Consider the following 72,089-nt stretch of genomic DNA (forward strand, 5'->3'; position numbering starts at 1 on the left):
AATGATGATTTCCAGCTTCATCCATGTCCCTACAAAGGACATGAACTCATCCTTTTTTATGGCTGCATAGTATTCTACAGTGTATATGTGCCACATTTTCTTGATCCAGTCTATCATTGATGGACATTTGGGTTGGTTCCAAGTCTTTGCTATTGTGAATAGTGCTGCAATAAACATACATGTGCATGTGTCTTTATAGCAGCATGATTTATAGTCCTTTGGGTATATACCCAGTAATGGGATGGCTGGGTCAAATGGTATTTCTAGTTCTAGATCCTCGAGGAATGGCCACACTGTCTTCCACAACGGTTGAACTAGTTTACGGTCCCACCAACAGTGTAAAAGTGTTCCTATTTCTCCAGCACCTATTGTTTCCTGACTTTTTAATGATCGCCATTCTAACTGGTGTGAAATGGTATCTCGTTGTGGTTTTGATTTGCATTTCTCTGATGGCCAGTGATGATGGGCATTTTTTCATGTGTCTGTTGGCTGCATAAATGTCTTCTCTTGAGAAGTGTCTGTTCATATACTTTGCCCACTTGTTCAGGGGGTTGTTTGTTTGTTTCTTGTAAATTTGTTTGAGTTCTTTGAAGATTCTGGATATTAGCCCTTTGTCAGATGAGTAGATTGCAAAAAGGTCCCCCCATTCTGTAGGTTGCCTGTTCACTCTTTTGGTAGTTTCTTTTGCTCTGCAGAAGCTCTTTAGTTTAATTAGATCTCATTTGTCAATTTTGGCTTTTGTTGCCATTCCTTTTGGTGTTTTAGACATGAAGTCCTTGCCCATGCCTATGTCCTGAATGGTAATGCCTAGGTTTTCTTCTAGGGTTTTTATGGTTTTAGGTCTAACATTTAAGTCTTTAATCCACCTTGAATTAATTTTTGTATAAGGGGTAAGGAAGGGATCCAGTTTCAGGTTTTTACATATGGCTAGCCAGTTTTCCTAACACCATTTATTAAATAGGGAATCCTTTCCCCATTTCTTGTTTTTGTCAGGTTTGTCAAAGATCAGGTAGTTGTAGATGTGTGGTATTATTTCTGAGGGCTCTGTTCTGTTCCATTGGTCTATATCTCTGTTTCGGTACAAGTACCATGCTGTTTTGGTTACTGTATCCTTGTAGTATAGTTTGAAGTCAGGTAGTGTGATGACTCCAGCTTTGTTCTTTTGGCTTAGGATTGTCTTGGCAATGTGGGCTCTTTTTTGGTTCCATATGAACTTTAAAATAGTTTTTTCCAATTCTGCGAAGAAAGTCATTGGTAGCTTGATGGGGATGGCATTGAATCTATAAATTGCCTTGGGCAGTATGGCCATTTTCACGCTACTGATCCTTCCTATCCATGAGCATGAAATGTTCTTCCATTTGTTTGTGCCCTCATTTATTTCTTTGAGCAGTGGTTTGTAGTTATCCTTGAAGAGGTCCTTCACATCCCTTGTAAGTTGGATTCTTAGGTATGTTATTCTCTTTGATGCAATTGTGAATGGGAGTTCACTCATGATTTGGCCCTCTGTTTGTCTGTTATTGGTGTATAAGAATGCTTGTGATTTTTGCACATAGGTTTTGTATCCTGAGACTTTGCTGAAGTTGGTTATCAGCTTCAGGAGATTTTGGCCTGAGTTGATGGAGTTTTCTAAATATACAATCATGTCATCTGCAAACAGGGACAATTTGACTTCCTCTTTTCCTAATTGAATACCCTTTATTTCTTTCTCCTGCCTGATTGCCCTGGCCAGAACTTCCAACACTATGTTGAATAGGAGTGGTGAGAGAGGGCATCCCTGTCTTGTGACAGTTTTCAAAGGGAATGCTTCCAGTTTTTGCCCATTCAGTATGATATTGGCTGTAGGTTTGTCATAAATAGGCTCTTATTATTTGGAGATATGTCCCATTAATACCTAATTTATTGAGAGTTTTTAGCATGAAGGGCTGTTGAATTTTGTCAAAGGCCTTTTCTTCATCTATTGAGATAATCGTGTGGTTTTTGTCTTTGTTTCTGTTTATATGCTGGATTACGTTTATTGATTTGCGTATGTTGAACCAGCCGTGCATCCCAGGGATGAAGCCCACTTGATCATGGTGGATAAGCTTTTTGATGTGCTGCTGGATTTGGTTTGCCAGTATTTTATTGAGGATGTTTGCATCGATGTTCATCAGGGATATTGGTCTGAAATTCTGTTTTTTCATTGTGTCTCTGCCTGGCTTTGGTATCAGGATGATGCTGGCCTCATAAAATGAGGTAGGGAGGATTCTCTCTTTTTCTATTGATTGGATAATTTAAGAAGGAATGGTACCAGCTCCTCCTTGTACCTCTGGTAGAATTCGGCTGTGAATCCATCTGGTCCTGGACTTTTTTTGTTGGTAGGCTATTAATTATTGCCTCAATTTCAGAGTCTGTTATTCGTCTATTCAGGGATTCAACTTCTTACTGGTTTAGTCTTGGGAGGGTGTATATGTCCAGGAATTTATCCATTTCTTCTAGATTTTCTAGTTTATTTGCATAGAGGTGTGTATAGTATTCTCTGATGGTAGTTTGTATTTCTGTGGGATCGGTGGTGATATCCCCTTTATCATTTTTTGTTGTGTCTATTTGATTCTTCTCTCTTTTCTTCTTTATTAATCTTGCTAGCAGTCTATCAATTTTGCTGATCCTTTCAAAAAACCAGCTCCTGCATTAATTGATTTTTGAAGGGTTTTTTTGTGTCTCTATTTCCTTCAGTTCTGCTCTGATCTTAGTTATTTCTTGCCTTCTGCTAGCTTTTGAATGTGTTTGCTCTTGCTTCTGTAGTTCTTTTAGAATTTAGATCTTTGACCGTTGGCCTCCCATTAAACATGTATGTAAGTGTAGCTGTTTTGACAGCTTACTCTTTCAAAATGATTGGGAAATATGTGTTTATTTTATTAATAACTTATGTGGACATGTTTGCTTCATCATAAAAAGTTGTATTTTTTTTCACTGAAAACTCTGGTATTTCCCATTTATGCATATATTTGTGTTAAGACATTGCCATCAGACAGAGCTAAGCTTGAGTTCCTACTTCAACGTCTACCAATTGAGTGGTCATAATCATGATATTTAATCATCTAAGCTTCAGTTTCCTTATATTTAAAATGGGAATAACATCAACAAGATTTTTGAGTATTAAATAAGATGATATGTGTAGACAATATAGTACAGTGCCTCACATGCAGAAAAAAATAATGTTAGCTATTTTCATTATTTTATATTTTTTTCTTCTTTGACATTCCATGTGTCTTAAAATAATGTCTAGATAAATTAAAAATAATTTACCCAGAAAAATAAAAATGGAAACATCCAAATAATGATTGTTCTATGTACCCTAAAACTTAAAGTAAAATAATAATAAAATAAAATAAAATAAAATAAAATAAAATAAAAAAAGAAAAATCAAATATAAAAATGCCATTACAAAAATTAAAGAATAAAACCCCATAATTTTCAATCCAGCCTTTTCAGACCAAAATAGTTGATGACCATTTTCCTTTATTAATTCATTTAACAAATGGTTGTTAGGAAATGTATCTACTCTGCCCTTAGGGTACAAAGGTGAACGAGGCAATTTTACAAAATTCCTACTTACAAACAGCTTACATTCCTATGGGGAGCTAGGCAATACAGCAAATGAATAGATATGCAGACAAAATAGTGAAAGAGAAATGTTCACATGGTAGCATATAGACTTGCTGAGGGCTGACCTCTTCCAAAATAAAAATATGTGATGGTATATACCCGTGGCAATAGAACTACCATCCGTTTATACCTTGCCTCTCTCTAAAAGCAGGGATGGATGAAATCAGTTTTACAGGCTGTTTTATCCCCATTCTCTGTCACAATGCCTGTTCCTTGGTACATAACCACATTTATTAAGTGTCTGAATAAATGAATACCATTTATTTGTTATTTTGCTATGTTGTATCATTTCTTTTAATTATGTTGTTAATTCACACCCTTTGAAATGCACCCTGAAATTCATGTAATTGTCATGTAGCAAAGAGTTTATGGGAAGTAAGTTACAAAATTAGGGAAGCCCATCAAAATAAAATGAGAACAGAGCAGACCCTTTATAATGCATCTAAATATAAGTAGTGGAACCTCAAATTTACTGTATATGTGAAGATTTATTTTAAAGATATGTGACTAATTTGGAATTCAGCTTCTGACACATAAAGAATGCTGTTGGGAATCCAAGTTCACATACATCCCATTGATTCTTCCTTTCTTTATATTAGTATATCAGAAATAGCTTAGTTGCTATCTAGAAATTCTTATTGTACTCTGCTGCCGTTGTATGTGTGGTTATAGGTTTACCAACATTCTATTTAAATACGGGAATAATTACATGTTTGGAAGTATGCTAATATCTCAGTAATAAAATTTTTTGAATCTTTATTATAGAGCAACAAAATTAAATTTCTCCTTTGCTAATATAAAATTTTGTAAGTTCAATAGTTGTAAATTCGAGTGAATCTGATTCAGTAGGAAGTGTAATGTCAAGATTAACATATGGTGCCTATATTTCAGTAACTTGAAAAATTGTTTAGATGCTTCTTAAGTAATGAAAGCAGAAATATGCTTTTCACAAAGCACTTTTTTATTTTATATACAATATTCTAGCTGTAGCAGATACATTGTTACCACCATCTTCTGCATTATTTTCTAACAGTCTATCTAAATCATCAAAATAGTGTCATTGAAACAACCACGCCATGTCCAGAAAGCCTTATGAAACTTTTTATGTCTCATTTAAGTACTTTTGAACAATAAGAATATGAATAGAAACCACTCGAATTTTTGAGATTTAGTTTGAGTCTCTGAACTCATGAATTTCAAGTGAAATTAAATTGGCCCAGATAAAACCACAGCTAGTTAAAGCAACCCTCATTCACCCTTATAAGCCAAATAATGCTTTTACATGTTTCTAAAGAATCGCTGCGCCATGAAAAAAAAATCTCATTTTTTGTTCACAATAAACAGCCCTGATGGATTTCTGTAGTTGATCCTGAGTACCTATGTGCTTCATTGTCTTTCAATCCTAAGAACAGGCATCTTACAAAGACACAGAGGCAGAGGCCTAAAAAGCAACACCTAGTGCTCCATTAAGGTCTGATAATCAGGGTCATTTCTCACTAATTTGGCAGCCTGTGTGTTGTACAACAGTTTAAAATGATGCACAATATTTATTTCACTGTCACCCTTATTGATCTCTCAATAAAGCCGTCAAATTTAACGTTTTCTGTAATGATAATTAAGTTCATTTAAGAAAGGGGGCACTGACATCTGCCCAACAAACAGTATTGCAGGTAAGTTATAGGATTCTAATCAACACCAAAATCAGTTTATTATAAATCAAATGAAAGTTTTTTAACTCACCGTGTCTCTGCTATTTGACATGTTCATGGTAAATGTTTTTAAGATTAGAGAGTCATACTTTCAGTTTAGAGAAGTATGGGGCAAAAGCAGATATCAGAGAAGGAAATTTCAAAATCAAAAGTGATCTTTGATGCCCTGATTGACTTGATAGATTCATTATTCTGTATATTAATTCACTCTGCTACCTTGTTCCCCTACTTTACAGTCGGCTGAGAGAATCTGTCTACTAGAAAAATCATCATTCCTAGGGAAATTTGCCTATTGAGAATAGAGTAAAAGAGAGAATTGCTAAGTCCTTATGGTGTTTTAGTTTCACAGTGCTATGATTTTGGAGTATAAAATTTTATTTTTAGGATTTTTTTTTCTCGATTTTTCCCCTGAAGCCCACAAGGTGGAAGGGGCTGGTTTAGTACGAGCAAATCAATGAATCTGTGTCTAAGCATGGCATTTGCATGTGGATACAAATAATGAATATTAGATACATTATCTTAAAAATCACAAAGGAAAAATTATTTCCCAGTTTTTCCTCAATGATCTGGAGATTTCGTACATAATAAGACTGAAATAATCTAAGAACTCTCATTAATCCCTTTTGCTATAGCACAAGAAATCTGTCTCTATACAGCACCATGCATAGAGATTAGCTGGGAACCAGCAGCTCAATGAATGGCAAGGATAATCATGATGGCAAGGGTAATGGTTAGGGTTGAAGATGATGACAGAAATAATGCAGTGTTGGCTTATTGAAAATCTAAAAATCTAAATAGGGCTATTTAAGTTAAATTCTCACTGAATGAATTTATAAACACGGACAGTGATTCCTTAAGAAGATAAAAATCTGTCATAAATGTATGTCTTTTTAGCTAGATTCCTAATCAGTAAATACATGCACACTTTGCTACTGTTTGTAATGAGTGAACCACAGCGTGCATCAAAGCCAGAAAAAAGTGAGGACTAAATTGTAGGAACTTTGAAAGTATTTAGTCCAGAAACAATAGTAACTTAACAGTAGAAAATTTGGACTTGTGAGTTTTGTAGTAGAAATGGAGCAAAGCTTGCCAGTTACAGAATATTTCCCAATAGAGTACTGTATGAGAGCTACAGATATAATCACTTAATATCTTAATGATACGTTATAATTGCAAAGCCATTTCAAACACATTATTTCATTGATGACATACAACTGTTAGGTAATTTTGATTTTATTTATTTATTTATTTATTTTTGAGACGGAGTCTCTCTCTTGCCCAGGAGCTCACTGAAACATCTGCCTCCCGGGTTAAAGCAATTCTTGTGCCTCAGCCTCCCGAGTAGCTGAGACTACAGATGTGCACCATTATGCCTGGTTAATTGTTTGCATTTTAATAGAGATGGGGTTTCACCACATTGCCGAGGCTGGTCTTGAACTCCTGAGCTCAGGCAATCTGCCCACTTCGGCCTCCCAAAGTGTAGGATTACAGGCGTAAGCCACCCCACCCGGCTATTATTCCCATTTTACAGATGAGAAGATTGAAGATTTTCTTATGTTTGCCTCTAAATATTACTGGGTAATTTGAAGTTATTTGGTTTATTTCTTTTCTCTCCTATATGTTATCAAATTTAGGTAATTTTTCTACTCTTATGTCTGCAAATGCATTCATGTGCAGAAGCACTGGTAGACTTAAATTCACAAGAATGTATCTACATTAATCTTAACTACTGACTAGCTATTTTCTTTTGGATTCTCTGGACTTCAATCACTTTATAAAAAAATTCAGGAATAAATTGCCTCCATTATAAAGATTTTTAAGTATATTAGGTAACAAAAGATCTGTGAATAACAATTACATATTTTAGAGTGATTTATAATTTTAGAAGATGTTTGTGAAATTTCTGTAAAAAAGGTCGGGTGTGGTAGCTCATGCCTATAATCCCAGCACTTTGGGAGGCCAAGGTGGGCAGATCCCTTGAGGTCAGGAGCTTGAGACCAGCCTGTCTAACATGGTAAAGCCTTGTTACAATTCAAGGTGAGATTTGGGTGGGGACACAAAGCCAAAACATATCAGGACACTTTTCCTTTTGCTTATTAAAAAAAGGTAAACAAAATCACAAATAACATAGACGTATACACCAATGGTGTCGTACTGAAACTGCCACCAGGGGCTCTATCATCTAGTCTACCCTCCCTATAGTCCCATCAGTCCTGCTGATATTCACTGAAGGCTATAATTATTATTTCAGTTTTCTACCCCAGCCTTTCTCTGATCTGCATTCTCAATAAAGTCAGAAACTAATTGATATCCCGCTCTCACAAATTCTTCAATACTTTTTCCTCATCCCTTGTTCTCCAAAACTTCACCAATCTCCAAAATAATACCTTCAAAAAGCTACTAGTCTCCCCCGACTTCTCCCTTCCTTTCAATTCACTGACTGTAATACCCTCTCTGCTACAAATTCCTCCACGTTATGTAGACCAGCAATGAATAAACTTTTTACTTTAAAAGGCTATGTAGAAATGCCTTAGTTATTATAAGCCATTTGATTTCTATCACAATTATGCAACTCTGCCATTGTAGTATGAACGTGAACACATACACGTGTACATATTTGTAATAGGTGTATGTGGTACATATTTGTAATGGGTGAATGCGGCTGTGAGACTTGAAATTCATTTTCATAACATTCAACCTGGCACCCAGTCACCCTTAATGTATGATTTACGTATCTACATATGGTACCCAAATTACAATGATTAGACTTAAAATGTTTTGACTTTATAATGGACTTATCCAGGTGTCAAATGTATTCTGACTTCAATACTTTTGACCAAATGATGGACTTACTGGGGTATGAAATGCATTTTCAACTTACAATAGTTTTGACTTACGATGAATTTATCAGGATGAAATCCCATTGTAAGCCAGGAAGCATCTGTATACATATTTGTGTGTGTGTGTGTGTGTGACTGTGCCACACACATATATACATGCAGATATATGTAAATTACTGTATGCGTTATGTGTACATATACAGACACATATATATGCATATATTTATTCACACTCATGCATAAAAATTGCTATATAAATTTATATATTATAATCCTTATATGCATATGTGTGTGTGTATGTTTCTCCTACAACCTCCCTATGCTCTACATCATTTGGCAGTAGCACTTCTTCAGAGCAACGTCTATATCCACCACTCAATTTCTGCTCTATCTTCTTAACATCTCTTAACACCGATTCAACTGAAACTGCTGTAGATCAGGTCACAAGAATTTTATTCTTCCAAATTCAATGAAAATTTTTTTGACTTCCTGTGGTTCTACCTCTTTGAAGCATTTAGCAATAATGACCATCCTTCTCCCACTGCGATAGCCCCACTCCCAGCTCTTGACACAGTCTTTGCTTTGGTGTCACATGACACCAATTGTCCCTGGGTTTTTGTTAACTTCATTAGCTTCTATTCTTTTGTTACTCATTTATTTTTGTACCCCGCTACTAAATTTGGGGGAGTTTCTGGACTTAATTCTCAGCCCTCTCATCCTTCTTCTCTACACTAATCTAGGTAATCTTACTAATTCTCATGACTCTCCTTACCATGAGACATGTTCCAAAGTGTCTGCAGCCCTGATGCTATATCTGAGATTCACAGTCATTTATTTCAAGCTATTTGACATCTACACTTGTCTGTCTTGTGGATATCTTAAAATTAACACGTCAAAATTGACATTATACACATGCACACACCAAACACTTGAAACAACCATTAAAGTAATTATCTGACCCTCTCAAATTCTCCTATGTCACATTAAATGACATTTACAAGGTTATCAAATACAAAAAAATTAAAGTGAAGTTATGTAAGATGCTGTTTTTTGCAAGCTCTTTTTCTATCTTCTAAATAAATCTCAAATCTCTCCAACTTCATTCATCACTGCAACCACTCTACGATTGCACCACCATAACAAGGCTAGGCTGACCTTCCTATTTTCACTTTTAGTATCTCAAATCGTATTGTTCAAATATATATTTCTGGAGACAGCCAGAACTAATAATAATCTGGCCCCCAGTGTACTTATCTGTTTCCTCCAAAATACATGCTCATGAGACTACAAATTCTGTTTCTGAAAAAAAAAGTTATTGTAACTAACACACTCAGTAGCCATCTAATAAAAAAATTAAATAACAGCATTTACTGTGCATGTGTACACACATAACCTTATTTAATCCAGATAAATAACCTCAATGTGCTACACATTTTAGCTTTCTTTTTTTTATATTGAAAGTAAATGAACAAGCTCAAGTTTGTCAATTACCTGCTTGAGCACACATAAGTTCTGTCTCTTACATACACTATGTACTTATAAAACTCAGAAAGGATTCTAACAAACTGCATGTCATAAGTATAGTAATTGTAGTTGAAATAAAACACACTTATCTAGAAAATGATTGAAGACTGCTTCAGAAATAGTTTTAAAATTCAGACAATAGTGTAAAAACAATTAACACACATCCCCCTACTCAAAACTAAAATATACTCAGGTTGAATCCAAATCATAATTATATAGCCCTTAACTCTCTTTCTTCATCCTCATCATTTTTTGATAAATGCTCATCCCTTGAACACATCTTTACAATGCTTTTTCTCTATTCCCTTTGTGCCTTGAATGTTTCTCCTCCTAAAATCTGTTTATCTCAATCTACCCTAGCCTGAAATCCAGACCACCTACCCCAAAACATATAAAATTGGTGTGCGGGCCCTCAAGTATGTATGTGTGTCTGAATGCATCTGAGTATGTGTGAATTTGTGTTAATTAACTGCAGAGTCAAACAGCTATGTTTTTTTCAGCCAGGCTACCTTCTCAGAGGGATTATTTTTATTATACCAGTTGAAAAATACGTAAATGATAGAAAGGATCTATATATGACGAATAGAAGCTTTTCATTTATAATTATTCTTATGAATAGAGTTTTAAATGAGTTCTATGTAACCTTTCTAAATGTCTAGAATGTTGGTTATGGGGTACAATCATTTCTACCTAGACATAGTCATTGATTTTTCAAGTATTCTGTTATGCTAATGTGGTATGCTCCTTGTTCTCTCAAGTTATTCTAAGAATCACTTGAAACAGTGATGAGCAAAATCAGGCTTCTATCAAGTACTCTGCATAGGAATTTAGAGAAAGACAGAGAAGGTAAAGGGTTCACGATTTTATGATAAAAGAAGCTATAGTCTGCATCAAAATTTGAGAGAAATTTATTCCTGAAAGCAAATGATAATGAGATCTCACGCTGAAAATCTGTAAGTTTAAAAGGCAATTAGCTTGTCTATCTTATTCACCTACGGGGGCAAAAACAATTCAGTTCTCACTGTTAAAATGGATTGCAGTCATATTGGATTTGAAAACCTGACTTTTTAAATATTTATGAATATCCGAACCCTGCATAAGAGTAGAAAAGAGGGCACATATAATTTAGAAAACTTTCATTCAGCTGAATGACTTCATGTAGATTTTTTATTTTATTGAAATGCAGATTGAAATATAAAGTTTACTATCTCTGTTACAAAAAATCAAAATAAAAACATTTAAAATGAAAAAGTTATAGGGTACCTGTTTTTGGAAAATAGACTGTCAGAGTAATTTCTTAAGATTTGTTCTTTTATTAGAACATTCTAAATTAGAAATGCTTTTAGAGAAAAGAGTTTTAGATTATGCGTTCTTACAACCGTCCTGACTGAAACACAGATGAGGGTGTTGATACACAGGTCAAAGATAATGTTTTATTATGGGAGTACAAAGTCAACCACTAGGGAATATAATTTGTTTAATGTTAATGAAAGTATCTGTACTTAGATAAGCAGGTTGGTTGACTATATGCTTGTATACCTTAAAAACAATTTCAGCCTGTGCATACTGGCATAAAACTTGACTATTTATAGGCAAATAATACAAATAAATTATATTTGTCCTACAATGCCCAATCTCACACTTTCAGTACATAAAATAGTTATTATGTTTTGGGAATAATGTTTGGATAGTTTATTGAAAATCATGTTGATAATTTAAGTAGGTTTCTAGACCAGAAGTTGGCAACCTTTTTCAATAAAGGGCCAGACAATAAACACTTTTGGCTTTGAAGGCCATAGAGGCTGTTGCAACTATTCATCTCTGTCACTGTGGTGAAAAACATTGACAATATACAAACAATGAGCACCTGAGTTCTAATAAAACTTTATTTACAAAAACAGGTACAGGTAGTGGGCTAATCCTACTCTAGGCTACCACTAGTTATTTTTAAATGCTTTCAGAATTGCAAGGAAGAAAAGGTCTGTAATTAACATCCTACCTAAACTATCTCTTATTTTTTGGATATGGGAAGAAATGAAAAAACAATAAATGATAAAATACATGTGTTGAAAAGTGTTTAGCAGCCGACTGACTAATTACTACTATCAAGTTTACTTGACTCCAGCCTCCAGGATGATTACATCATTTCAGCTTAAAACCTTGAGTGATGAAGAACTCAGTACCTAAATAGGCCTGTCTCTGTTGTCCTCAATTTTTGGACAGTTCTAATTATTAAATACTTATCACTTATCATTTATGTTGTGTTCAGAAGTAACTTGCAATAGTTGAACAGTGATTCAGTGTGAACTTGCCTAACATATTGCACTTGTTTAGACATGCATAAGCTAATTTTAATTATTTAGCATCCTTAAAATTAATGGCCTGCCTTAATTTTTATCAAATAAATGTTTTTAGGTGTATTTCTGGAATTAGGTTTTGTTTAAGTATAAAATGCTTGCTGAGCTTTTATTGAGTGTCAGATTCTGTTCTGGGCATCAGGAATAAAAATGCAAGTAGGTGGAAAGATGCTCTAGGAACTCACTGTCTAAGCTAAATTTTCCAACCTCCTGCTAAGTCTTCTAATTGCTCATGTTAGCTACATACACGTCACTGTGATCCGCTAGGAAGAACCTTGTCTAGAGATTATTTCACAATGATGGCTTGCTCATTTCTTTATCACCATATTCTCATGTCATAGTCATTGTCACTCAAAATACTCATTTATCTATTATGACTTTTATCTTTTAGAAAAATTGAATTTATTACCTGAGATAAGTTTTTGTTGCCTGGTTCATGCTACTTGTGATTCGTTCTAAGCAAATTTACCAGAATCAAATATGCTGTCAAATCCTCCCCCCTTTATCGGTAAACTCAAACAGAATTTACAAATATGTTTTGCCAGGATTGACAGCATGCAGCGTTGGATATGCATTAAAATTTTATGTTGCCTGGTCCAGATATTTTCATACCTACTTCTTAGGATTTTTATAGATGCTTCTTCAACAGAGCCAACTCTAATATGCCACTCTGATTTTATGGCTTTCACTAATATTATCATTTTTTTTCTGACGTCAAATTTGGAAATGATAATATTTGATGAATTACCTGTGATTTCCAGTTATCAAACTGTGCTAAGTAAGGGACCATAGCTAAAGCATGACTCGAATTACTCAGTTTGGAGTCTGTGAGGTTATGCTTTCTCTACGGTTTCCTAAGTATGAAAAGAAACACACCCAGGCTGTGTTATCTTCTGTTATCAGAAACGAGAAGAAAAATAATGGGGGTGTGTGTGGATGTATTAATATTTGTTAAAGATAAGCTGCTATGTCAGGAATTGCACCTTTTCCTTTTGAAGCCCAGCCAATATTCACTCAATACTGTAAACATACTCACTTTCAGAAATTTAGAAGACGGGACAAAATTTATAAACTTGACTTGACTTTTCACTATCAGAGAAAACAAAAAAAACCATTACTTAATTTGATGTTAACACTAGATGCGTCATGGCTTTCTGTGTTTTCAGAAGTTACTGTAAATGGGATGGGCACACTCATTTCTGAGACAGGATAATGAAGTCCTTAAAAAAAAAAGAAGGCTATATTAATTTCTACATGTATTTATTTGGTTTCTCTAATCTCGTAACTTGTAGTCCCTCATTTTAGGAAAGACTTTTTTTCTATAATCAGTGAAAAGATAACATATGTAAGGAAAAATGATGCCTATTATTTTATTTTTTACATACTGAGAGCTTTCAGGGTTGAAAATTAATACAGGAAAATGAATATATTCTCAAATGAAATTTGTATTTGAAAGGAAAATCTTGTACTTTCTTCTCATTTTTTGTACACTTCTTTATATGTTTGTTACTTGTTTATTTTTTTGACTAAAAAACTGAGTGTGCTGTATGAAGGCAGAAATTCCATTTGTTAGCGATAAAAGTGGAAACTTTCTCTATTCTAGTCTAAAACACCCTCAAAGAGCCATAGCATTCACCATCTATGGCTTTGATGCCTACAAACCAGAAGAAAAACGCTGTGTGTGTGCGCGTTTGTGTGTGTCCCAAATTCAGAGAGAAGATGAGATTTTGCTCAGTATGCACTGCAAGAGCCATTCTTGAGTAGAAGGAACACATTTTCAGCCCATTTCCAACACTTAAGAGACTTCCTTTTCTCCTCTCTGAAAGGAATCTCTAACCGGGCATCATTATAGTGTGCACTGGTAAAGAAAAGAGGAAGTGAGTGAGAGGGAGGGCTGCAGGGAGAAGGAACTATAGAATCAAAAGAAAAGGTACTGCACTGTAAGATGAAAAAAATAATGCCACTTCCACTTTGAGACCAAACCTTTTTAAAGCTTGTAGTAATTTTCAACCTTTATTGCCACTATGCACACCTGCAAGAATATGGCTTTTGTATATAAGAGAAGACCATGTACATCACAATGCACACTCACCCACTTACTATGAGCTTATACATCCAGTCAGCTAACATTTAGATTTATCGGTGTTCACATAGCTCATCTGAAGGATTTGTTTATTTTCAGTCTTTATAGAAGACTTTCCTCATTTCTATAAACCAGTTTGTACTGGTTTGTACTAGAAAACGTAATGTCATAAATGTGTTGACATTTTTGTTCCCAAGGTTATTTTTTGTGTGTTTTATACTTTTCTTTACATGTAGTTAATTAAAATAGCTACTTTTTTTAATACAAAGCTATAATATGATATGGAAAAAAAGTAATATTTTGCTGATTCCCATTGAAAAATTTCAAAGCTAAATGTGTGACTATGAAATAAAAGAAAGTAAGCATCTCCATTTAAATACTTAGAAAATCAGAATTACACAAAATTCACGTTTAAGACAAAATTATAAAATTTATTTTCCTACTTAAATAAATAGAATCAGAATTGTGATCTATACTTTTATTACAGAAGCTGCCTAATTGTTGAGTATATACTATGTAATCCTTAAAGTAACGGTTTAATCAAAATGCCTAAAAATTAAAAAAAGACACATTATTATTGTGTTGTATTTTTTGATGTCACAAATAAACTGATGTTTTGGAATGCTTTGAACTGATGAAGACTAATCTACATTCTGAGATCTGTGTCTGCCAGTAGGATATTGTTTGTTTCCATTTGATGTGACGCATAGACAGCTAAAGTCGGGAGAAATTTCTGAGGACTCGTAACTCAAAATGCCCTTCACTGTATTATGCATGAGGCAGAAGACACTCTATTCCACCTGTTAAATCTGACTAAATGGAATTTAGAAAAAAACCGAATTAAATAAAAATTCCCAGCAATAGAGTGAAGCAGAATTCATGAACTGTGTTAGCTTATTAAAACGAAGGGCATCTAAGCAGAGAATAGTTCTCTTAGAGGCCTAAAATGTGGAACATCCAGACCTCTTGGAGACCATTTAGATGACAGTAGAAAATGATACAGGTAGTAGGCAAGGTTCTTAAAGTTGGACATGGCAGATTTGTTAATACTGTTCCTGACAGCATCATCCTTACTTAAAGAAGGATGAATATTAACAATTATAACTGAGTCCAGAGGCCACTATATTCCCGTGGGCTGTCTCTAGTCTCACTTTGCACCCAACTTGATGCAAAATGAACACGTAGTCATGTATCCCAGAAAAAAAATTTCCCTCTAAAAGCAAGTATTAGTAATATAGATTTTACTGAAAATTTTCTGAAGGGGAGAGGAATAAGATTTACCTTATAGAACAAACAATGCAATTTAATAATTCATTATTATCATCTCTATTTTCCTCTAAATCTGTCTCCAGATATTAAAAGTTTCATCTATTTTTCCCCTTCCCTTATGTGTCTTTTCAAATCCCACCTATTATGTCTCATAAGTTAGCCAGTGCCTTCTGTTTTTAAATACTGTACAGTAATACACTACCCTGGTGATTGGCATTTGACTCCATCCTGTTTTAGAAAGAAACTTGGTTGCCCAAGCTTGCTACTGTGGGTCTAGTTATTTAACACCTCTTATATAGTTTAATGTTTATAATAACAATGCTATAATAGTGACATTTATACATTAATTGAATGTATTTAAATTAAATAAAAAAATAAAACAGGCTGGGCCCGGTGGCTCAAGCCTGTAATCTCAGCGCTTTGGGAGGCTGAGGCGGGCGGATCACCAGGTCAGGAGATAAAGACCTTTACGGGTAACACGGTGAAACCCCGTCTCTAATAAAAATACAAAAAAGTAGCCGGGCATTGTGGTGGTGCCTGTAGTCCCAGCTACTTGGGAGGCTGAGGCAGGAGAATGCCATGAACCCGGGAGGTGGAGCTGGCAGTGAGCCGAGATAGCGCCACTGCACTCCGGCCTGGGCAACAGAGCGAGACTCCATCTCAAAAAAAAAAAAAATTAAAACAAAATGGTAAACTCTTTTAAAAAGTGTTATAAAACCAAACAGTGTAGCTTCCTTTGCTTTGTAGGGACTATTAATAAATAGCCACAGTGATGTAGAAGTTTCGTTGAATGTTAAGATAGTATAGAAAAAAAGTCTAAAATACAACTTACTCATTAGTAATCAAGCTCTAGTGTTTCCTACTAAGGCACAACTGTGATCAAAATGTTCAAAAGTCCAGGCAGATGTTAACAAATGATTGTTGGTTGGAGGATGATTGAATCGTTTACTATTTTCTCAGCCTTTCATTTTGATGTATCGTTGCTCATTCACTTTTGTTCATTTTTCATTTAACAATTAACATGCATCAAGTACCTCATGTTTGCTACAGGTTCTCTGGACACCAAGATGAACACTACATTGCTGTGCTTTGGGGTTTGTAAAGCAAGCTGACAAGAGTTAGCAATACATACCAAGAATTTGCAATGTACGGCGTTTTATGCAGTGTGAAGGAGATGGAATGAGAGAAGAATATGCTTTATTCTGCTTGAAGAAATCAGTTATTAGAGTCAAAATGGCATGTTACCCGAACCTAGTAGGCTGAAATAGCTCTGACAATTGGGCAGGACATGAAGGTAACACTGGAGAAAGAGGATGAAGGGAAAGGTTTGTGAAAGAACATAGTGATTACACGAAAAGCAAATAAATTGGTGTTGCAGAGCAAAAATGTCATAAGCACACACTCAAGAATTAGTCACTTTCAAGCTGCACTTAAGATCTGAATAGCTGAGGACAAGCTACTTAGCATATCTAATTCTCAGCAAACTCATTTCAAAATTGAGTATAATCATAACAACTTTCTCAATATGAAATGGTTTAATTTAAGCATTTGGCACGTTGCTTGTCATGCTAAGTGTTTAACAAATATTAGCACATCTTCTTCCCTTTTTTTGCTTTTTAATTTGTCTTCTCTTTTTTCTCCTGAAAGTGTTACTAGAGTTGAAGCTTGAAATACTGAAAGAGTTGAAGGTGAAGCACAATATTATCTGTGCCAAGGAGATTCACCAAGAGTGTAGGTAATTGTTCTAGAGCTTTAATTCTTTGAACTTTGCACAAAAGTAATTTTTTTTTATGTTGCTAGAAAATTTTAAGGATGGATTTTCTATTTATAAATGGGAAAAAACAACTAGCCAAGGGGAAAGATCAAGCTCACAGTTTTCCTAATATTACTGAAAAATCAAGTCACAGATTAATTGTATAAGAATCAATAATAACACAAAGATCACTTAACATTTCAGATGCTTTTATGTGGGCAAGAGTTATTGAGCAATGTTTTACTTTGAATAATTATTCTAACAGTTAATATCAATTAAACTTAACATGAATATAGAGAAGGAAAGAAATTAAATGCTATAATGATATTTCCAAGTTAATGTATAATTTATTTGTACTGTTACCTTTTATAGACCATATTTTTAATTTTATTTTTTAATTTTTATCTGCCTATTTATTTATTTATTTTTAGACCAGGTCATGAGACTGGCTAATTTTTGTATTTTTGGTAGAGACAGGGTTTTGCCCTGTTGCTCAGGCTGATCTCTAACTCCTGGGCACAAGTGATCTACTGGCCTCAACCTACCAAAGTCCTGGGCTTACAGGCATGAGCCATCATACCCTGCCTATTGGCCATATTTTAACATTAAAACAGAGAGTACTAAAGGATGTGTATTTTCAACATCTTACTCTGAAGTTTTCTTTTTCTTTTCTTTCTTTCTTTTTTCTTTTTTTTTGATGGAACCTTGTTCTGTTGCCCAGGCTAAAGTGCAGTGACACAATCTTGGCTTACTGCAACCTCTGCCTGCTCGGTTCAAGCAATTCTCCTACTTCAGCCTCCTGAGTAGTTGGGATTATAGGCATGTGCCACCACACCTGGCTAATTTTCGTATTTTTTGTAAAGATGAGATTTCACCGTATTGCCTAGGCTGATCTTGAACTCCTGACCTCAAGTGATCTGCCTGCATCAGTGTCCCAAAGTTGAAGTTTTCTTTTAATTGAATAAAGTAAACTAACAAATAAACTTGGCTTGAAAATACTTTTTTTTGAAAGTTCCTATACTTGAGTTTTTTGTTTCTAATTTATCAAGACTGATTGGTTAGTAATATGGTTTGGCTGTGTCCCCACCCAAATCTCATCTTGAATTGTAACTCCTGCAATTCCCACATGTCATAGGAAGAACCCCATGGGAGGTGATTGAATTATGAGGGTGGATCTTTTCTGTGCTGTTCTTATGATAATGAATGAGTCTTACAAGATCTGATGGTTTTAAAAAGAGGAGATCCCCTTTACAAGCTCTCTCTCTTTGCCTGCTGTCATCCAAGTAAGATGTGACTTGCTTCTCCTTGCCTTCTACCATGATTGTGAGGCCCCCCCAGCCATGTGGAACTGTAAGTCCATTAAACCTCTTTCTTTTGTAAATTGCCCAGTCTCAGGCGTGTCTTTATCAGCAGTGTGAAAACAGACTAATACAGTTAGCATTAATGATCTGGTAATAGTTTTCTTAGAATTATAAGAATAATTAACAATTATTATTCCATACGTAATTGATAATATGATTAGAAAGAAAAATAATTGTTCCAGTTTAGTTCCTACTGGGCAGACATTTTTATATAACAACATCTTTTGATTATAGTCAGCTAAAAGGACATTGGGTGCTAGGTTAGTTCCATTCAGGAGTTCAGAGATTGAAGTGAAATAGTCACATTGACTCTTACGCTCTCTGTTTAGTGAATGAAGAGGGTGTCTTTTATGTCTTTACTAGTTTACAACTTTGGGACTCCTCTTAATATATCACATAAAGAAAAACATAAGAAGTAAATTAATGACAACCATTATAGCTTTATGATACATGTGCAATTTCCCCCTTCCCTTTTTTTTGGACTTATGAGAATTATATTCCCATCAATAGATCTTTTGGTTAGTTATATATAGAGTTAGAATACACCGTTAATTCTACCAATTCATTTGGTAGAATAATCTTTCCACATAACTTCTGTGAACTCCGAAAATCAGAGACAGGTCTCAGTTAATTTAGAAAGTTTATTTTGCCAAGGTTGAGGACGTGCACCTGTGACACAACCTCAAGAGGTCCTGACGACATGTGCCCAAGGTGGTCAGAGCACAGTTTGGTTTTACACATTTTAGGGAGATACGAGACATCAATCAACATATGTAAAATGAATGTTGGTTCAGTCCAGAATGGTGGGACAACTCAAGGAGAAGGTGGAACAATTCAAAGTGAGCAGGGGGCTTCCAGGTCATAGGTAGATAAGAGGCAAATGGTTGCATTTTTTCAATTTCTGATTAGCCTCTCCAAATGAGGCAATAAGCTACACATTTATCTCAGTGAGCAGAGGGGTGACTGAATAGAATGGGAGGCAGATTTGCCCTGAGCAGTTCCCAGCTTGACTTTTCCCTTTAGCTTAGTGATTTTGGGGCCCTAAGATTTATTTTCCTTTCACACTTTCTTCATTAATTCTTCTCATAAATCCAATAACCCTTACTCACAAACTTAATTAAAGACTTCAAAGTGTTTATTTTCATTATTCTCAACAGGTTGTTTTTACTGATTCATAAGAAGCAAGCATGAACTACTTCCCTGATATAAACATACACTTATTTAATAGAAATTTTTTTAAATTGTGGAGACAAAACTGATGTCAAGGTGTTACTTAGCAATTTTTCTGCGATGTATGACTGAAAATATTTTACCTAAATATTACCTAGTTTTCTAAATGTCTCCATAATAAATGACCTCATTTTTATATTCTTATTAAAGATTATTAAGAACTTATAACAAAATTACGTGTGATATTTATGCAAATCATCTCAATTTTATGCATATAATCATGTTTTCATATGCATATAATTTTTATCTCAAAGTAGAATAGAGTTTGAAGTAAATATTATGGTTAGATCCATTATATATGAAAGTAGGCCCAACAGTTGGATAAAGGAGTTTCACTTTAAAGTATCTTTCTCTGGTTTTAGTATTTGCAATTTTCTTATAAACCAGAAAAGTGGCAATATTATTTTTCACATTAAGTATACTAACAGAGGCATGAAAAAAATAACTGTTCCTGGTAAGATATAATAATTGGCATAAATGGTAAAATCTGGATGACACAACAAACTACTAAACACAACGTTCTACTTAAGAGTATAAGACCTGAATACCAGATTATGAATGATGATTATGGAGGATAATAGAAAATTGAGATCAGGGCTTACTGATGGATCTAGTAACTGATGTCCCCATTTTCCCTAATAAGGAGTGGAATAGTACAATATGCACTGAGGGCTATCTCTACCCAGATTGCAAAGAAATGTAACATAGCATGTGATATTTTGAGGGAGTTATTTGATAGGAAACTCTGTGAAGGGAGAGATAAGATCAGAAAGTATGTGTGTATGTTCGTGTGTGTGTGTGTGTGAGAGAGAGAGAGAAAGAGAGAGAGAGAGCGCTTATGCAATGGGAGAAGTAGTGGTTGGGAGAGAAGTGCTCCAGATGGTAAGTAAGCAGAGAGTAAATGCAAGAGATTATTCTGAGTTGTGTGATTTAGCATTATCCTATTGTCCTTGAGGCATCTTTAGCTTAAAGCCTTTCACAAACTTTTCAAGTTTTAAGAAGCCAAAATACCAATCCCTAATTCTTGTACTGTTCGCAGACCAAAGGGACTCTTGGATACCAAAGGAAGTGTGGTTGGTAGTCACCAATACATCTGCATAAGAACCAGAGATTATAATTGATACTAGGAGATGGCAAATGCAGTTTAGAAAATTAGAATAAAAGGCACACTTCTTTAGATACCAGCTTTGTTGGAAAATGTCAGTGAAGAAAAAGAATTGGTTGCTCTTGATTTTCCTCCAGGTCTAACATGAAAGGATCAGGCTTCTGGCACTTTGAAAGAATGGAGAACTCATCAAAAATACCATGACACACAGGATGACTAAAATAAAAAGTTAGGTTTTTCAGCAAAACAGAACTAAAGGAATTATCAGGAGCTAGAATAAAAGTGCACCAAGAAACAGTAGGAGGAGAAATTTAATTTAAATTTGCAGAGATGCTCTTCCATTCATTGTAATTCAGAGATGAGATTTTTGCCCTTAGGATCCAAACCAATTAGTAAATTAAGTATTGATAGTAAGAGTGGAGTCTTTGACTCCTTGTGCTTTAGGTACAGGCTGTATTTAATGAATTCCTTCCATAGAGTAGAGTATAGAAAGACAAGAGATACTCTCTTTACAGTAGAGAAATCTGAAAAGTACTACCTCTTCCAGAGGATCAAGGAAAACAAAAAGAGTCATACATCATGTTAATAGCATATACTCTTGCTAGAATGTGACAGAGGGCACACGACCTGTCTTGTCTTCCTCTAAATATCTTATAACCCAGGACTAGAATGAGAAAAAAAATCAAGCCAATTGCAATAGAACAACATCATACAAAGTATCTGACCAATACTCCTTAGAACTTTTAAGGCCATCAAAAACAAGGTAAGCCTACGGAACTTACATAGGATCATAAGAGACACGGCAACTAAATGTAATGTGGCATCCAGAAACAGAAAAATCTATATACTGGGTAAAAGCAAAAAAGTCTGAATGCAAGTATAGACTTTAGTTAATAATAAAGAATCAATCAATATTGGTTGGTTTGATTATAACAAATGTACCATACTAATACAAGATGTGAATAATAGGGGAAACTAAGCTCAGGGATATGGAAATTCTCTTTATTATTTTCAAAACTTTTCTGTATATCTAAAACTGTTTCTAAAGAATAATTTTGTCTGAAAAAGTCAATAGAAAGCCTGAATAACTAAAAAAACATGGCCACAAACAAAGTTACTGATCAGAAATGACACTTAAATTATTGTCACAGGGCATGGTCCAGAATGACAAAGACATGAACATTATTATTTAAAAATAATAGTCAAAGGAGATCCCAGATCTGTTTGTAACAGTGCCTGAAAGAATGTTAGTCAGAATGAACTGTAGAAATGACAAAACAAATGACAGAGATCCATGATACTGAATATAATAATACTCAATACAATAGGGGACTCCAATACAAAATGACCCCTAATTTTACACATATGGGTGAAACTCATAATTTCCAGGAATATACGTATTACTTTATATGCTTACAAACAAACAAGAAAGCAACCTTAAAGAAATTAACCAAGACTGTTTTAATGTTCCCTCAGCTCAAGTAAACTTTAGACAGGTTTATTCCCAAATATAGATCATTGACTTCCCTTTTATTAAAGCATTTTTCTTGGAAAACTTGCAACTGTAAATTCTTTCTCTGCTTATTTGAGATATAAATCTTCTATAACCTATAAATGAATGTCTTTCTAAAAGACCTGGGGGTCATTTATTTAAATTGTAATCATCCAAAAAGACAGTGGCTTTATATTTCAGTCTCTGTGAGAGGGTAGGAGACTAACTTCAATTCCACTCATTTCTTCAGTACTTTTCCACTAGCTCACTCCAGAACTTGAAATTCTTGGGGCTTTTGTTTCTGCAAAGTTCAATCTCAAGTTGATTTTAATCTCAAGTTGAGTTCACTCTCTCTCCCATATTGCAACAGTCTTGAATTAAAGTCTTGCTTTCCTGTTTAAATAGTCTGATACAGTGAGTTCTTTTATAGAACATAAATCAGATTTCAAAAAACTGATCGTTGACAAAATATTGATGGTAAAGGATTCTGACTCTAGATTTAGATTCAGTTATAATGACATATTAAAATATGAGAGTCAAATAAAGACATCTTCAATCATGAAAGAACTTTGAGAAATTTCATATAAGTCACACACTCATAAAATAAATCATAAGGAGATATTCCAGCAAATCAAAAATAGATACAAGAAAAAGAAGACATATAAAGGTAAAAGATAATGGTAATAAAGGAATTAGTAAAAAACAATAGTTAAATCTAAATTATTGATAATATTGGCAAAATATAATCTAAAGGTTAAATAAAATTATAAAACCAGAAGAAACATAATATAGAAGTATTATTAACAATCTGGAAAAATTTCAGATGATTTTCAACTATAGCTAGAAGATAGTATAGTGGGACATATGAAGACTATTTTTTTCTCACTGAGAAATGTGTGTCTGGCTTTATGTAGAGAATATGTAATAAGTATATTAAACTGTTTAAAGTTCCAGTTTAACAGAGGAATGATAAGAGAAGAAAGAAGAATAAATAATCTATAAATAATCAGATGAAAAGCAAAAGAGATCAATGAAAAAATGATAAAGAAAGCAAAAATACACACCCATAAGAAAAATGTTAAACTCAAAAAGCAGATTGACATTGGAAATGAATAGTCAAGCCAGAAGAGTGAATATAAATGTGACTAGATATGCAAAATTTTCTTTATCTTCACTATTAATGAGGCAAATGCAAATTAAAGCAACTTCCACATTTGGCAAGAAATAAAAATAAATAAATAAAAAGGCACTTCTATGAATTTTGATAGGATCATAAATAAGTATAAAGTTTTGCAAAGCAATTTGGCAGGTTCTATCAAAATTTAAAACATGTCTAGTCTTTGTCCCAGCAATTTTCTTTTCAGAAATGTGGTCTACAGAAATAATTATACATGTGCACAAAGAGATGTGTGATATAAAGTTTACTACAGTGACTGTTAACAACAATTGAGAACAACCTAAAGTTTATTAACAGATACATTATTTTATTTTATCTGTTAAATTCACAATAAGGGACATAATATGGCTGCTATAAATAATAAAATGGATCTTTAGATTAATATAAAGCATTATCTATAAGATTATATTTTTAAAAGCAGATATTTAGAACATTTCATATTTGATTCTTATTTTTAAAAATCATATTTGTGTGTATACACACATGCATGCATTAACACACAGAAAAAGTACAATTGTTAAATGTAAATACAAATGATGGATATTGTTTAACAGTGGTGAAATTTGTATATTTGGGGAAGGATTAAAGGGCAAGGGATAAAGGTTAACTATTAGACTACAAGTCTATTTGAATTATTTGAATTGTTTTACAACCCCGGTATTTTTATTACTACAGGATGAAAAAACTGTTTGCACATTAGTATATATAATGTAAACAGACCATTTGTGTATATACACAACGTAAATGCACACATCCTCTCTCAGAATATGAAAGGCATGTTGATGTTAGATTACTTTAAAGTGGTATTATGTGCTAAGTAACTATTTTATTAGCTTAGAAATTAAAATATTATATACAGCATGTTTTTTGAGAAGTTATTTTAAATTACCATACTGAAAAGTTTTTTGAGTATATAACAGTTAACAAATACCTTTATAATTGAAAGTATTCTTTAAAATCATTTCTCTCATTCATATCCATTTGATAATGTTTCAAAAATTTGTTTCTTCTGACTTACTCTTGCTTAATGCTAAACTAGGTATTTTTTTTTCTTAGGGGGATATTGTCATGAATAATTTTGTATTATTTTCTTAGTGTTTTCTTCTACTTTGTAAGAAGAAAACTCACTCTCTGAGCGTTTCTTTCTTTAAACATGTTATTAAATACAAATACTTTCTTATATTGGATAAAGGCATTCTTCAGATTATACCCTTGACCATTACACACACATACACATCACTTTGTTTTAAATTTTATTTCATTCAAACAACAAAATTTGTAATTACTGAAATTTTAAAAACATAAAATAATGTTTATTATCCCCCACCTCTGCATTACTTTGCTGAACACTCATGTCTTTCATGGGATTTGAGGATGTGGCTCAAAATTTAAAACACATTTTCCTGGGCTCTTAACAAAATTCTTACCAGTGATGTCTTTAGCCTTGACAGTGAGAAACAACTTGTTTATATTGTCAGCTTTATTGAGAAAAAAAAATTAGGTTCTTACCTCTAAGAGGAGACATTCTTGATTTATTATTAAGCAAATCTTTATTTCTCTTTATCCAAAAGCTTTAGGGTCTAATATGACCTCTTACCGACAGGACTGTGAGAATACAGTTCTATGCATTCACTCTCCCTGAAATAAGCCATCTGTAAGGTTCTAGGCAGCCAGCAGCTCATCAACTGGAGTCCGAGGAATTCCAAGGCAAAAACCGTGCAGTTAGAAAATTACAGGTGTGTAGTGTAGATAAAATTTTATTTTCATTCCCAGGGGCTTCTCTCTCTACCTCCTGGAGGACCAAGTTGTTTTTCTAATTCCGAATAATTTCTACATCCAGCATAGCTATGATTTCTGCCAAATATTCAAAAAATTGTTAAAATAATGCATTTTGTGAGGAAAGTTTTTCAGATATAAATGTAAAAGTGAAAATGATTTCTTCATCCTTTTCTAGTGGGAATAATTATTGCATTTGACCTGAGGAATCAAAGACTTCTTTTTATTCATAAACAAAAATAGATGAATAGAGATACAGTTACGGATTAACAATTAGTGCTCAGAATGCTGGCACAGCTAAGGCAGGGAGAAAAGATGGAGCCAAAAATGTTGAATTTAGTGAAAATGACCAACCTGAAAGGTGGAAACAGCAGCCCCTGTCTCATTCTGCATTTGGAACAGGCATCCCAGAACAATACAGATTATTTATTTGAGAACCTAAAAATATCCCAGAGAAAAAACCTGTCTATAGATACTACAATTTTGTGTTGCTACCAATGGAATATAATATTCACAGCCAGCATACCACTGAAATATAGGAGACTACTTTGCCTATGTCCACTGAGTTTCCAATCCATTTTTACTAACTCTTTTCTTTTTTCCTTTTCTCTTCTCTTCTCTTCTCTTCCCTCTTCTCTTCTCTTCTTTTCTTTTCTTTTCCCTCTCCTCTCCTCTCCTCTCCTTTTCTCTCCTCTCCTCTTCTCTTTTTTCTTTTCTTTTCTTTTGACATGGTTTTACTCCCATCACCCAGGCAGGACTGCAATGGTGTGATCTCTGCTCACTACAACCTCCACCTCCCGGCTCAAGTGATCCTCCTGTCTCAGCCTCCCAAGTAGGTGGGACTACAGGAGCATGCCACTACTTTTTTCTTTTTTTCTTTTTTATTATACTCTAAGTTTTAGGGTACATGTGCACAATGTGCAGGTTAATTACATATGTATACATGTGCCATGTTGGTGTGCTGCACCCATTAACTCGTCATTTAACATTAGGTATATCTCCTAATGCTATCCCTCCCCCCTCCCCCCAGCCCACAACAGGCCCCAGTGTGTGATGGTCCCCTTCCTGTGTCCATGTGTTCTCATTATTCAATTCCCACCTACGAGTGAGAACATGCAGTGTTTGTAGGGACATGGATGAAGCTGGAAACCGTCATTCTCAGCAAACTATCGCAAGTACTTTTTTCTTAAGTATGAATGAATACTAAATACAGTATCACAACATTTAAAGAAAGCCTTCATGATGAAAAGAAAGATAAAATTAATAGAGAGAGGGAATTTAGAAGAAACAAAACACAGAAAATAATACAAAAATCAAATCAATTGTAATTAATATTTCAAAGACTAGCAAGAATATACTATTTAAAAAAAATTAGAGAATACTATGTAATAAGACCAAAGAAAAAGAATCAGGATGTGAAGTTTGTGTGTGTGTGTGTGTGTGTGTGATAGCAAAAAGAAATAAAAGTTTACTAGAAGTATTAAAAGATAATTTAGAGAATCTCCAGGCAAGCAGAGGAGAGCAACCAAAGGGTAGGAGGAAATAGAAAAGATGAATAAGGAATAATCTAACAGTCCTATTATTCAACTAATACAAACTTTAAAAAAATTCATAAAAAAATGAAGTGAAATAAAAATGTTTTTAATGTAAATACTTCCTAGAAATAAGGGCATGATTTTCTATATTATAAAAACCAACATATGCACACACAGAAACACCCAATATGTAGATCACTGATGAATTTTGGAATAAAAGAAGCTGTGGTCAATTTCTAAAGATGGCCCTCCAATAAACCATACTTCCAAGTTCTTGCTTCCTTGTCTAATCACTATCCCCCCTTTAATTTGGACTAGTCCTATAAGAAATAGAATGTGGCAACAGTGATACAGAGAAATTTGCATGGTTGGGTCATAAGAAGCTGTCTAGTTTCTGCCTTAGGACACTTCTTCTACAATTAGTTTCCATGCAGTGAAATGTCGTGGCACAAGGAAAGGACACAATACATGTAGGCTCTCAGGGACAGCCCTATCTAGTACCTCAACTGATAATAGCCAGGATCAACTGCAACCCATGAGAATGAGCCATCTTGGACATCCCACCCAGTCACACTTTTGGATGACCTATATCCAACCACTGTTTTTTGCATTATCATGAAGGACCACAGGTAAGTTCAGCCAACCCATACGATCATGAAGAATAACAATAAATTGTTTTAAGGCACTGAGTTAAAACAGGTAAACAAGCACAGGACATTTAGAAGGGTGTTGGGATTGGTTAGGACTCAGAATAGCAGCACATTTATTAAAGGCAACTCCAGATCCTAAAAGGCAATGAGGCAATGGCTTCAAAATTTTAAGGCAAAACATTTTTATCCTGGAATTTCATATAACTTAAACTATCAACAAATGTGAGGGTTAAAATAAACTATCAAACAAAAACCTGCTTTAGGCATAAAGGCTTAAAATATTTACTTCGCAAACATGACCGACATTAAAAAAGTATGTATGAGATGCAGGCAAATGGAAACCCAACCAAGATAATACCGAAGGGTAGTCTTAACACCAAAACTCAACATCAGAGAATCATCAATTCAAATTAAACCAGGAAATGGAGGGTTTGAAAAGTAAGATATATAAGAAGAGAAAAGAAAAGAAAGAAAGCTCTAGTAGGTAACCCGAAACATTTGAGGTTTTGGAAAGAGTACTGATGGATTGATGACTGATTTATTAGGATGTTTGAGTATAACTAATGGTAGGTTATAAGAACATAGAAAGCAAGATTTGTATACTATTAGGTTGTGAATAGGGGCTACTGATTCAATAACAAATTGTGATATAAATAATTATGGGAGAGACAATAATTTTTTTTTTTTTTTTTGAGACAGAGTTTCCCTCTTATTTCCCAGGCTGAAGTACAATGGTGCGATCTCGGCTCACTGAAACCTCTGCCTCCTGGGTTCAAGCAATTCTCCTGCCTCAGTCTCCCAAGTATCTGGGATTACAGGGGCCCACCACCATGCCCAGCTAATGTATTTTTAGTAGAGGCAGGGTTTTACCACATGGCCAGGCTGGTCTCGAACTCCTGAACTCAAGTGATGTGCCTGCCTTGGCCTCCTAAAGTGCTGGGATTACAGGCTTGAGCCGTCATGCCCAGCTAGAAGAATTTTAATGCAGATGGAATAAGAAAGCTAATCCCTATATTTTGTCTATTGACAGAAAGACAGTACGTAATATATAAAACTAACAAATCAATATAAAATAATACAATCCTAACAATAGCGATTCAAAGGTAAATAAGAAACATAAACAGAGATAAAAGTGGAAACCTCTGGGAATGCAAGTTGGTGTTGATGATGAGATGAACAAGCTTTACTGTTTTGTTATTAAATTTTAAATATTAATTGACTTTTTAAACAGTATCAAAATACCCAGAGCAAAAACCTTTATAAGCAAACATCTTTACACTGTTTTATGCTATAAATGCAAATAAATATGCAAAGGTACAAACTAATAACCAAACAAAAAAAAAATGTGAGAGATTTCTCCACTTACGAAAGAACAAGAGATAATATCACACTTCTAAATATTTTCTTAACTGATAGACAAAAAATAGCAACAGAATGTTGAATTAATTTATATTTACCTGATTATTACTGAGTCTGGACATCTTTACCCATGTTGATTCGCATGTTTTCTCTAGGAAATTTCTTAAATTCCTCTGTCCATTTTCCGATGAGTCACTTGTCTGTAGGGGAACGCATGTGAATGCTAGTGTGTGTCTTCCAGGCACTCTATGGCTATAGGCTGCAAAGCTCAACAGTTAACTTGGATTCCCTGTGCATTTTTTTCCTCCTCAACAGTCATATAAAAATAATGCTCTCAGCTGAATTCTATATTTTCCTAACTTTTTGACTAAGGTCTGTGTTGTTTTTCATTATTTTTATCTCTTTTCTCCCAGTTACCTGTAAGGCAAATACCTAGTTCAGTTCTCACAGACTGTTTCAAACACAACCATGTGGCACAGTTTCCATAGGAAAAATCACACATAGTAGAAATTCACACATAAGCACTTTCTTTTTTTTTTTTTTAATTTTACTTTAGGTTCTGGGATACATACACAGAACGTGCAGGTTTGTTACACAGGTATACATGTGCCATGGTGGTTCGCTGCACCTATCAACCCATCATCCAGGTTTTAAGCCCCGCATGCATTAGGTATTTGTCATAATGCTCTCCCTCCCATTGCCCCCCCACCCCTGACAGGTCCCAGTGTCCCTGCATGTCCCATTCATGTCCCTGCAAAGGAAATGAACTCATTCTTTTTTATGGCTGCTCTTGTGATGAGTTTGCATGTTGCCCTGCTTCCATTCTCTATTCAATTCTCTTTTTGGCTGCTTGGTAAGCACAGGGTAAGACCAAGAAGCTCACTCTTTTAAAAACATATCCAATTGAGGAATGGACTATTATATTCTCATTCTTTTAGTTAAGGCCTTTTCAGCAAATAATTTTTTTAGCCACACTTGGCTTGGTATACAAGTGCAAACTTCCCCCTCCCCTTCCCTATGTGGAATAAGGGGAAATATCTCTGATCACAGTCTTGTACTCCCCATAGAGCCAAGTATAAGATAATTATTTACTTCTCTTCCCTATGCCGGGGAACTTCTCATATAGACTTAGGTAGGCGTGTATAGGTTGGTGGTGGGAGGTTTGGTATTTGTTGATATTAAGTCATAGGAATAAAAACATGCTCCTGAATGTGGCCAGCTTCCTTTAAATTATGTGTATTAGCTATGCTTGTCACTACCATTGGTTCCTATCTTGAGACAGTAAGGCAGGAACAGTTCCATTTAATATCCCATTAAATAAATATTTTAAGTGTTCAAACTGTAGTTTAGAATATGCTAAAACACTTCATTCAAGGATAACTTCTTGGTCAATATCCTTTCAAAATACTTGGTCAGTATCCTTTATGCCCTAAAACAAGAATTTGGGTGTTGGTAATATATTTGGGAGTTGTTTCAAGAAGCACAAGTTAGGAGCATGATGTATGAATCAGCAAAGCAAAAATATGCTATAAAGTGTTCATGAACGTATGATCTACTGCAGTAGGGCTCAGACTCCCTGGAGACCGCCTGCAGAATTGGAGGCATGCACCTCAGCATTGTCCAACTGAATAACAAGGACAGAAAAGGTGATATATTAACCTTAACACCATTTCCCATTCCTTATTAGATGACAGTTGCTCTGAAACTTAAATCCCAGCTTCCATTGGGCTACCTTTCTCATGTGTTTAGCAAGCTCTTGAGGCACCAGAGTGCTGAGGCAGACACAGAAAGGCACAAGCAGTTACGAATAAGAAGTTCTTGGATATCTACAAACTCCCCACCCCAGATGCAGGTGCGTTTAGAGGAGGGCTGAGTGGAGTCTCAGTCTTAGCACCATTGGTGGTGGTAAAACTTAGGCACACAGCTCCGTTTTCTGATTCCAAGTCAGGTTGTCTGTATGCTTCCAATCATCTACATTTTAACTACAAGACAAAGAAATGTGGTTTCCATAAAAGCCTAAGAAACACGAAAATACTGAAAAATTCCAGTCTTTCTTTGATTTTTGTTCTCTTCTCAAATTTCTTGGTTATGGAAACTTCCTAAGACTGGACTATTGTGACAATCTATAGTATTCTGATCCTTTACAAGCAACCTACAAAATTAATGTAAATCAGATGCATATATTTTCTGTTAATTATAAATTACCCCTGGGTGTTTGAGGTCTTGAGAAACTGTTGGGAATCTACATTTCTTGATGACTTTTAATTTCTAAGGTGTGCCTAATTAGGAGTAGTCACGTCAGACTCCTATTGACTCTAATAGGGATGGCACCGTGTCTGAGAAGCCAAAGAAGAGACTTGGAGACAGCCAACAAGACATATGGTGTTTTGGGAGTACTTACATATAGGGACAGTCCAGTGGCAGCTGGCTGGACAGGAGAACCACTACTGTTTGTGAAAAGCATGCAGTTTATATAGAATTTTCACTTAGCTCCCTCCACCTAGCAACCTCCATCTAACCCAAACAATGAGCCTCTATCTCCTGCATGACCCATGTTTCAAGCGATGGGCCAGAGGTTCAGATGTTCTTCATAGATAAGGAGCGAATCTCTGGGTTGGCCACTGATGGATTCTATAACTTGGGACTTCGAACACACATTCTTCTTAGACCCCAGGGTCTTGCAGAGTAAGCTTAAGTTATTGCTGTCAGGTGCATCTGCCATACAGGAGTAAGTGAGGTGGAAGATACTAATCAACGAATGGGATCCTGGGGATATTTGAAGAATGGGTAAGATATTCTTAACCTTGGAAGTAGAGTGTGTTTATGACCCAAGTTAAAAAAACTGATGAGAAAAACTCAGTTTGAAGTTAGATACGGGAAGACAATCTGACATCTTTATAAAAAAGGAAACCTATAGCTAGATTTTTAAATTGTAACATGGGTGGAAATTATTCTACTCAAACTGTGGATGGCAATAGGTAAAATAGGCAAAAGGAGGCTCCTGACTCATAAAGTGAATGAGAAAAAAAAAAAAAAAACAAGGCTGAATTATTGGCTAAAGCAAGAGACAATATAAAAGAAAAATAGACCTTTTGTGATTGCGGTAAAGGGATAGTAAGATGGATTAAGCAGGAGTATTCCTTAATTTCTTCATTAACTTATTCGTTCAAGACAATAATTGAACAAATGCCATGTGAAGATTCTTTGTCAAACAGATCCCGTAGCTGAGGAATCTCTAAGATATGTTTTAAATGCTGCTTAATTAGATTAAACATTTTTTTATTGCTACAATTTCTCACATACATAATTTATCTCATGATAAATCTTCATGTCCTTAAATAAAATATTTTTGTTCAAGTAGTTCTAATTTTAAAAAATGAATAAGAAGAGAGATAATCTAAACTTGCTGTGCAAAATGATTTTTACATTCATTGATTATTTTTAACAATAGATTCATTCAGTTAAACCAATATCTATTGAATGATCATGATGTTATATACATTGTGCTAAGCTAAATATTATAGATTTTTTTAAAAGAGTAAATTTTGGTGTCTGCCCTTGAAGACCATATAGTGTGAGAGATAGATACAGAGGCAGATTATTTTGATCTACTATAATATGCTAAATATAATGATAGAGATCTGCACAGGATGCAGTGAGATCAAGGCACATGGTGAGATCTGTCAAAACAGTATTATTATCCTGTTTTATAGGTGGTAAAAATGAAGTTCAATATGCAAGTGACTTAGAGTCACACAAATAATAAATGACTACATTGCAAAGATAGTACAGAAGACTCAGCTCTTGAAAAAAAATTAGGTGCTCTTTATTGGAATAGAAACGTGGTCTTTCTTGGAAAGATTGTTAGTGAAATTGACATGGACCAGAGGAAGTAACAGGAAAACAAGGAAGCTCCAGTAGAAATTTTGTTGCCATAGCCCTTCGAGTATAGCTTCTTTCTACTTCCTTAGTATTATTTTTATTTCTGCATACAGAAGCTGTGGTGGAGGAAAAGAAGAGGGCATTCTTAGAATCCGTATTTCTAAAGGCTATCGATACTTTCTCACCTGACTCATTTCTTTACCATGACTTACATTAAACTGGGACATAGAAAACAAATGCAGAGAACATCTTTATTCATGTTTCACTCGTACTTTAAATGGTTCAAAGTCTAGCCCTTAGATCTAATGCATTTGAAATTTATTCATTTTATTCATATATGTCATTTCCTAAAATATCATGTATGTGTGGTAATAAATTAAATATACATTCTATACATGTAATTAGAAATTTAACACGTCAAATATCAGAACGTTGCAGAACATATATTTAGTTGTTTCGTAAGGTATCACAATCTAGATCCTCTTTTATATTTCAGAGATACATAAATATTAATCAGATATAATTCTTTCCAGTAAACATAAGTAAAATTTGAGTTTTAGATATTGTACACTTGTTCTCTCTTTGCAAAATATTACTAATTGTGAGTCCATGCATAATTACTAGTTAGTATTTGTCCTTATATTTGCAAAATGCTTTATGAGAAATTTTCATAACCATACATCTCAAATCTATATTCATATAGCAAATTTACATGGTTACATTTATTAGATTCAATGTTCTCATTTGTACTAGCCTCTAAGGTAAAACAAAGTGACATAATTATCAAAAATAATTAAATTACTAACCTATATAATGTTGAATTCCTCAATATCAAAATGTGACTATTTTATTTCTTAAGAAATATTGGAAAATAATATAAAATAACATGTAAGTCTGAAGTATCTTATTTATTGAAGAAACATTAAGGTAAAATTGGACAGCTTGATGAAAAATTAATGGTCATTAACATAGGGGACAAGCCTGCATCAGGATTCAAAGAGCTCAAAAACAAATTTTAAGAGGAGATTTATAAACTACCTGAACCTTACCTTTTCCACAACCAGTGAAAGGCCAGGCACAATTGACATCCAAATAGCTGATATTGGTAGAAAAATGTGAGGTCCAGAGCTTAATGAGTCTATATAGTTTAACAGAAAAACTAGGAATGCCTGAGATTTGTGACATGTATAATCATTCACGGTAGTGTTGAGACACATTCGAAGCTGTCAATGTGTCTAAGGAAAAAATTCAGAAACAAGAATAAAAGGTCAAAGGATCAAGATTTGATTATTAACTAAGAATCATTATCGGTCTCCCTTTCTAATCGAATTCAACATTTTAGTCCATTAACAAAGCGTGACTTAAAATGACTGTGGAGATCATTTGCAAACTAATATGGATTGTTAAACTATGTAACGAGTTTATTTGTTCAAGACTATTCTAGGAATGACGGATAATCAAAATGAGTGTGTGTTTGTGTGTGGGTAGGACAATGACTCTAAAATGCTGTGAAGAAAGATTTCATGTTTTGAATAATATTCATCTATTAAGATAACCTGCATCTATCATTTAATACATTTTAAAGCTTGATTACATGTTTGTTTTTATACCGAGCAGATATCTTAGCAAAGAATAGGCGTGAAGCAAAGACTGTCATTCTTTCAATAAAGCTTTAGAAAGCACTGAAATTAGCACATGCATACCAAATTGTAATGACAAGAAGTATTGGAGACTTATTGGTACAGTATCTCTGTCCTCAGGGAAATCACAGTCATATAAGGAGATAATATTCATATATTTATAGTGAATAGATAATATGAAATGATATGTTAAGGTGAAAATTGTATAGGCTGTACAATTCAGAGATGACCCATGAATTGGTTCAAGTCATTCAAGGAAGACTTTGTAGAGATAGTGTATGAGCATAGAAGTTTAGTTGATACACAAATTGTCTGGCAGATTACAATGAAACCTAATTCAGAGAATTATTGCGGGTGTGCTTTGGGATAAAATATTCATAGCACCTAGTTTTCAACAATGCACCATTTTTGTTGTCACTTTTTTTTCAAAGGGTAGCTGATGATAGCAAATATATTTAATTATATTCATGGAGATTAACACAAAAAATAATGGTTAAATGTGAGTTTGTTTAGATCAGTTCATTGTATAAATTACACAGGCTAATTAAAAACCATTTAAAACTCATTTTGCTTACGAGAAGGGTGAATAAATACAGGAAGTCTTCAATTAAATCTGAAATTAACAAAGATTTACTGATCGAATGAAACCCTCTTCCCTAGGACTAAGCTGAACAGGAAGAGGACAGAGATATAAGACTAAGTCAAGACGTTTAGTTTAGTGGATGAGATAGTAAAGTAATAAAACAATCAGCTCCTGCTGAAGTTATGGACGGATCCTCTGTGAAGATCTCAGAAGGAATCTAAATTTGACTTAGAGATGAGGAGAACGTGCAAAGCTTCCTTGAGAAGAAGATATGTAAAATACGCTATAAAGCGTAAGTTGCACTTTTAGTTCACTGAAGAATTGTTTAAAAAAAAAAAAAGGAGGGGGGCCGGGCGCGGTGGCTCACACCTGTAATCCCAGCACTTTGGGAGGCCGAGGCTGGCGGATTATGAGGTCAGGAGATCGAGACCATCCTGGCTAACACGGTGAAACCCCGTGTCTACTAAAAATACAAAAAATTAGCCGGGCGTGGTGGCGGGCACCTGTACTCCCAGCTACTCGGGAGGCTGAGGCAGAAGAATGGCGTGAACCCGGGAGGCGGAGCTTGCAGTGAGCCAAGATCCTGCCACTGCACTCCAGCCTGGGCGACAGAGCGAGACTCCGTCTCAAAAAAAAAAGAAATAAAAAAAAAAAAGGGAGAAGAGGAGAGGTATTCCACATAAAGAGGCAAATGTGAAGAAAGACATGCAGAATTGGAAAAGAATACAGTTGTTAAATAGCAAGGATGTGTGTGTGTGTGTGTGTGTGTGTGTGTGTGTTTAAGTGGAACTCAGATTTTAGAGGGGATTATATGGACATTAACAATACTGCTACATCATTAATATTTGTTAAAATCTTTTCAAAATACATTTTAATGGTATTCTTTCAAATGCATTTTAATGGTATTCTTTCGAATGTATGTTTTAGCTACATCCAGAAATCTATTCTAATCCATTTCTTATTTGTATTTGTGTTTGTGTATGTCTATTTGTGTCCTTGACATACATTACAAATGACATACATTTGTGTAAATTTATTGTAGTAAATTTATTGTAAGGCAAAATTAATTATATAAATGAAAACATGAAATACAAACTTAGTAGTCTTTAAAAATGTTTGTTTTGTAACATATTTATCTGACTCAATTTTATGAACATTAAATTTTTCATATTTTTATTTAGATATGTTATTATAATATCTTCATTAATGTCACTGAGCTCTAAATATAGATTATGATGCTTTTACCACTGAAGGAAAATATTTTGAAATAGTTACCATTTACATAAGATCAAAAGTAATATTATTATATCTAATGTAACCTTAAAATTTCTTATATTGTTATTTCACCCATATTTAGTTTTATTTTCCTTGTGTGTTATCTATTCCTCTGTCTGCTGAGGCTCTTTGTTGAAAGACTTCATCAAAGATGTTGTTTACCCTGCTAAATACCAAATGGTGAAAAAGATACTTGGTTTCCCTGGGAATAGCAGTTAGTGCAGTTTCAGTTTGGGATTTATTCATTTTATCATTAAACTAAATTCACTTACCTAACTGGAAAGAAATCCAAAGCAAAGACTCCCTTAATTCTTTCTTCTGAAGCATCTGATAACTCAAAGTACAATATTCTAAAAACGCAGTGATGCCCATTTTCTCTGGGACTTATGTCTGCACTAGCTCTAACTGCCTCAGTTAGAGCTCATTTTGGATACAAGTTCCAAACCTCCATTAATTTCAAAGTAGACTCAGTGGACCATAGAAAATAAAAAGAGAACTATGAAGTATGTAGATAATTCCACGTAGGACAATTTCCAGGGTCTGACACTGGATTTGCGAACACGCAAACATCAAATCCTAAAAAACAGATTTTTGCAACCAACAGCTAGAAAGGTCCAAGTTTCTACTTTGATTTTTTGAAGAAAATCATCTATAATATAAAATATATGCAAGTGAACTATGTCTTCTTGCAAAAAGTGAAACAAATCATTTCAAATAAAATATAAGAAATCTTTGCCTGAAATCTTCTTGAAATGCCTTTTTTTTTCTTTGATAGAATATATTTAGGAGCTTTAGCCAGTATTATGATGGATTAGCTGAATTCTGGCAGGTCTTCTTCCCTCAACAGGCCGCCCTTGAGCAGTTACGTAAACTTATATTAAAATCAATGGAAGGATGATTTGTTTGTACTGGAGATATTTGTTCTTGGAATTGGATACTTATTTGCCTAAGAGATTTCTAACATATCACATCTTATTAAGAGGCAAACATGGTTTATTGTCCTATCAGTAAATGGAAACTTGCATTAAAATACAAGCTTCTTGAGTATGTTTTTTATTGAGTATTTAGGGAATTGTTATTTGGATAGAAACTGGTATTATCATAACTCAGGAGCCTAATAGAACCTCCACAATTACAGATGTCTCTGTTTTACTGGAGAACCGGCAAGCATTTTAAAAACATATCTATTAAGAGCTACTGTGTCAGGTACAATGAAGTCTATAAAGAAGTATAAGCCTGCTCCCTGTCACCAAGACTTTACAAACTCTGAAGAGGTAACAAATAAAATAAACTAACAAATAACAGGAAAATAATAAACACAACATTGTACAGTACAGACTACAAAGGGCAGCAAAACAGAGAAGAAAGAGTTTTTAAAGACTCAGATATGGAGGAAACATCTTAAAACATCAATGGACCCTCAAGAGATAATTTAAATGACAAACAGGATTTGATTGGCACAAAAGAATGTGGAAGCCAGCATTGTTTCATGAGGCTCTAAGAGCAGTGACAAGGAGGTAGGGAGAGCCCGGTACATGAAGGAACAGCTAGTTCATAGGAGTGAACGGTGAACTAGAACAGTAGGCTTCCTATTGTAAATAATGTTGAAAACAACACTAAGCAATCAATCTATAATTCATGGCAGTGAAGAAACTTTTACATTCATGAGCAACAAGGTGGTTTTGAAAACGCATATGTGCAAATATACGTTTATGATGGCAGCAGGGGCCCATCTGGAGTGGCCACTGTGAGGAAGCCGGCTGCACCAGGGTAGGCCTGGCTGAGGCTGTGGGGAGCTACCAGGGGCCAGGAGCAGGCGGGAGCCCAGTCCCCTACCAAGTTGGTGGGTACAGGAGTCCAGTGCTCCTCAGCGCAGCTACTGTCGCCAGTCGGGGCTCTAGACCAGGCATCTTTGCGTTCTCAGGGTCCAGGAAGCCCCACTTCCCCCACAGGCTCAGAAGTGCCGGCTCCCGCTCCCTGGCTTCTCACAGCTCCTGGAACCCCCTCTGATTTCGGAACAAAGTTGAAGCCAAGCCCAGGCGCTGTAGCCCGGACTTTGGCACCTGATACCTGTTTCCTGTGTCACATATTTTAGTAGCTCTGCATATATAGAGATGCATGTTTGAAACATATAATGCAGAAAATTTATTATTCTTTACTTAAACATTTTAGTCCTATTATTTTTGCATTTCTATTTCCTGAGTATTTTGTTCCTTTACTTATATTATAAAGATATTATTTTGTTTTCTTCTAACATTTAAAGATTCACTATGTTCATTTATGTCATTAGCACAGCTAAAATTTATTTTTTTGTCATGTGAGATAATCAGATTTTATTTTTTCCATATAAACATCAATTGCCTCAAAATTATTTATTTAAAAAGTAGATTCTATTATTCTCATTTTTTTCATGATAGCAATTGCTAAGTATCCCAACTCTCTCTAAGCATGGCTCCATTTTTCAATCTTATTCAACTAATATTTGTAAATTTGTCTTTTCTTTTTAAGCAATGTAGATTTCTTAAGTCTGGACATCTGGAAGGAAATGTTTTATCTTTGAAATTTCTTTAATAGTCTTATTTTTCTCCCTTTATCTACTTCTTTATTTTGCCATATACATTTTTAAAAATCAGATTGCCAAAATTTTTAAAACTATAATATTTTCACTACTATTGCATTGCATTTCTCATTTATTTGGATAGGAATAACATACTTTTATGCACAAGAAAAATATTCATTCTGTGCCTTTTATACCTTTCAATACATGTAACAGATACTACAAATTTTTGTTATATTTAATTTTTTCTTATATAAATTATTTGTATTATTCTAATAGGCTATTATTAAATTGTAGGTGTGTTATTGATTGTATTTGTGTTGGAGCGTGGGAAATATGTGCTTGTATCTAAAAGGAGAGATCAGAGAGGGATAGAACTTGTTTTTTCCGTCAACTAAAACCTTTTATTGGCATAACATTTAATCATTGTGTCTCCTTCGTGTGCTCTCCTTCCAGCTTTCTCAGTCTTATCTTATTTTTCATGATTTCAACAGTTTGAAAATTACTGGTCTGGTATTTTGTAGACTATCCCTCACTTTAGGTTTAACAATTCTTTTTCATGATTAAATTGGGGTTAGAGCTTTTGGTAAGACTATCACAGAAAGTAAAGTGCCTTTTCACAGCGTGATATCAGGGTGATATAATATCTACATGACATCATGGTGACACTAACCTTGATCACTTGGGCAATAGGATTTTTGCCAAGCTCCTCTCCAATGTAAAGTTATTATTTTCCTTTGGAAGCAAGTCAGTGTGCCTAGCCCATACTCAAGAAAAGTGGGTGATGTGGTTTGTCCGTGTCCCCACCCAGAGATTTCATCTTGAGTTGTGGCTCCCATGATTCCCACGTGCTGTGGGAGGGAGCTGGTGGGAGGTGGTTGAATCATTGGTGCGGGTGTTTCCTGTGATGTTCTGGTGATAGTGAATAAGTCTCGTGAGATCTGATGGTTTTATAAAGGGGAGGTCTCCTGCACACGCTGTCTTTCCTGTTGCCATGTAAGATGTGCCATTCTCCTCTTTCGACTTCCACCAAGATTGTGAGTCCTCCCCAGCCATGTGGAACTGTGAGTCCATTAAACCTCTTATTCTTTATAAATTACCCAGTCTCAGGTATGTCTTTATTAGCAGCATGAGAACTAAGATAGTGGGATTAAGCTCACCTCTTTGAGGGGAGATTATTTATGTATATTAATTGGAATTCTTTTGTAAGAATGATTTATTTCTTCTCTTCCATTTATTTAATCATTCAATTATATCACTATGGACTCATAGCTGTGTATTTTATCTTAAGATTTTAATTTTTTGTGTGTTATATTTTAAAGAACCTTATTACTATTACCACGAACTCATTAAAATAATTGGAAAACAGTTTTTTCACTGTGTGCTGAAATAGAAAAATAGAATTGAAAATACCCATTATACTCATTCCTGAAGGGTTTGAAAATATTCATCTATGCAGCTATCTGGAGGGATGGGTAGTAGTGCTTTCTCAGTTTGTCGTTTTCACAGATTCTTCTAAAACTTTAATGCATTTGACTTTTCTTGAGTCAAGAAAAATCATATTGCCTTGATACACCCAAGTCATATTGCAAGTCATACTGCCTTGATACACCCAGGTGGGTAAAATTTTCCTTGTATGTCCAAAAATAAGACATTTAAATTTATAATCAAACTTTTGTCTGTTCTCTTAAATGTGTCTTCGTTAATTACCTCCCTTTTATATTCCATTTAGAGTTCTTAAACCATGCATCAAATCATGGGTTTTCTTTCACTAAACACAGAATTTTTCTTTGTGGCATGAGTTATAATTAAATTCCTTCTTTTCAGTACAGTTTCTTAATAAGTACAAATGCAGATTGTACTAACTACAGATACACTAATGTATGCTTGTCCAGAAAGTGTGACCATAACATTCCTATCTATTGATATTAATGGACAGGCAAACTTGCATTCCCAGTGGCACGCAGGTTATCTCTCTCTCAAGAGTTTTGTGACTTACCATATTTGTGTTGACATGCTTTCTCTAAAATGATATTATATCACAGTGTTTTGCTCTCTTTTAGTATTACCTGCCGGGCAAAATTATTCTTCTTGACAGTAAATTGTCTCTTGAAATGTCAGTGTTCCCTGCTTTAAAATTCCTTTCATCTGTCATCATACCCCTATTGTTCCTTTAGATTTTTCTTAAGTTAGAACAATATTTTAGATTATTTCTCATGGAGGCTTACAAATTAGCCCCTCCTTCTTTTTCCATCCCTTCTTATTAGCTTTCTTGAGTTTCTTTATTCATCATTAGTGCAGTATACATGGATCCGTAGAAGGCATGGCCTTCCTCTGGCATCTCTCACTATTATGTGAGGCTTTTTCCCTCTGTAGTCTTCCTTAAAAAATGATCAATATTCAAAAATTTGCATTTATCACCTCAGGAGGAAAAAAAAGTACAAATTGTTTTGAATACTTAACTTGCATCACTCAGGCAAAAAAAAAAAAAAAAAAACACTCAGTGTCAAAAGAAAGAGGCAAAAAATATGTGTCTGCCACAGCTTAGAGACTTTTCCAGGTAAGACATGATAAAATACATCACAAGGACCGATTGCCAAGGACAGATCATTCTTCCTACTCTATTGCACAATTATTTACTAGATAAGAACTATAGGTGATTTTTATTCAGCCATGATTGCTTTGTGCAAATTGAACATGTTGCCAGTTTTTCAACTGGTCTAAGGTATACAGAAAACTTTCCTGTTGGAAGCCTTTCTTGTTCCACCAAAGAGGAGTATAATTATGTAGCTGGAACTAGCTTTAAACATTTTATGCAACATGAAGAAAAGAAACAAGATAGTCACGTGTAATAGGCTTTTACTTAAAGCTCTGGATGATGCTATAACCACCATGAACATTGAAGACAGTGTTAAGGAAAGAAAAACCCGTGAATCCCTCAATCTATATCTTCTTACTGATTTACAGACTGTTTTAAACCTGTCTGTACAATCAGTAAGAGGCAAAAATCACATTTACAAGTGTGAATTGAATAAAAGTCGACTTTATCTTGACTTTATCTTGTAAATGACTTACATGTGCCAAAGAAACCATGCTGAGAGCAACTCTTCTGTTGATTCTGGAGTGATGATGGTAAATTTATAAAAACATCTGAGTTGCACAATGGAAAACATTACAATATGTAAATAGCGTAGATGTGTGATCTTTGACAAATCACTTCTTTTTTTTTTAATTATATATATTTATTTTTCACTTATTTGATTTTGTAAATTAAATTTTACCCTTATTTTTTCAGCCCTTTAAATCAAAGATGACAGTTGTTTGAAAATAAACATTATTATTTAAAATTTACAAAATTAATTCTGTTTATAAAATATATTTTTTAAAAAGTTTGAATTGTAGCATTCACATTTTTTAAGTTACTAAGGTTTAAAGCTTAACTTTTGGCAAACACAAATTTCACTACATAACTGTATAAGAATTATGTAAGCCGGGGTGTGGTGGCGGGCACCTGTAATCCCAACTAGTTGGGAGGCTGAGGCAGGAGAATCACTCAAATCCAGGAGATGGAGGTTGCAGTGAACCGAGATCGTGCCATTGCACTCCAGCCTGGGTGATGAGAGTGAAACTCTGTCTCAAAAAAAAAAAAAAAAATTTTGTAAGCTGAACCATTTGAGATGTCTATGGTGTCACCTATTGTTTCTGTTATTAATCGTCAGTTCTTTTCTTTTTTTTTGATTTCTATAGCTTTTTTTTATTATTATTATTATTATACTTTAGGTTTTATGGTACATGTGCGCAATGTGCAGGTAAGTTACATATGTATACATGTGCCATGCTGGTGCGCTGCACCCACCAACTCGTCATCTAGCATTAGGTATATCTCCCAATGCTATCCCTCCCCCCTCCCCCCACCCCACAACAGTCCCCGAAGTGTGATGTTCCCCTTCCTGTGTCCATGTGTCCTCAGTGTTCAATTCCCACCTATGAGTGAGAATATGCGGTCTTTGGTTTTTTGTCCTTGAGATAGTTTACTGAGAATGATGATTTCCAATTTCATCCGTGTCCCTACAAAGGACATGAACTCATCATTTTTTATGGCTGCATAGTATTCCATGGTGTATATGTGCCACATTTTCTTAATCCAGTCTATCATTGTTGGACATTTGGGTTGGTTCCAAGCCTTTGCTATTGTGAATAATGCCGCAATAAACATACGTGTGCATGTGTCTTTATAGCAGCATGATTTATAGTCCTTTGGGTATATACCCAGTAATGAGATGGCTGGGTCAAATGGAATTTCTAGTTCTAGATCCCTGAGGAATCGCCACACTGACTTCCACAAGGCTTGAACTAGTTTACAGTCCCACCAACAGTGTAAAAGTGTTCCTATTTCTCCACATCCTCTCCAGCACCTGTTGTTTCCTGACTTTTTAATGATTGCCATTCTAACTGGTGTGAGATGGTATCTCATTGTGGTTTTGATTTGCATTTCTCTGATGGCCAGTGATGGTGAGCATTTTTTCATGTCTTTTTTGGCTGCATAAATGTCTTCTTTTGAGAAGTGTCTGTTCATGTCCTTTGCCCACTTTTTGATGGGGTTGTTTGTTTTTTTCTTGTAAATTTGTTGGAGTTCATTGTAGATTCTGGATATTAGCCCTTTGTCAGATGAGTAGGTTGCAAAAATTTTCTCCCATTTTGTAGGTTGCCTGTTCACTCTGATGGTAATTTCTTTTGCTGTGCAGAAGCTCTTTAGTTTAATTAGATCCCATTTGTCAATTTTGGCTTTTGTTGCCATTGCTTTTGGTGTTTTAGACATGAAGTCCTTGCCCATGCCTATGTCCTGAATGGTAATGCCTAGGTTTTCTTCTAGGGTTTTTATGGTTTTAGGTCTAACATTTAAGTCTTTAATCCATCTTGAATTGATTTTTGTAGAAGGTGTAAGGAAGGGATCCAGTTTCAGCTTTCTCCATATGGCTAGCCAGTTTTCCCAGCACCATTTATTAAATAGAGAATCCTTTCCCCATTTCTTGTTTTTCTCAGGTTTGTCAAAGATCAGATAGTTGTAGATATGTGGCATTATTTCTGAGGGCTCTGTTCTGTTCCATTGATCTATATCTCTGTTTTGGTACCAGTACCATGCTGTTTTGGTTACTGTAGCCTTGTAGTATAGTTTGAAGTCAGGTAGTGTGATGCCTCCAGCTTTGTTCTTTTGGCTTAGGATTGACTTGGCGATGCGGGCTCTTTTTTGGTTCCATATGAACTTTAAAGTAGTTTTTTCCAATTCTGTGAAGAAAGTCATTGTTAGCTTGATGCGGATGGCATTGAATCTGTAAATTACCTTGGGAAGTATGACCATTTTCACGATATTGATTCTTCCTACCCATAAGCATGGAATGTTCTTCCATTTGTTTGTATCCTCTTTTATTTCCTTGAGCAGTGGTTTGTAGTTCTCCTTGAAGAGGTCCTTCACATCCCTTGTAAGTTGGATTCCTAGGTATTTTATTCTCTTTGAAGCAATTGTGAATGGGAGTTCACTCATGATTTGGCTCTCTGTTTGTCTGTTATCGGTGTATAAGAATGCTTGTGATTTTTGTACATTGATTTTGTATCCTGAGACTTTGCTGAAGTTGCTTATCAGCTTAAGGAGATTTTGGGCTGAGACGATGGGGTTTTCTAGATATACAATCAAGTCGTCTGCAAACAGGGACAATTTGAGTTCCTCTTTTCCTAATTGAATACCCTTTATTTCCTTCTCTTGCCTAATTGCCCTGGCCAGAACTTCCAATACTATGTTGAATAGAAGTGGTGAGAGAGGGCATCCCTGTCTTGTGCCAGTTTTCAAAGGGAATGCTTCCAGTTTTTGCCCATTCAGTATGATATTGGCTGTGGGTTTGTCATAGAGAGCTCTTATTATTTTGAGATATGTCCCATCACTACCTAATTTATTGAGAGTTTTTAGCATGAAGGGTTGTTGAATTTTGTCAAAGGCCTTTTCTGCATCTATTGAGATAATCGTGGGGTTTTTGTCTTTGGTTCTGTTTATATGCTGGATTACATTTATTGATTTGCATATATTGAACCAGTCTTGCATCCCAGGGATGAAGCCCACTTGATCATGGTGGATAAGCTTTTTGATGTGCTGCTGGATTCGGTTTGCCAGTATTTTATTGAGGATTTTTGCATCAATGTTCATCAAGGATATTGGTCTAAAATTCTCTTTTTTGGTTGTGTCTCTGCCCAGCTTTGGTATCAGGAGGATGCTGGCCTCATAAAATGAGTCAGGGAGGATTCCCTCTTTTTCTATTGATTGGAATAGTTTCAGAAGGAATGGTACCAGTTCCTCCTTGTACCTCTGGTAGAATTTGGCTGTGAACCCATCTGTTCCTGGACTTTTTTTGGTTGGTAATCTATTGATTATTGCCACAATTTCAGCTCCTGTTATTGGTCTATTCAGAGATTCAACTTCTTCCTGGTTTAGTCTTGGGAGGGTGTATGCATCGAGGAATTTATCCATTTCTTCTAGATTTTCTAGTTTATTTGCGTAGAGGTGTTTGTAGTATTCTCTGATGGTAGTTTGTATTTCTGTGGGATCGGTGGTGATATCCCCTTTATCTTTTTTTATTGCATCTATTTGATTCTTCTCTCTTTTTTTCTTTATTAATCTTGCTAGCGGTCTATCAACTTTGTTGATCCTTTCAAAAAACCAGCTCCTGGATTCATTAATTTTTTGAAGGGTTTTTTGTGTCTCTATTTCCTTCAGTTCTGCTCTGATTTTAGTTATTTCTTACCTTCTGCTAGCTTTTGAATGTGTTTGCTCTTGCTTTTCTAGTTCTTTTAATTGTGATGTTAGGGTGTCAATTTTGGATCTTTCCTGCTTTCTCTTATGGGCGTTTAGTGCTATAAATTTCCCTCTACACACTGCTTTGAATGTGTCCCAGAGATTCTGGTATGTTGTGTCTTGGTTCTCGTTGGTTTCAAAGAACATCTTTATTTCTGCCTTCATTTCGTTATGTACCCAGTATTCATTCAGGAGCAGGTTGTTCAGTTTCCATGTAGTTGGGCGGTTTTGAGTGAGATTCTTAATCCTGAGTTGTAGCTTGATTGCACTGTGATCTGAGAGATAGTTTGTTATAATTTCTGTTCTTTTACATTTATTGAGGAGAGCTTTACTTCCACGTATGTGGTCAATTTTGGAATAGGTGTGGTGTGGTGCTGAAAAAAAATGTATATTCTGTTGATTTGGGGTGGAGAGTTCTGTAGATGTCTATTAGGTCCGCTTGGTGCAGAGCTGAGTTCAATTCCTGGGTATCCTTGTTGACTTTCTGTCTCGTTGATCTGTCTAATGTTGACAGTGGGGTGTTAAAGTCTCCCATTATTAATGTGTGGGAGTCTAAGTCTCTTTTTAGGTCACTCAGGACTTGCTTTATGAATCTGGGTGCTCCTGTATTGGGTGCATATATATTTAGGATAGTTAGCTCTTCTTGTTGAATTAATCCCTTTACCATTATGTAATGGCCTTCTTTGTCTCTTTTGATCTTTGTTGGTTTAAAGTTTGTTTTATCAGAGACTAGGATTGCAACCCCTGCCTTTTTTTGTTTTCCATTTGCTTGGTAGATCTTCCTCCATCCTTTTATTTTGAGCCTATTTGTGTCTCTGCACATGAGATGGGTTTCCTGAATACAGCACACTGATGGGTCTTGAGTCTTTATCCAATTTGCCAGTCTGTGTCTTTTAATTGGAGCATTTAGTCCATTTACATTTAAAGTTAATATTGTTATGTGTGAATTTGATCCTGTGATTATGATGTTAGCTGGTTATTTTGCTCGTTAGTTGATGCAGTCTCTTCCTAGTCTCGATGGTCTTTACATTTTGGCATGATTTTGCAGTGGCTGGTATCGGTTGTGCCTTTCCATGTTTAGCGCTTCCTTCAGGAGCTCTTTTAGGGCAGGCCTGGTGGTGACAAAATCTCTCAGCATTTGCTTGTCTATAAAGTATTTTATTTCTCCTTCACTTATGAAGCTTAGTTTGGCTGGATATGAAATTCTGGGTTGAAAATTCTTTTCTTTAAGAATGTTGAATATTGGCCCCCACTCTCTTCTGGCTTGTAGGGTTTCTGCCGAGAGATCCGCTGTTAGTCTGATGGGCTTCCCTTTGAGGGTAACCCGACCTTTCTCTCTGGCTGCCCTTAACATTTTTTCCTTCATTTCAACTTTGGTGAATCTGACAATTATGTGTCTTGGAGTTGCTCTTCTCGAGGAGTATCTTTGTGGCGTTCTCTGTATTTCCTGAATCTGAATGTTGGCCTGCCTTGCTAGATTGGGGAAGTTCTCTTGGATATTATCCTGCAGAGTATTTTCCAACTTGGTTCTATTCTCGTCGTCACTTTCAGGTACACCAATCAGACGTAGATTTGGTCTTTTCACATAGTCCCACATTTCTTGGAGGCTTTGCTCATTTCTTTTTATTCTTTTTTCTCTAAACTTCCCTTCTCGCTTCGTTTCATTCATTTCATCTTCCAGGGCTGATACCCTTTCTTCCATTTGATCGCATCAGCTCCTGAGGCTTCTGCATTCTTCACGTAGTTCTTGAGCCTTGGTTTTCAGCTCCATCAGCTCCTTTAAGCACTTCTCTGTATTGGTTATTCTAGTTATACATTCTTCTAAATTTTTTTCAAAGTTTTCAACTTCTTTGCCTTTGGTTTGAATATCCTCCCATAGCTTGGAGTAATTTGATCGTCTGAAGCCTTCTTCTCTCAGCTCATCAAAGTCATTCTCTGTCCAGCTTTGTTCCATTGCTGGTGAGGAACTGCGTTCCTTTGGAGGAGGAGAGGTAGTCTGCTTTTTAGAGTTTCCAGTTTTTCTGCTCTGTTTTTTCCCCATCTTTGTGGTTTTATCTACTTTTGGTCTTTGATGATGGTGATGTACACATGGGTTTTTGGTGTGGATGTCCTTTCTGTTTGTTTTCCTTCTAACAGACAGGACCTTCAGCTGCAGGTCTGTTGGAGTACCTGGCCGGCCGTGTGAGGTGTCAGTCTGTCCCTGCTGGGGGGTGCCTCCCAGTTAGGCTGCTCGGGGTTCAGGGGTCAGGGACCCACTTGAGGAGGCAGTCTGCCCGTTCTCAGATCTCCAGCTGCGTGCTGGGAGAACCACTGCTCTCCTCAAAGCTGTCATACAGGGACATTTAAGTCTGCAGAGGTTACTGCTGTCTTTTTGTTTGTCTGTGCCCGCCCCCAGAGGTGGAGCCTACAGAGGCAGGCAGGCCTCCTTGAGCTGTGGTGGGTTCCACCCAGTTCAAGCTTCCAGGCTGCTTTGTTTACCTAAGCGAGCCTGGGCAATGGCGGGCGCCCCTCCCCCAGCCTCGCTGCTGACTTGCTGTTTGATCTCAGACTGCTGTGCTAGCAATCAGCGAGACTCCGTGGGCGTAGGACCCTCTGAGCCAGGTGCGGCCTATAATCTCCTGGTGCACCGTTTCCTAAGCCCGTCGGAAAAGCACAGTATTCAGGTGGGAGTGGCCCGATTTTCCAGGTGCCGTCTGTCACCCCTGGAAAGGGAACTCCCTGACCCCTTGCACTTCCCAAGTGAGGCAATGCCTTGCCCCTGCTTTGGCTGGCGCATCGTGCACTCACCCACTGACCTGCGCCCACTATCTGGCACTCCCTAGTGAGATGAACACGGTACCTCAGATGGAAATGCAGAAATCACCCATCTTCTGCGTCGCTCACGCTGGGAGCTGTAGACTGGAGCTCTTCCTATTCGACCATCTTGGCTCCTCCTCCGACAAATCACTTCTTATCTCTGGTCTATGATCTATAGGATTCATTCAATTCTAAATTTTCAGTGACCCCAAGGCAATGCTATTTGATATGTGATTCCCAGACCAGCAGCACCAATATCATCTGGGAGCTGGTAAGAAATGCAATTTTTATTTTATTATTTATTTATTTATTTATTGAGACAGTCTCTCTGTCACCAGGCTGGAGTGCAGTGGTGCAATCTCAGCTCACTGCAACCTCAGCCTCCTGGGTTCAAGCGAGTCTCCTGCCTCAGCCTCCCAAGTAGCTAGGACTAGAGGAGCGCACCACCACACCAAGCTAGTTTTTGTATTTTTAGTAGAAACAGGGTTTCACCATGTTGGCCAGGCTGGCCTCCATCTTCTGATTCTGCCCACCTCGGCCTCCCAAAGTGCTGGGATTCCAGGCGTGAGCCACCGCGCCCAGCCAAAATGCAAATTCTTAGACCTCGCTTCAGACCTATGAAATGAGAATCTCTGTGGGTAGGATCAAGTGATCTGTTTTTACAAGTTCTCCAGGAAATTCTTACAAATATTCAAGTTGAGAAGCACTGCTCTAAGACATTTGTTGTCAGTTGGAAATAAGCAGAAGACACAAATACATAGGCCACAAGGAACAACAAAAGCTATACTGGGGGAGGGGTTTTTCTCTATGTATAGAAGCAAAAGTTAGACAAAGTTTGTAATACATTTCTTGCTGTGGTGCAATACATTTTGAACAAATCTAAACAAAGTAGATCACGGTTGTTGTCCACTTTGCAATACTCTTTTTCTTTCTTTTGTGAAAGCAGTTGTGTTACTACAGTGCCAAGTACATTCTGACTCCAGAAGAACCAGCAAGAGTGGAAAACTGTCCTACAAAAATCTTGTCAAACAATTAGTGCTTACATTCTCACAGTGAACTTACCCTTAAGTGGCACTCTGGAGGCTAGTGCTTCTGCCATGAATCTGACGCAGTTTTCTGATCCCCAAATGCATGAAAGGCCACTTTTCTTCATGACACTTAATATCACACTATGGACTGTATAATGCTGCCAGTTCCCTAGCTCCTACATAGGCCCTTGTGAGGAATAGATCCTACTGTTATAACAATACTCACTCTCCCTTTTTGCACAAGGAAAACTTATGATTCAACAAGAACTTCCTTTGGCACTTATAATATAAACTTTACTACACCTAAGGCAGTATAAAAAAAGCAATAGAGAGGGGAGAGAGTCAACCAGAAAAACAAGCCAGAAGCAAAAGAAAAAAACGATGTCTTCCATAAGGCAAAGGAATTGGACTATTCAGGAAAGAAGGTCTGATGATCAAATACGGTCAGCACACCTGGTACCAAGTGGAAGGCCCACAGTCATGCTTCTGAGCACTTTTTATCAATCCTTCTTATAGAAACTGTTCACTTAATCAGCAGTTGCAGAGTTTCATTTTAGTAAAAAAAGAAATAATAGAATCTGAAATCCTCAACGTGGTGGAAGTAACGAAGCATTATTCTCATAGTAAGCCCAAAATAAGTCTTTACTGAATACACGAATGAATGAATGAGTGGATAACAATATGTACAATTAGGTTTTGTCAAATACAAAAGCAACACAGAGGAATAAGACTTTATCTCAATTTTTCAAGGATAACGGTTTTATTTTCCCAGTGGATTGTTTAAGACAAAGGAGACTTTGAGGAGTAATACAGGTATGAAAACAGTTTCAATATTCTCAATGGGAAGATATCACATTATCACTGTAAAAAACTCAGGCCCTGGTGTCATGCTACTTGTGTTCAAATCTTGACTTTGCTACTTACAAGGTGGATGCTATAACCTCAGTCATATGAAATGGAAACTAAAAAGTAAGAAAGTCTCCATTCCATCAACTTGTTTTGTAGATGAATATGCTAATGAATGTACAGACGTTGATACACTGGATACCAGCTCACTCAATTATAAATCCATTTTTATTTTGTCACTATTTAAGGCTTTATGTTACCATATAACCTTTGAATAATGCATTTTTCTAAGAGAGATGAAAAATGCTACCTGCTTCTCTTTTACCTAGTGTTTCAATTGCTGACCAGAGGTAAGAGGGAAAAAACTTAAGGGAAGGAGACAACAGGCCAGACCTTGTTGCTCACATGTCAGTAAAGACTAAATATTTAAGGAGTTACAACTCTGGCAATGCTAAACCTGTGACTTTAAACAGTCATCAAGTTTTTTTTCCACCAGTAATCAAATTTTCCACATCTACTCAAAAAGAGTAAAAAGGTTATCTTGTTTTTACTAAAAGAAGAAGGAATCAAAACAAAGAAGTAACAATCAGAGCGCATAGAGTGTTCAGAATGAAGAGAAAATGCGTATCACAAAGCCGCAGCTAAGAGGCACCCAGGATCACATGAAAGCTAGAGCTTATGAATTGGGCAATTAGTAAGAAAAAACAAACAAACAAACACACACACAAAAACAAAGGAAAGTAGTGGGGAGGTAGTAAGGGAGAGGGGAAGTATGGCAGGCGGGGAGGTGGGAGGGAGAGGGAGATAAAAATGAAAAAAAAATTCCTTGTCTAAAATTTAAATGGTGTTTTCAAAGTACATAGGAGAAAAGCAAAGCCTTTTTAACAACGTTACTGATAAAAGCTTGTACTTAAAGGAAACTTCTTTTTATTTGAAGACGAAATTTAGCTCTGCCAAATTTTTAATTAAGCAGTTAAACAAATACAAACATTTTTCTGAAGAAAAGTAATCAGGACCCTGATACAGAGAAGTGAAATTGTTTAATAAAAAGGTATGAGACAAAGTGAGGCAAAAACAATATCCAAAATTGAACAGAGGAGAAAAATTGAACTAATACCAGTAGTTTTTAAAAAGTAATAATTTAATAAGAAATAAATTTGTAATTAGTACAGTATGACATGTCTGGATTTAATATAAAATCATGATTATGATAATGTATAAAAATTACATAATAACTCTATGGCAATAATTTCTTCATGTGTATTCAGCTATTCTTTATTAATTTTCAGTTATGTGGGTCATTCTGTATTAAATAAAATTCTAAATAACTTTATATATGTTTACTTTGATCGAGTTAACCTTGTCTGACAATTATAGGAGAGTCCACTGAGAAGATCAGTGGATAGAATCTACTAGAAACAATTTTCAGGTAATACAACCTTACCACACTCATTTTTTACTCTTGTCTGCTACATAGTATGCAACTCCTGGAGGTTTCAACTGTTGACCATAATTAGATTGTTCTTTTCTCTGCAGACCTGCAATATACCCCATATAGAAATAGCCAGAATTTCAAGAATTGGGCTCCATGATGAAGGGAAGTACATTGGAAATACTGTCTCAGAGTATTCTTTGATAATTAATGTTAATAAACGAAACAGCACCTAATATTTTCTGAAGCATACTTTATGCCAAGGCCCTCGCTTCTTATGAATTATTATTATTTAATTCTAGCAAACAGCCTATGATTTAGGTATTGGTAAGATATCTTTATCATTGATGAAGAAATAGAGTCAAGGATTGATTAAATAAATTACCTGAGGTCACAATGCTGCAGAAGGAAAGCCTGGGTCTCAAAAATGCATACTTGTCATATGTTGATATGCTTATGATATCAAATTGAAGTTCAGTGTAAAAGTTGCTTCTTTTAATTATTTCAGTTTTTATTTTACATAGTAGCTTTTATGAAATGGACACTTACTGAGTATTATACAATAATTCTAACGCGTATGTTAGGAATCAATTGCAGATTTTTTTCTTGTATATGTAATTGGATTACTCACAGAAAATTTAAAATTAAAAAAGATTATACTCTGTAAATTAAAACACAAAACAAAACATCAGCAGGTACATTTATCAACTCAGGTAATTCTGGCAAAAAAGTCAAAGAAAATAAAACAATTCAGAATATGTCAATGTAAACTTCTTTTTTCTTGATTCTTCATTAAGAACATGATTTTAGCCAACAGAATGAATCTGATCATCTCAAATGATTGTATTTTATGGTCTCTGAAGAGTTCGCCCTATTTTACTTTTTCAAGTTAAATGAAAAGCAATACCTTTCAACTGATAAAAATCATTACAAAGTTTCTATTAAAAACGCAAAATCTTATGGGTTAAATTCGGATAAAATATTAAAAGAAGCACACAGTCAAATTTAACTTTTAAAAAATGTTTTTTAGTATAAGTTTGTGCCATGCAATATTTGTGGGGGCAGACACAATATTTGTGGGGACAGACTGAAGCATCTTGTATTTTATTTGGCAGCCATAGTATAAGTACCAAAATGAATCAAATAATTCATAAAGTTTTTGAAGATACGTCAAATGTGTATCTTCTCAAGTAATAAAAATGGCATTTGATGAAATTAAAAATCTGAAGGATAGACCTTTTTACTCTAGACTAGACACTTTCATATTCCAGTTTAATTAGCTGCTGAAATGCTTCTTGATGAGCTCCTTTTTAATGTTTCTTTCTTTTTAAAAATCTCTTTGCTCTTTTTTTCCTGGATTATCATATTTAATGTGGTGAAACTGGGACATTTTATTTCGTGTTTAGGAAAGGAAGTAGCCTGATAAATAATTAAATCTAGGATGTGGAATTTTTAGAATTGCCTTAAGATGAGGCACTGTTGTACTATCCTGTCTACTGTTCAAAGGGTGTAGACAGAGACCTCAGCTTTCCTTACTCAAATCCTGTTAAGATAAGATGAACACAAGACAAGTCAAAAGTCTCCATCTTGTACCCCACAGGTTATTCTGTTTAGACAGCCTCAAAACCATTCTTTGTAAGATTATTTTACCCTAAGAGTATGCGGGGAAACATTAACCAAAAAAGACCCTATTGAAAGATTACTATCTGCAAGACAAAGCAAATGACTATGTTTCTTTATACTCCATAAATGAATCATAAAATATCTTAGCTCATTTCTCTGACATGTTAAATTAAGAATAATAGTTACTCAGTGGCTAGAATCAAAATATAAAAACACATTTTATATTTGTCTCCATACCCAAAACACCTGGCTTGGGTTCATGCTGATAATAATAGTTAATGTTTATATGGTTCTTATTTTATGCCAGCTTTTTTCGGTGCTAAATTGTTTAACAAGAGTTATCTTCTTAAATCCACCAACATTATCAAGCAGGTAGTAATATTAGCTCCTTTTAATGATTAGAAGACTTGCCTAAAATCACATAAATAATAAGTGGTGGAACTTTTATAAGATATTTTTCTAAGTGAGAAAAACCCTCTGTAAGGTAGTTAATGGGTAACGTAAATTGTTCCTTAAAACATGGAGAGAGTGGTACATTATACAGAAGCCTTCTGAACTAAGCTGACAAGCTTCTTTCTAGTCTTTTTTTTTTTTTTCTTATTTTTGTTCGACTGGTTCATTTTTTTTTATTATTATTGTACTTTCAGTTTTAGGGTACATGTGCACAATGTGCAGGTTAGTTACATATGTATACATGTGCCATGCTGGTGTGCTGCACCCATTAACTCGCCATTTAGCATTAGGTATATCTCCTAATGCTATCCCTCCCCCCTCCCCCCACCCCACAACAGTCCCCAGAGTGTGATGTTCCCCTTCCTGTGTCCATGTGTTCTCATTGTTCAATTCCCACCTATGAGTGAGAACATGCGGTGTTCTTGCGATAGTTTACTGAGAATGATTATTTCCAATTTTATCCATGTCCTTACAAAGGACATGAACTCATCCTTTTTTATGGCTGCATAGTATTCCATGGTGTATATGTGCCACATTTTCTTAATCCAGTCTATCATTGTTGGACACTTGGGTTGGTTCCAAGTCTTTGCTATTATAAATAGTGCCGCAATAAACATACTTGTGCATGTGTCTTTATAGCAGCATGATTGATAGTCCTTTGGGTATATACCCAGTAATGGGATGGCTGGGTCAAATGGTATTTCTAGTTCTAGATCCCTGAGGAATCGCCACACTGACTTCCACAATGATGAACTGGTTAGTTCTAATCCTGATTATTAATAATTAGTTTTTTAATCACAATCCAATAATTTTTTTGGAAATGAAATAGATTATAGACTCTAACCACATCCAACCTGATATTGTGCTGTTTATTCTTAAGGGATTAACGTGGAATCACTTTCCAGTGCTTTTCAACCTTGGTTGCCTTTAGAAACTTCTGGGAAGCTTTAAAAAATACTGATGCTTGAGTCCTCCACTGGAGTTTATTATTCAATTGATCTAGAATGTGGACCGGGCATCAGGATTTTTAAAGCTTCCTAATTGCTGGGGAAAAAAAAAAACGTTAACACTGTCTCTATATGAAGATAGTTTATTGTGTATACTAAACCAATGATAAGCCTTAATGCAGTTGTTTACAGCAGTCTTTGAAGGTGTCTGAATAACATTCAAATTGACCCAGCAGCTTTTCTAGAGTACATATGAGCTATTCCTAAAAAGGCATTACTTTCAACAGACATATAACTCAGCTTCTCTTTGGAATACAGAACAAGAAGAGCAGGCTTTATCTGTTCTCAGAGGAGGGTCAAAAGAAGAAAGGGAAAAGTTGCAAAATATATGAAGGTATGAATGAAGTTGCTTAAAATCACAGCAATGATAACAGTAAAATTAAAATGAGAAGATATGCTCTCTCCTCAAGAACTAACATTTCAGCAGGCTGCCTGGCTTCTCAATGTCTGGGGGTATTAGTGCAGTAATCCCAGTCCCCATCCCCCAGTTTCTAGCTCTAGCTTCTCATAGCAATTGGCATTCTTATGAGAAAAGCAGATAGGCCCATGCATGAAGCCTTTGGCCCCTTGAGGTTGCCAGAAAGCAAATTAATCCACATGCTAGATTTAAAATATAAAGAGGAAAGCAGGGGGTGGTGACTCTCGGTGGCGGCAGGAATAGACACTTGAAGATTTAAGAATGTGTAAGTGGCTCTTGGCAACAGGGGTTGACCGTGGGCTTTGAGGCCCTCTGGGCTTATTGGCTGTGGGAGTCCTAATTATAAGCATAACAGATAAACTCATCATGACCACAACAAGCTACTTAATCTGGTCCTGCTAATAACAGCCAATTAAATTTGCATTATGAAATGATTTCTAGAATTGAAGGTAGGTGGACTTTTAATTATAGATTGTTTGGAAACATGAAAGATTTTGAATAAAGGGCTTGAAGCAATGTCTTTGGTATGTGGTAATAGTTCTGATCCTTCCAAAATTGTCTCCTGCCCCTATAACAGAAAATCAATGAGAAGTGGAGTCAAATTGCTGAATAATTTGGATATAGGAGATTAAGGCTGTGTGTTTATATTATTCCTTCCGCTAGACATTCTATTATTTCTGGTTAATTTTAATCAAGATGCCAAATGGCCTTTTATCTCTATTTTTTTCAGCACTGATTCTAACTACCTAAGATTTGTTTGAATTTGGATTTTAATAAATGCCTTCTTCTCAACCTCTACAGCTAGCATTTGAACTAGTGGATTAGTAATGAAGATGTATAAAGATAAGGGAAAAGGAACATTAGAATTACCTGTGTTAGGTCTGCAGTGTCTGAAGATGTCTACAGTGCTTTGATTTCACACTAGCTCCCTGTGGAAGTCTAAGATGAATAAGTATTAAACTTATTTCAGATTCTGAGATCACAGGGGAAGGAGCCTCATTTAGCCACATGTCTCTTACTGTAAACACAATTTCCAGTCAATAGAAGTAAAAGAAACATTGCTTCCAAATGCACATTTTGGAATTCCTTCACTGGATTATTTTTGTTTGTTTTATTTGTTTATCTGCTTGTTTGGCTTTTCTCTGTAAGGTTCCATCTTTAGATGCATACAAGAATGGGAAGGTATGTTTCTCTGGAGATGTTAAACAGAAGAATATGCATCGGTAAAGTAGATTTAGGTGTAAATTGGTGTGCTGGTTCTCAAATTTTAGTCAGGATCATCTGCAGGGTTTGTTATAAACACAGATTCCTGGACCTTATCCCCATTTTCTGATTCAGTAGGTCTCAGATGATAAATTGTTGGGACCCAACAATTTATCTTTCTAACAAGTGTCCACGTGATGCCACTGCTGCTGGGCCAGGGATCACACTTTGTACTACAGATCTATTAACACTAATGCAAGAGTGACATTGAGGCATGTAGTCCAGAAATGCATGACCAGAGAATTCAGGACCTGAAGTCTCATTTGATTTACTCTGAGAATGTGATTTCATCAGGGACATCAGATTTTGTAACTTTCCCTTGAACCAATCCAACACATGAGAATGTATTCTGTGATGGTAGTCAATTTCTAACTTCTGTCTAAATGTTATTGGCATTGGTGGTATGAATATATGATATCCTTCCACTTTGTTATTATTATTACCACTACCATTATTATATCTCCATCATTATGTGGTACAACTGAGGTAAAATTAGTGTTACTAGGTTCTAGGCAGGTAAACTCAGTATTATGAATCTTTTTTGCTAAATTTCTAAATCCCAGCATTACTGGGTCATGTTAGAGGCATTCCCTTACCTTGAAGATGATAGAAATAACCTCAGTATCAGGCACAGCAAACTTTTCTAATAGTTCTTAAAACCACATTTCTGGAGAAACCCCAGATTCTTGGCCAAAGCTATTGTGTAACTACACATACAAATGGTCAAAAAGGCCAGGACTTGATATGAATACATAACAAAAACGCAGAGACATAAATCCTTACAACCCAGACAGCAATAGAATCACTGAACAAGCTAAAGCTGACACATCAAACAAGCAAACAAATGAAAAACAACAATGAAAGCCTTCATCTGGGCCAGATGGGTACCAGGGTTTCTATAGTATGTTTCACTTTAATGAACCAATTCAATTTGTTTCAGATACCTATGCATGCCTCATACATAGGAACTTCAAATTCCTTACAAGTTTATTTCTTACCTTATGTTTAGAAAATTTCTCCCCTCAATCATATTCCTACCTATTCCAGCCCTGTGTTACTGGGAATCTTTGCATATTATGGTCATTCTAGAGATGATAATTACCAATGATGGATCATAGATATTATGAAATGTTACAGCAGGAAAAGCCTGTGGAGATCAGCAAATTTAATTTTGTTATTTTACAGCTAAATGTATTTAGGTAGTGGAGGGTGACAGTCACAGAGCTGGTGAGTGATACGGATCATACAGAAGGGCTGAATTGCGATTCCCTGCATGGTGCATTTTCTCTTACTCAATATACTTCTTAAGGACTTCAGTTGTTCTGAAATATGCTTGTCAAGTCTAGCCTTATTTAAAGCTCTAGATATTGAAAAATTGATCTATTTTTTGTGTACATTATAGTGGGTATTAGAGTTCTGATTCTCAAAAAAACAGAACCAACATATATATAGGTATCTGGCTCTACACCCATCCATCCATCCATCCAATCTATCATCTTTCTATATGGAGAGTTTTTTTTTATAGAATTGGTTAATGTGGTTTTGGTAGCTAACAGGATTGAAACCCATAAGGCAGACAAGCAGCCTGGAAATTCATATTGATAAATGGAGGTGAGAATTGATGTTGCAATCTTGAGTCTAAATTCTTCAGCACAAGCTAGCAGCCTGAAAATACTGGCAGTTTCTGTGTTTCAGACTTAAGACAGAATTTCTTCTTCCTCTGGAAACCCTTGTTTTTATCCTCAAGACCTTCAACTGATTGTATGAGGTATACACACATTGTGGAGGGGAATCTGTTTTATTAAAGTTTATTGATTGTCGGCTGAGCACAGTGGCTCACAACTGTAATCTCAGTACTTCGAGAGGCCACGGCACACAGATCACTTGTGGCCACTAGTTTGATACCAGCCTGGCCAACACGGTGAAACCACATCTCTACTAAAAACACAAAAATTAGCCCACCGTGGTGGTGCATGCCTGTAGTACCAGCTACTCAGGTGGCTGGGGCACTAGAATTGCTTAGACTTGAGAGGTGGAGGTTGCAGTGAGCCGAAATAATGCCACTGCACTCCTGCCTGGGTGATACAGGGAGACTGTCTCAAAAACTGCTACTAATAATAATAAATAAAATAATAAAGTCAATTGATTGTAAATGTTAATCACATCCACGAATGGCTTCACAGCAATGTCCAGCTTGATGTTTGACTAAACACAATGCTTCATGCTACTATGCCAACTGTCTTTCCACCCCCTCCACTTCCGGTAGAATTTGCAACCCTAAACTTTGTAGGAATAGCAAATGTGAGGTTAATTTAGAAATTCTGGAGAATTAGTCCCATCTATTCTTTGGGGAGTAAATTTTTGTATATTTTTAACATTTTAAAAAATTTTCTTTAAAAATATGGGTGAATTTTCCACCCATATTTTTCCTGTAAAAGAAAGTAAAAAGTTCTTTTCTAACATTTATAAATCATATAGCTGTTGTTTTAAAGATGTGAGTAGATGTAGCCAAAAAATAATTTAAAAAAAAACGAATATATTTTACCATATTCTTTTCTGGGAAAAATTGTATACTAAGAAATGCAAAGAGATCTGTAAATTATAGTCACAATTTGTTCTAAATCTAATAAATCCAATAGTAGGTTTTAAACTTTCCTGAATCTTAATGTTTTAATTACTCCAAATTGAGAGTTCAGGTTTTTTTTCCTCCATTTTTGTTTTTACAGGAACAGTTAAAATCTCAAACCTGTTTTCACACATGCAATCCTATTACCTGAAAATAGCACCATCTTCTTCTTCTATATGTATATCTCAAAAATTGTGTTTGTTTGACTAAAAAATTCTTCTGTGTATGTGTGAGGTTTACAATATGACGTTCCGGGATATATAGAGGTACTAAAGTGGTTACTATAGTGAAGCAATTAACATATCCATCATCATGCATAGTTACCTTTTGAGTGATAAAAGCAGCTAAAATCTTTTTCTTTAACAAAGATCTTAATACAATATCATTTTATTAAGTACAGTCCTCATCTTGTACATTAGATCTCCAGAATTGTTGATGCTACATATCTGCTTTTTCTATCCTTTTTCCTATATTTACCCATTTCGATACATATCACTCTGTTTCTGGTAACCACTGTTTTATTCTCTAGCTCTGTATATTTGACTTTTTTAAAGATTCTACATATAAGTAAAATTATCTAATAGATTTTTTTCTGTGTCTGGCTTATTTCTGGATCGGGCTTTAAAAACTACATCAAGTGTCATGACCTCAATCTGCGATTCTACCTGCTACTAAATCACTCTGTACTCAGTTTCCCTGACAACATTTTGTTCTTCAAACGGTCTTATCTTATTAGGAATAGCTGCCATATGTTAGGCGCCTACTATGTGTCAGGCACTTGCTTAACGTGGTCACATTTCGTCTTCACAAAAGCCCTAAATAATTGATATAAAGTTCCTTATTTTAGAGATTAAAGGCTGAGTGCTAAATTACTTAAAGGAGCCAAAATCTTACAATTTATAACATGCAAAGGCAGAATTTAAACCCCCTACTAGCTATCTGCATTTCTCCACCCACTTAGAGCTCTGCCAAAATTGGTACTATATTTTATTTATTCGTTTATGCCCTGCTCTAAATGCAGCCCGTGAAACACGGTAATTATTTAATAACTCGAGTGATTGAATGGGTGGTTGAATGATTGAGTAGATAAGTTCCTTTTTTAAAGCCTAAGTCTTTTCACAGCAAATTTGAGGAGAGTCACAAAGTATAAAGACTCAAATTAATATCATTTATTATCCAGTTCTCTTATAGATCTTATAACAAAATTTCTGCCTACAGGTTGGTGGCTTTTTACCTTAGACACTAGGTTAACAGGCAATTACCTCTTTATTGTGAAGAACATGAAGGTTATCATAACAAATGATAGAAAAATTCAACTAAAAGAATACGTCCTGTGAAATACAACAGTCTGAGGGGAGAAGCGATCCAACACTGCGCCTTATTCTTCCGCAAAACATATGAGTAAGATACATCTAATCACATATAATTAACATTTATGAAGCCCATACAAACTTACCCGAAATTTTGCCAGGTAAAAAGTAGGATGAATCAGCTAATATGCATCTTGATCATTTATAATAGAGTGGCACTTTATGTCTGCCTGCTTTGCAACCCTGTACAGACAAATTTCTAGAAGCTTAATGTCATGTCATGTCCAGCTTCTTGAAAAAAGGACTATGATCCTTTCAAAAGGCCTATGATTATGATTCCAATGAATAAATGTTATTTCAAACATACAAAATGTGGGTCATAAAATCTGAAGGCTTACATTCTATTAGTTCATGATGAACATAAAATGATTTAATCCAGGAGCATATATGTTAGTTTATGATACCAAAATTTAAGTAACATGTCCTTCCCTTAACCAGTGTTATTTCTAGGTGGTGGCAACCTGTACAGTGCATTTAAGAAATCTACTACGTTGATATTCTATGGACTATTGAAGGCAGCAAGGGTTTTTCTGAATGTACCTGATAGAAAATGAATTCTTTTAAAATTTCTAAACGTGAATTTGGGCCTTCTCAGATATTTTCCCAAAAGTTAACGACAATCATTGAAGACTCCTTGTAGATGAGTATAAAATATTTTGTAGGAAATTAAGGAATTTATTGGACAGATTTTTAGAAAGCTAATATCATGACTTTGGTAAAAAAATAAAATAAACAAAAGATTTTATTAACGCATTAATTAATGAGAGAAACAGTAAGATGGTACAGCTGTTTTGGAGGGGAATGTAAAGAACACACAAACAGACAATCAGGAATGATGACAATGAATTTATGACTAGATGCGCAATTAGTCAACATCTATAAGGCAATAATCAACTACAATCCATCAGACAGAACTTATTTGCATTTCTATGGACTGGAATTATTTGCATTATTATGAGATCGCTACAACTCAGAGTTATAAATAACCCAAGGACAATGAGAGATGAAGATCTGCCATAAAAGTAAGCTTGACAGAATAGGGCATTCAGCTGGTTTTGTTGCTCATTTTAAAATCTTTTACAACATGGCCTTATACTTGAACAACAGATTTTGGAAAAGTTGAAACTTGATTAGCAGTTTGTTGGTAGTTGAGTCTTTGTGGGATATGGGATGTCAGACTGTGTTAAGGTTCTAGAGAAGGGAGTGAGGCTACTTTGCATGAATCAAAGGTAGGAGTTTTCTATGGTTTCTGAACTAGAGTGCCTGAGGTAGGAAGAAGAGGAACAGGTAAGTGGGGAAGTTTGTCAGGCTCAGTACGAACAGTTCACCAACTCATCTGAAGTCTCAGCTTCAATAAAGCAACTAAAATGGCAAAACCTTGGTGTGATTGAATATGTAGTCAAATCTGATAGAAAGAACAGTTCACTGGTGTGTTGAGTGTTAGTATCGGACAGGGAGAGCATGTGAGAGCTCAGGAATAGAAGAGCAGAGGGACTTAGAGAGTTCTCATGAAGGCTGGGAAGAAGCTCAGTGCTTATTAAGGCCATTGTGGAATCCAAGCAGTGAGGCAATCCTGTTGCTCTCCAAAGGATCAGAGAGGTGTCAGCCCACTTTGGGATTATATATAAGATACTGAAGGCAATATCTATCACAAAAGTTATTTTGAGTAATAAAATATGTATGTCACTTACAGTTTTGAAGATTTTACTTGGAAATTAATTTATGTACCTTATGTAGACAGTTGGTTTCATGCATATCAGGCCCACAATGAATGTTAATATCCTCCCTGACATACCCAACTTCTGTCTTGATTCTATTGCTGTAATTATTTCAGAGACCCTCAAATGCCTTTCTTTCTCCACTTTCCTTATCTAATAAATTTCAACCAAATCCTGCCAGTCCCATGGAGTTTACTCTGAGTATTCTTGTGGACATTAATCTCCTTTCTCTGAAGATTTATAACACTTAGAACCATACCCTGAAATCTCAGTTGTGCTCTTCTCAGTTTGATCATAAGCTCTTAAAAGGCCTAGAACATAATACATATTATATCTGTTTCTTCTTGAGTACAAAAATTCTTCATTTAAGGGGTGTAAGTTCTTATTAATGAATTCTGAAGAAAATGAGAGGTATGCAAAAACAATTAGCAGTGTTCTTTTATGACCTCTAGGAATTTATATTAAGAATGACATAATCAAATCTTCTCCATAAATCCGAGTGAGGATCAGGTTAAATAGCATTCCAAAATCATTTGCTGACAAATGTTGATATACTGGGCATTGCCATATTCACTATCTCACTTAATTCTGTTTATTTTCCTTGAAGTAAAAATTTTAAGAAGTGAAAATGGATGCAGAAGTTAAAATGATCATTAAATGGCTGTTATTGAGTGCCAGTGTAAGAAATTGTATTAATCTGTTCTCATGCTGCTAACAAAGATATACCAAAGACTGGGTAATTCATAAAGAAAAGAGGTTTAATGGATTCATGGCTCCACTTGGCTGGGGGATGCCTTACAATCATGGTGGAAGGAAAAGGAGGAAAAAGGCACATCTTACATGGCAGCAGGCAAGAGAGCTTATGAGGGGAACTCCCATTTATAAAACCATCAGATCTCATGAGACTTATTCACTACCACAAGAACAATGTAAAGGAAACTGCCTCCATAATTCAATTATCTCCACCTTGCCCCATCCTTGACATGTGGGGATTATTACTATTCAAGGTGAGATTTGGGTAGGGACACAGCCAAACCATATTAGAAGTAGTAATCAACACCTCTGATTTCTGATAATAGGTTGCTCGTGTCACAGTTAGCTCCCAGTTATGTTTGGGTTACACTTAAATAATTCAGTGGAGATCTCAGGCCATAGTAGAATGTGTCTAGAATCGGCCCTCCTGGTAAACATCTTTTTTATTTTTCTCTTCTCCTCTCATTTTATTCAATATGCTTCTTTGTTTTTTCCTGTAGCCACAAGGTGATGTAGATGAAAACAAAGGTGGATTCTAATTATAAACTATATATTCAACCATAAACAAATCAATTAACTTATGATACTCCTATCTGAATAGTCTAAGTATCCTTAGTGGGAATATTCCTTTAGTGATAAAACGTTAATCACTGAAGTTGATTAATAATCAATAGATACTATAGAAAGCTAATGTATTATTTTCATTTTCCCAATTTCACTTTTTTTTTCTGCTTCTGTTTATATCTTGGATCTTTCAATGCCACTGAAATGAGCTACTTAACTCTCTGCTGACATTGAGGTCTTAAATAGTTTAGGTGGCAATCTAAATTAGTCTTTGGATTGTCTCAATCCCTAGAAAGTGTGGAATATCTTCTCCAGTTGTTGCCTTTCACAAGATGTATTATTTTAGTTGACTTTTTCCATCAATTCTTATGATAACCTTCTCATTCTTCAAATAAGGAGATAAAAGAACTGTATCAAGCATTCAGAAACAAAGACAAACCCTTATACCTTCTGCATAATGTATTAAAGAGAAATAACTTTGCACAGAGAGCTATAGCCAAGTCCCCTGAAACCAGACAGGCTACCCAAGAATAGCAAAAAGAGCACACTCACCTGTGTGGCAAAATAGTGAGAAGATTCATGAGTAGCAGTGACAAGCCTATCGAGGGCCTGGTGATAGCTGGTTGTCCAAGATGGAATCTTAATTCAACTTTAAACTTACCCACAGAATTGCTAAATCTTCCTGTAAGTTTAACTGTTAGTCTAAAGAGGGACAGCTCTTTAGACCCTAGGAAACAACCTTCCTACGGAGAGTAAAAAATGTTACCACCATAGCTGGCCCCAAAACAGCCACCAATTAAGAAAGCATTTAAGCTCAACATCTAACTATCTTAGACTCTAATCACTCTATTGAACTCCTAACATCACAGTGGACTAATCTATTATTTAATAGAAGCAATAATGTTAATATAAGTAACATGAAGTTGTTCTCCATTGCATAAGCTTACATCAGACTGGAATAACACACTGACAGTTAACAGCCTAATATTAAACGATATAATAAGAACCCTATTAGTTACAATGTTAACCCAATACAGGTATGCCCTAAGGAAAGATTACAAAAAGTACAAATCTTACCTTGCCTGTTTACCAAATCTTACCCTGCCCGTTTACCAAAAACATCACCTCTAGCATTACCAGTATTAGAGGCACTGCCCGCCCAGTGACATATGTTCAACGGTGGTGGTACCCTGACCGTGCAAGGTAGCATAATCACTTGTTCCCTAAATAGGAACTTGTATGAATAGCCACACAAGGGTTGAACTGTCTCTTACTTTTAATCAATGAAATTGACCTATCCATAAAGAGGCGGATATAAACAAATAAGATGAGAAGATCCTATGGAACTTTAATTCATTAATGCAAATAAAAACTAATACAAGCCTACAGGCCCTAGCCTCCTAGCCCTGCATTAAAAATTTTGGTTGGGGTAAACTTGGAGCATCATTCAACCTCCGAACAACCTAAACTAAGACCTCACTAGTCTAAGCGAGTTAATACACATTGACTCAATAATTTGATCAATGGAATAAGTTACCCTAGGGATAACAACAATCCTATTCTAGAGTCCATATCGACAATAAGGTTTACAACCTCGATGTTGGATCAGGACATCCTAATGGTGTAGCCGCTAATAAGGTTCGTTTGTTCAATGATCAAAGTCCTACATGATCTGAGTTCAGACCGGAGTAATCCAGGTCGGTTTCTATCTATTTAATGTTTCTCCTAGTAAGAAAGGACAAGAGAAATAGGGCCCACTTCATAAAGTGCCCTCACTCCGTAGATGATGCTATCTCAATCTAACAAATCATCACATACCTTATTCAATAACAGGGTTTGTTAAGATGACAGAGCCTAGCAATTACATAAAACTTAAAACTTTAAAATCAGAGGTTCAACTTCTGTTCTTAACAATATGCCCATACTTATTGTAAAAATACCTCTATACAGACTTCTCCTATGACTCCCCAAAGCCTACGTAGAAGCCCTTATTGCCAGCTCAATAGTACTTGCAGCAGTACTCCTAAAGCAAGGTGACTGTGATATAATACGGCTTACTCTTATCGTCAACCCCCTAACAGAACATATGGCCTACCCTTTCCTCCTATTCTCCCTATGAGGAATAGTTGACAAGCTCTACTCGTCTACGACAAACCCATCTAAAATCACTTACTGCCTACTCCTCTGTAAGCCACATAGCACTTGTGACTACGGCTAACCTTATTCAGACCCCTTGAAGCTTTACAGATGCAGACACCCTTATAATTGCTCATGGACTCACTTCATCCTTACAATTCTGCATAGAAAATTCAAACTATGAGTGAGTCCATAGCTGAACCATGTTACTTACCTGAGGCCTTCAAACACTGCTTCCGCTAATAGCTTCTTGATGACTTCTAGCAAATCTCACTAACCTTGCCTTACTCCCTACCATTAATCTATTAGAATTCTTTGTGATTATGGCCTCATTCTCCTGATCAAATATTACTATTATGCTTACAGGACTTAGTATACTGATTACAGCCCTTGACTAGTATACTGATTACAGCCCTTGATGCTCTGTATATGCTAATCACGACACAACAAGGGACAGTTGCATATTACATTGACAGTATTAAACCTTCCTTCACACAAGAAAATACATTAATATTTATACATCTTGCACCTATCTTCCTATTATCCACAGACCCCGAAATTATTATGAGGTTTGCATGCTGTAGCTATAATTTAACAAAATATTAGATTTTGGAACTCATAATAGAAGCCTGCAACTTCTTATCTGCCAAGAAAGTATGCAAGAACTGCTAACTCATACCCCCATGGCTAACAACATGGTTTTCTCAACTTTTAAAGGATTAGAGTTATCCATTGGTCTTAGGAACCAATAACATTGGTGCTCCAAATAAAAGTAGCAAACATGTATTCTTCCACTGCTGTAACAGCCCTAATCCCCTTAATCTTACTGATTACTATTTCCTTAGCCAACCCCTGCAAAAATGTTCATACCCAAATTATGTAAAAACTTCTATCACATGCACCTTCATCATTAGCCTCATCCCTACAACCATGTTTATATGCACAGACCGAGAAGTCATTATCTCAAACTGGCATTGAGTAACAACACAAACTCTCAAACTCTCATTAAGCTTCAAACCAGACTACTTCTCCACAATATTTATCCCAGTAGCACTATTTGTTACCTGATCTATTGTAGAATTCTCAATATGGTATATACATTCAGACCCCAACACTAACCAATTTTTCAAATACTTACTTATTTTCCCCATCACAATATTAATTCTGATTACTGCCAACAACCCCTTTTAACTCTTTATTTGATGAGAAGGCATAGAAATCGTGTCTTTCTTACTAATTATCTGATGGTACTGCCAAGCAGATGCTAATAACAGCAGCCCTCCAACAGTTCTGTACAACTGCATCAGTGATATTGGCTTTATTTTAGCTATTGCGTGATTCTTCCTGTCCTCTAATACATGAGGATTTCAACAAATATTTATTCTAGACCCTACTCCCAACTCCCTTCCATTAATTAGCCTTCTATTAGCAGTAGCGAGAAAGTCAGCTCAATTCGGCCTCCATCCCTGACTTCCATGTGCCATAGAAGGTCAAACCCCAACCTCAGCCCTACTCCACTCCAGCACTAGAGTTGTAGCAGGAGTATTCCTGCTCATCCGCTTCCACCCTTTAATAGAAAATAACCTAACAATGCAAATCTTTACATTATGTCTGGAAGCTATACTACTTTATTCACGGCAATCTGTGCTCTAACACAAAATGATCTCAAAAAAATTGTAGCATACTCCACCTCAAGCCAGCTGGGCCTTATAATAGTCACAATTGGCATTAATCAGCCACACCTAGCATTCCTTTTCATCTGTATTCATGCCTTTTTTAAAGCTATGTTATTTATATGTTCAGAGTCCATCATCCATAGCCTCAATGATGAACAACATCTGAAAAATAGGAGGGCTAGTCAAGATTTTAACCCTCACTTCCTCCTTCCGTATTATTGGCAGCCTTGCACTTACAGGTATGCCTTTCCTCACAGGCCTGTACTCTAAACATCTTATCGAAACTGCAAACACGTCATGCACCAACGCCTGAGCCCTTTCTATTACTCCTGTCGCCACCTCCTTGACAGCTGTCTACATTACTGTATTATCTTCTTGGCTCTAATAAGACAACCTCGCTTCATGACTTTGATTATTATTAACAAAAATAATCCCCTCCTAATTAACTCAATTAAGGGCCTAAAAATTGGCAGCATCTTCGCCGGATTCCTTATCACCAACAGTATTATTCCTGTTTTATCACCCCAAATAACAATACCATCCACCTGAAGCTCACAGCCCTAGGTGTGACCTCCTTAGGCTTCTTGCCAGCAATAGAAATTGATCTCATAACTAATAACCTTAAACTAAAATATCCATTACAGACATTCAACTTCTCCAATATACTAGGATTTTATTCAACCACAATTCACCGTACAACCTTCCACTCAAGCCTGTTCAGAAGCCAAAACCTGGCCTCACTTCTAACAGAGCTAATTTGATTAGAAAAGTCTACACCAAAGACCGTTTCACAAACCCAAATTTCAGCCTCTATTACTGTATCTACTCAGAAAGGTCTAATTATACTCTAATTTCTCTCTTTTTTTATCCCATGTCTTCTAACCCTACTCTTAATTATCTAATCTATTACCCCAAGTAATTTCAATCACAACATAAATACTAACAATGATCAACCAGCAACTACCACTAATCAACACCCATAACTATACAAGGCAGCTACACCCACAGAATCCTCACGCAATAACCCAGCCCTCTCACCTTCAAAAATCATCCAACTCTCTACGCTATTAAAATCAATCGTGGCCAGGCGAGGTGGCTCACGCCTGTAATCCCAGCACTTTGGGAGGCTGAGGCGGGTGGATCACGAGGTCAGGAGATCAAGACCATCCTGGCTAATATGGTGAAACCCCGTCTCTATTAAAAAAATAAGAAAAATTAGCCAGGCGTGGTGGCGGGCGCCTGTCATCCCAGCTACTTGGGAGGCTGAGGTAGGAGAAAGGTGTGAACGTGGGAACCGGAGCTTGCAGTAAGCTGAGATCGTGCCACTGCACTCCAGACTGGGCGACAGAGCAAGACTCCATCTCAAAAAAAAAAAAAAAAAAAATCAATGGTGACCACTATCCCATCATGCTCCACTATTCACCGAACCAGCACGAACTCTATTAATAATCCTAATAATAAAGCCCCTCAGATGTCAATACTTGACCCTCAAGTTTCAGGATATTTCTCAATAGCCATCGCCGCAGTATAACCAAAAACAACCACTGCCCAAATAAATCAAAAGGCTATTAACCCCACGAAAGCCCTACCAAAATTCAACGCAATGCCACAACCCACAGCACCACTAATAATTAACCCCGGACCCCCATAAATAGGAGAAGGTTTTGAAGACAAACCTACAAACCCTATACCCAAAAGAACACTTAATAAAAATATAACATATGCCATTATTCCCACATGGACTACAACCATGACTAATGGCACGAAAAATCATCATTGTATTTCAACCATAAGAACTCTAATGGCCAATACTCGCAAAACACACCCACTAATAAAAATTATTAATTACTCATTCATTGATCTTCCCACACCATCGAATATTTCTATATGGTGAAACTTCGGCTCAGTTCTTGGTGCCTGCCTAATCCTCCAGATCATTACAGGATTATTTTTGGCCACACACTACACATCAGACATCTCCGCTGCCTTCTCTTCAGTCTCTCCTATCAGCCGAGACGTAAACTACAGCTGAATGGTTCGCTATTTTCATGCTAATGGCACTTCAATATTTTTCATCTGCCTCTTCTTACACATTGGCCGAGGTTTATACTATGAATGATTTACATTTCCAGAAACCTGAAATATTGGCATTATCTGCCTACTCACAACGATAGCAAAAGCATTCATAGGCTACATGCTCCCATGAGGCCAGATATCATTCTGAGGCGCTACAGTAATTACAAATCTACTATCAGCCATCCCATATATTGGAACTGACCTTGTCCAGTGAATCTGAGGTGGATTCTCAGTTGACAAAGCCACCCTTACAGGATTTTTTGCCTTCCATTTCATCTTATACTTCGTCATTACAGCTCTAGCATCTGTTCACCCTTTATTCTTACATGAAACAGGATCTAACAACCCTTCAGGGGTTTCATCAGATGCTGACAAAATTACCTTCCACCCCAAGTTATATGTTAACTTGATGTCTAAGTTAAAAAGCTGCTAACTTCTATACGGAGCCTTAATAAATATATAGGGGACCTGAAAATTAATGTTCTATCACTTTGAGGTTTAATAGTTTGTAAACATTTAGATATTTACTTTGAAAGGGCAGAAAGATTCAAAACACTGAACAAAGGTCATTAAAATACAAATATTTGAATTTTCTTTTCAAAGCAGAAACTGTTTTACTAATACAGAAGCATCTTGCCTGTAATGAGTAGTTGTTTTGATTTATCAATCAAACCATATAATTGGTTACACAACAATTTAAAACAAATTAGGGTGAAAGACATATATGGTTTGAAGGAAGTGAAATCTTCATTTTTATTTCGGGCCCCGCCAACTATAAGCTGTATGATTTTGAGAAAGTTAACTTAGGCTCTTTGGGACTTAGTTTTGTTTTTTTTTTTTTTAATCTGTAAAATTTAAGTAACACAGTTCAATATTTGATTTTCAGCTCTAAATTCCCAGGCTGCAAGAGGAAAAGTTTTCTGTGCCCTCAACTGTGACTAGTTTGACGTGTAAATAAATAGCCAGGGCTTTGAAGTATCAGCCTCAGTTATTTCACCCTTTCTAGGTGTGAGTGCTCCTTTTCCTTCAAATGTCTCTTGGGGCTCCCCATTTATCTTCTCTCCATGTTGTATGCTTGTCACATTTTTTTTTCTTTTTCTTTTTATTCTAGTTACCATTTTTCCCCTCAGAGTACTATCTTAGCTCATCTATGCCTATTTGAGCTAACACTTTCCTGTTATTATCTAAAGCAAGTTTAAAGAGAAAAGTTATAGGCTGGGTGCGGTGGCTCACACCTGTAATTTCAGCACTTTGAGAGACCGAGACGGGTGGATCACGAGGTCAGGAGTTCGAGACCAGCCTGACAAACATGTTGAAACCCCATCTCTACCAAAACTACAACAATGAGCTGGGTGTGGTGGCACGTTATTGTAATCCCAGCTACTCAGGAGGCTGAGGCAGGAGAATTGCTTGAACCTGGGAGGTGGAGGTTGCAGTGAGCAAACATTGTGCCATTGCACTCCAGCCTGGGTGACAGAGCGAGACGATGTCTCAAAAAAAAAAAAAAAAAAAGAAAGAAAGAAAAGAAAAGTTATATTCTTGCTCTCTGTAAGTGTACTGGTTTATGTCTGTGTTTGACTATAAAAAATAACATTCTGCTTTATATTATTGACACCTGGCTATACATATGTACTCAAAAATCTTTGAACTCTTAAGGCAGTGGTAGAGTAAATTCATTTTCTTTGATGCATCACAAATTAACAAAGAGTTGGGAGCATAAAACAACACATACTTATTTTCTCAGTCTCAGTGGGTCAGAAATCAAGGCATAGCTTAGCAAGATCCCCTGCAATGCTGCAATCAGGGTGTCTGCCAAGACTGGATTCTCATCTGAGGCTTTCGTAGGTCACGTGGGAACAATCTGCTTCCAAGTTCATTCATGTGGTTGTTGGCAGAATTCTGTTCCTTGCAGGTGTGTGGACTGAGAGCCTCGGTTTTTTACTAATTTCAGGCCAGAAGTCACCCTCAGCCCTTTGCCATGTGGCTTTATTAATAGGGCAGCTCCCAACATGGCAGCTTTCTTCTTTAAAATCAGCAAAAAAGAGAGCTTCCTAGTATGATGACAGGTGTTACAATCTTTATGTAACATAATCACTTTTATCTTATTATAAATATCCACTCACATTTGCCATATCTATTGATAAGAAGCAAGTCACAGATTCTGTCTACACTCAAGGGAAAAAGATTACACAAGACTGCTAGGAGGCTAGGATTTGACCATCACAATGAGTAAAGGGAAGACTTCCGAACAATGAAAAATTATTCACAATATTTATCTTTTTTATTGATCCATGAAGGCTAGATTATTGATAATCTTGTAAACCATATGAAATAGCATGACCAGTATTAAAAAGACAATGTCACATCATTGAAGATCTTAGTAGTAAGGTAACATAATCATGCATTTTACGAAGATCATTGATTACTCTCTGGAAACAAATTTAAGTGGAACACGAATGGCAATAAAAAAAATCAGTTATGCTTCCCATCAATCCATGTGAAAGGCAATGTCACATCAGATTAGGGAGTGGTTATGTAACTGACAAGCAATGGATAAATTTGAAATGCTGTTCTCAAAATATAATTGACGGGGCTTAGTGAAGAAGAGAGAATTTTGAAAATGACTTCTCTGGTGTGGATGTTGATGATACTTGTTTGCTG

The sequence above is a fragment of the Pongo abelii genome, chromosome 15 (genome assembly GCF_028885655.2).
Source record: "Pongo abelii isolate AG06213 chromosome 15, NHGRI_mPonAbe1-v2.0_pri, whole genome shotgun sequence".
Classification (NCBI taxonomy): domain Eukaryota; kingdom Metazoa; phylum Chordata; class Mammalia; order Primates; family Hominidae; genus Pongo; species Pongo abelii.